The 71929-nt window shown below is 38.9% G+C and overlaps 6 protein-coding genes, 1 long non-coding RNA gene and 1 other non-coding gene across 9 annotated transcripts in view; 1 reads left to right on the top strand and 7 right to left on the bottom strand.

Annotated features, from left to right (window-relative positions):
* Positions 1-422: 422 nt before the first annotated feature.
* Positions 423-20332, bottom strand: LOC139132046 (NACHT domain- and WD repeat-containing protein 1-like). Its single transcript, XM_070698434.1, has 19 exons — positions 20128-20332; positions 16622-16788; positions 16212-16414; positions 15287-15402; positions 12945-13159; positions 10234-10500; positions 9578-9789; positions 9178-9423; positions 8375-8587; positions 7705-8032; positions 7098-7400; positions 6627-6846; positions 6386-6536; positions 6000-6174; positions 3906-5530; positions 2995-3126; positions 2024-2196; positions 1028-1175; positions 423-646 (listed from the first exon to the last, which is right to left on the bottom strand). Exons 1-15 carry the CDS (start codon positions 20205-20207, stop codon positions 4587-4589), a joined length of 3840 nt encoding a protein of 1279 aa, XP_070554535.1. The 5' UTR covers positions 20208-20332; the 3' UTR covers positions 423-646; positions 1028-1175; positions 2024-2196; positions 2995-3126; positions 3906-4586.
* LOC139132312 (F-box/WD repeat-containing protein 7-like) lies at positions 552-4473 on the bottom strand. The gene is made up of 5 exons (XM_070698702.1): positions 3906-4473; positions 2995-3126; positions 2024-2196; positions 1028-1175; positions 552-646 (listed from the first exon to the last, which is right to left on the bottom strand). Exons 1-5 carry the CDS (start codon positions 4471-4473, stop codon positions 552-554), a joined length of 1116 nt encoding a protein of 371 aa, XP_070554803.1.
* Positions 20333-22296: 1964 nt separating the features above from the next.
* On the bottom strand, positions 22297-25902 carry LOC139130550 (uncharacterized). Its single transcript, XM_070696299.1, has 2 exons — positions 25618-25902; positions 22297-23464 (listed from the first exon to the last, which is right to left on the bottom strand). Exons 1-2 carry the CDS (start codon positions 25844-25846, stop codon positions 22857-22859), a joined length of 837 nt encoding a protein of 278 aa, XP_070552400.1. The 5' UTR covers positions 25847-25902; the 3' UTR covers positions 22297-22856.
* Positions 25903-34522: 8620 nt separating this feature from the next.
* LOC139132047 (coiled-coil domain-containing protein 3-like) lies at positions 34523-39381 on the bottom strand. The gene is made up of 3 exons (XM_070698435.1): positions 38805-39381; positions 36151-36297; positions 34523-34956 (listed from the first exon to the last, which is right to left on the bottom strand). The coding sequence occupies exons 1-3, from the start codon at positions 39052-39054 to the stop codon at positions 34583-34585; spliced, it is 771 nt and encodes a 256-aa protein (XP_070554536.1). The 5' UTR covers positions 39055-39381; the 3' UTR covers positions 34523-34582.
* Positions 39382-48389: 9008 nt separating this feature from the next.
* LOC139132048 (coiled-coil domain-containing protein 3-like) lies at positions 48390-54658 on the bottom strand. 2 transcript variants are annotated; one of them, XR_011552247.1, is made up of 4 exons: positions 54138-54658; positions 51446-51592; positions 49575-50242; positions 48475-48946 (listed from the first exon to the last, which is right to left on the bottom strand). XR_011552247.1 is itself a non-coding variant. In XM_070698436.1 (3 exons), the coding sequence occupies exons 1-3, from the start codon at positions 54388-54390 to the stop codon at positions 49869-49871; spliced, it is 774 nt and encodes a 257-aa protein (XP_070554537.1). In that variant the 5' UTR covers positions 54391-54658; the 3' UTR covers positions 48390-49868. The 2 variants fall into 2 exon arrangements, 1 of the variants encoding a protein (XP_070554537.1); XM_070698436.1 differs by having other exon boundaries at positions 48390-50242.
* Positions 54659-58891: 4233 nt separating this feature from the next.
* Positions 58892-63875, bottom strand: LOC139132049 (uncharacterized). Its single transcript, XR_011552248.1, has 3 exons — positions 63087-63875; positions 62135-62287; positions 58892-60437 (listed from the first exon to the last, which is right to left on the bottom strand). It is a non-coding gene; the product is annotated as an uncharacterized lncRNA (long non-coding RNA).
* Positions 63876-63963: 88 nt separating this feature from the next.
* On the top strand, positions 63964-64036 carry Trnak-uuu (transfer RNA lysine (anticodon UUU)). The gene has a single exon. It is a non-coding gene; the product is annotated as a tRNA-Lys (tRNA).
* Positions 64037-66651: 2615 nt separating this feature from the next.
* LOC139130551 (uncharacterized) overlaps positions 66652-71929 on the bottom strand; it is a 6656-nt gene continuing 1378 nt past the window's right edge. The window contains exon 2 of the mRNA XM_070696300.1: positions 66652-68222. Within this exon, the coding sequence (XP_070552401.1) occupies positions 67573-68222 (650 nt within the window). The 3' untranslated portion in view covers positions 66652-67572. The remainder of the gene's footprint in view (positions 68223-71929) is intronic.

Consider the following 71929-nt stretch of genomic DNA (forward strand, 5'->3'; position numbering starts at 1 on the left):
AACACCACGTAGGGTTATAGTATAATTGTACGTCACGTATATGACAGTGAAGAACTAAGAAAAATCAGTCTGAAGATTACAAGAAGTATGAAACTTAAATTACAGATATAATTACTTTGAATTTGTGATATATATATATATATATATATATATATATATATATATATATATATATACATATATATACATAATATATATATATATATAATATATATATATATATATATATATATATATATATATATATATATATATATATATATATATATATAGTTGTTGAGACATAGGCGTTGCATCGTATTAGCGGTCAGTTTCGTATAAGTAGAACATAACCATCAGATACCATTGCCTAGTGGGCGAGTACATGAATAATTACAGGAAATAATCGCTGGACTGAGAATAACATGCGAATGAGTCTACTATTGAGAGTGAATTATACAGCTTTTATTTACTTGACCCCACACTATTGATCCAATCTATTTCCCCTCTTTTGATGAATGTGAATGATAACAATTTGATCCCTGAGATTCGTCCTGATATGTCAGTGAGCATCACACCTCGTCGTCATCGAAGTCACTGTCAATATCATCCAAATCTGCCTTGTTGTCGTTTTCAGGATCGATCAGATCGAGATAGACTTCCGAAGCTGAAAACGAGAAAAGCAGGGAAAAATAATGTATGGCGGTCAGAACGAAAAGGTGTACAATCTATTTTATTCTGAGGTATTAATGTACTTTGGTGTTTTTCAAGCCACGTGTTTTCTAGCATTCACACGGCTATCAGTGTTTAAGACGTTTGTCAAAAGACATTTATGAGGACAGGATACTTAATGCACGAGTACAGTAATATTAAAAGATTACGTCTCATTATAAGTCAACATCAACGTCCATCATACCATGTGACACAGCTGTCTTCCTTCAATTAATTTCGTTCAAATTTTAGTCGATGATGTTGCTTCACGGACATTTGAAGCGACATTTTGTCTCACTGTCACTTGTTTTCTGCTAAAATGTGTGACATCGCTCACCAGTGGTTGTTTGGGAAGACCCAGCATAACTTGAAAGCTCAGATCTAATGACGTCACTCCCAGTCAGAGAGAACGTGACAATAGAACCAATGCTTCTTGCGCCAACCGCGATGATGTTGCCCTGGCAGGCTAGCTGGATGATCGAGTTCTGAAATTCATGAAAAATAGACCAGTAATTAAAGCCCCACTAACTGTAACATTAGTGTAATTTTCATTTCTTTTGTTTAAAAAAAAACATGTCGAAATGGGTCGTAAGCATAGCCTCAGATAAAATGGTTTATGGGTATAATTTGAAAATTATTGACAACAACTTGAATTGTAGAGCGAACTAGCATTCTATTTGTAACCAATACCATGGCAGCACATTGTTAACAATGAGTTGTGTTCGCAGGGCTAATATTTTAAGCTGCGTTTCAACATACTTCAGGGAAAAGAAAATGTGTTTGTTTTTTTCAACAAAATAACGAAAATTGTATAAAATTACAGTTATTGTCCCTTTCAGAAAGGTCTTGGTTCCTCTGTGAATAATAATACTGTACTGTTAATATTACCGTTAAAATTTACAAGCATTAATATTGATCTCATCGAGATCATGTATGCCATAGTGTAGTGAACTCAAAAGGTATGGAAGAAGTTAAAGTAGGTTGATATTAAAAAAGTAATGATGCGTATATGAAGTCATAAACACGTCATTTTATAATTCACATTCTCCATACTGCACTTGAAGGTATCCTGTCATCTGTTCCACTTTAGCCACAGTTATCATGGCAAGAGAAAATTTAACCAATCACAGATTTTAAGCGGATGGCCGCTTTTTAAAAACAGCGCTCTCATATGGGCATTTTGAATACCAAGGAATGCCCATTTGACCATATATGGGCATATTTAGATGACAGGTGACTGTATAGCTTTAATCAACCTATATCACTATCAATTCTGATTCGCATTCTTGGGGCAGAGATGAACGAATACAAAAAAACAAAAACAAAAACAAACCTCCTCGACGGTAAACCCTGCTATTTTCTTTCCGGCAACGAGATCCCACAGAATGAATTCTCGCTCCTTGGCGGACAGCGACTGATAGGACACTAGGTGGCGCTCATCTTCGGTAAGCAAAAGGCGATCCACGTAGCGATTGCTATGGCCTGGTAACCTCAACAACTGTTCCCCTGGAGAGAGAGAAAGTAATCAATGGTGACTGTGTGTATCTCCTGGAAGGCCATGAACATGCTACCGAACCCTTCAACAATATTGGCTGGTTATCGTGTTCTCAAACGGCGCGCTATCGTTTCGAAAATTCTTTCCACAATATACTGCATTCAAGTGATTTAGGTAACCCAGTTTTCCCAATTTGTTAATATTCGTGCACTATTTTGCGCAATGTCGCGACCTAAGACCATTAAAAACAAAATATAAATTGAAAGACTTCCCGATCGACCTACTGTTTTTCCGATAAGTAAACGGTAACATGTTTTGTTGTTTATGATTTGTTTTGCCAAGGTACTTACCTTTACAATAAGTATATTTATTTTAAAAGAGTCTTTTTTAGATTAATTGAATGAGAAAATAGTGTTTAATTCACTTTTCATCTCTATCAGAAATAATCGACAAGAAAAGAAGGTACACTCGTCATTAACTATGAAAGTAAGTGTAAAATATGCAAGCCCCATCAATCAAAATTTTAGTTGTCAACATTCCAAATCATAGTTCATGTACCGATCTTGAGATGTAGTGACAACAGATAGACTGATTGACAGACAGACATTGATACGACAATTGCTATTAAATACTAAAAACGACCGTTTTGTTATGTGTGACTTTTATGGTTTTTAAACTTATGACTTCGTCTGTGTGAGTTCAGTGACATTGCGATCGTTCACACCAAATCGTCGTCGTCGTCGTCATCATCATCATCATCATCATCATCATCATCATCATCATCATCGTCGCCATCATTGTTATCATACCTTGAGGGAGACTCCATAGTAAGATATCAATACTCTTTTCGCAGTAGCTAACCAGAATCTTATCATCGCCCATTGCAACAACGCTGGTTACACTCCCCCCTCTGTCATGGAAGAGTCTGTGAGCCACTTTACCTGTAGACGTAAATTATATACCATTGTAACAAATTAAATGTATAATGACTATGAAGTCACGGTTCAGTCGGTATTAGATTTACAAAGCACCATTCTTTGAAAAATAATGATTAATAATATGCATTCAACTATATCAGCCGTTTAATCTGTTCACCCCTTCCGTCCCACTGCCCTGCAAACAGGTCCACACGTACGAAACGATGAGATTGGACTAGACCATGGTAATGAAGGGTGAAACGCGTGTGAGACAAACAGCCCGTCGCTATGAGGTGGTATCCCATGAACATTCATGATACACCCAACCTTCGTTCTCATTTGGATTTGACACATCTTAATTTGTTTCCTTTCATTTGGCCAAAGTAATTAAATTCTTTGTTTAGCGTCCACTCAAAATGGGAAAAGGTGCGCGTCTAAGCGGCTGAAAAACAAACACAAGAAAATTAACGCAATGTAATTTGATGGCAGAATATAAAAAAATGTATAAAAATTTTAGTTCAGAAAAGCTAAGCGGTTATGTCCTAAAATTTCCTATTCAAATACACTGTGTGTGTTTTTCATGAAAACCTTAAAAACCTAAGCGGGCGGGGACGCAAAACAAAGAATTTAAGTACTTTGGCCTTATTGAAGTTTTACAGTCAAGGTGTTCATCACTTTGCTTTACGAATGGCTTTGGAGAAATTCGCTCTTTACTTCCATCATAAGATTTTAAAAATAAGTCTAGCTTCCGAGAACCGCCCTTGGATAAATACAAAATCACCTTGCAAACATTAGTGACCTACCAGTGTCCAGATCCCACACCGCCAGATCACTGTTGACTTCTGGAGATTCTTTGTACTTGCAGCAGAAATACCTGCAATTTGCTGTGAACACTGAGTCGGCTACAGTCATCGATGCCTTGTCGGATTTCCCCGGAGCTGTCAGAGTGTGACGCAGAGAGCGTGACGGCACATCCCAGATGTACCAAGTGAGATGGTCACCTTCTAGCATGGACGCCACCGCTGATCCATGTCCATCCGGGTTGGACATGAAATACCACACGGGCGTGGAATTCCTACTTTCTTTGCCCGAATGTTTCAGCATGGCAACTGCTTCCCCAGTCTCAACGTCCAAGACCTTTAAATTCCTCCCTCCCCTTGTTATTGCCACGATCTCTTGCCGTTTATTAACAAGACATAGCCATTCCCCGCCAGTATGCCCTTTGAAGACACGGACCATCTTTCCCTCTGCATAGTTGATGACTTTGATTCTCTGACCAGCGATACCGACAGCCAATTTCTGATCCAATATGGTCCATCTAAGTCTCTCTGAGGACTCGACCACTATACGCGTCTTTGGTCTTGCATCCATGGTGTCCCAGACAGTCACGGAACATATGTCTCCAGAGCCCTGTTTACAATACGCAATCAAATCACGTTTGTTACCAGGGATCGTCCACAGATCCGCAAAATTTTCTTTCTCTGTTACTTCAAGATTGCTATCATCTTTACTGGTTGGTTTACCCGCCGATCGGTAGCTGTTCCAGTCCCTACGGACAAGTCTAGCCCTGGGTCGTCGCGGCTGGCGTCCCAGATTCGAATGAGGTTATCAATACCTATAGTAACGATTTTCTTGGCGTCAACGCTAGCTGTGTTGTAGATGGGAAATGGATGCTCAAGAATATTGGATCGCCTTTCGTTTTCCAGGTCCCACACACAAACACGTCCTTTATTCGGGAAGAGTATGTATTTGCAATCGGCTGTCAAATGGAACCGCGCACTCATGTCGTTCTTATTTCCTTCAATGAATTTTACAAATTGTAATGTTTTCAGATCATACAATTTTAACCCATTTTCTTTAATATTTGATACAATTATTCGACTATCTGTTATGGCAAGCGCTGTGACTGGTTGTATCTGAAACACGCCTCCTGGAGTTTTGGTTTTGGGATAGGGTTCTATAGTTCTTACGACAGGTGAATCCGTTGCCATGTCTACCACTTGCAAAAGATTCATTTTCCGTCCTATCATCTTGTTGAAGTAGGCCACCGTGTATCTTTTCGCTTGGACGAAACAAGTCCAGTGTTTCTCCTCAAGGAATTCATCGACAACTTCTTTGACGACCGAATCAGAGATCAAATCCAACGCCTTCAATCTACCAAGACATGGAACAAAGAGAATCTCGCCATTTTCGCCTCCGACGGCGAAAGATACCGATGCAGTTGACGACAGTCCATCTGGCCGAAACTGTGAAATCAGAGATGCATTTGAAGTTCGGTAGAGGAGGATGCGACCTTCACAGGACACGGCAAAGTTTTTGTCGCCATTACAGAATTTCAGTTCATTGACATCTTTGCCGACATTTTCCAAAGTCTTCAGTAGGTACCCACTTTCGACATCCCATAATTTTATAGAGTTGTCAGCTCCGCCTGAAAGGAAGTCGAAGAATATTTTGCTGTTGTGACTGTAAGGGTTTTATTATCATTATACATGGTTTTCTTACCTTGGATTTACTTATTGGGTTAGGAGTGTCACGTGCTTGTTTAATGATGTTACGTTTGGTCAGGCGTAGGTATTTTTGCATATTTGGTCGATCACGTGCTAGATGCGACAGGATTAGCACAACGTAAGCGGGCCTGCTTTTTCAAGCGAAACAAAAACGTCTCCAAGACTGAATAAAGGCCTAGTTAGTTAAAACGACGAACTTACACTCTTTACGCTCAATTCCACTTGGAAAAAAGCAAACAAACATGTGACAGCTTATTTTTATGATGGCATCGCAAACTTTATGTCATATATGCAAACGTAAACCTACTCTATTGTTCCTTTCATATGTCAATACATTATGCATACTAGAATAGACACTGACGTAAAATATCAAGATGAATCAATGTCTACCTGTGAGGGCGAGCTTTCCATCCCAGCTGATGTCCAGGCCAATCATATTGTCCTTGTGTCCGGCGACTGTCCGGAGCAGTGGCCCGCCCGGTGGTGTCAGGAACGGAAAGGAGGGAAGCAAGGAGGTGAACTTTGGACTTTGAGCTTGCGATACCAGTGATTTCAACATGTCATCCTGCGAAAGTTTGGAGCAGAAAAGACTGACTTTGAGACCAGATTTATTCTTTAAACTTCAAAACACGAGCCTGGCCACTTTTATCTGCGTTATTAATAGTATCATTCACACGCTCTTCGAATACACATAAATAAAATGACTTTGATTCGTACATTGAAATTATTTTTTTCCTTTGTCATAATAAAATGTATAACAGGAGAATGGTATTTACTTGAACTATCCTGGCCAATATCTGTCCAGAAAGTTGGTTGGGGTCGATTTCCAGTCCTTCCTGCGATAGTTGTAATAATTCTGCCACTGTGCTTACGTCATGGTCATCCGGGTATTGGGCGGCTGCAGCTCGAAAATCGTCAAAAACATGCCTGGAATATTTATGAATATGACATGTCATTCCCTTTCGAGATGTGTGTGAAAAATAGAAATAAATGCCAACGAATATCACGACTACTTACCTAAGAGAAGTCGCTTTGATTTTTGTATACAACCAATCCAGATTTAAGATAACGTGTTCTTTCAACAATGCCAACTTTTCACTCTCCATTAAATGGTATGGTAATTCGCTAAGTTTACGTAGGTTGAAAGAATTTTCACCGAAGACCAGGGGTTGGGACGCCACCAAGCGATCACTTTCACCTTTTACTCCGCTCTTTGTTGTATAGGGCTTCTTCTTTCCTGTAAAATCGAAATTAATTCACAATAAAATTGCAGCAGAATGAGACTCTGACATTTGTCTACATCATTTATCACAATTTTGACTCAAACTGTTCAGTAACATCTCTTTCGGATGTGTGAGAGTCTCTTCATCACCAACGTTGTAAATAAAGATGATTCCATCCTCAGGTTAGACATGTCTGTCTGTGCACTTCTTCAACACTTGGTTTCTGGTTTTCTGACATGCAAATTACCGGTCACCAATTACTCACCATCTGACCATATGCCGAGAAAGAAATCGCCAATATTTGAATGCAGCAGTCTTCTTGTTCTTTCATCAGCCATGTAACGATCTCGTGCCGCCTCTTTGAACTGTCGATGGTACCATGACGTCACGCGAGCGCCATCAGCTCCTCTTTCCACCAAATATGGGGACAGTTCCGCTCGAATTCTCACCCATAGCAACGGGGGAAGGCGACGAATTGGGGGCGTCCAGTACTGGTACACATCATTTAGGACATCGTCGTCCAGTGAGAGGATATCCTCCAACTCGTTCTCCGTTAAACCGTTCTTACCTGTCAGTTGACGCGTGGAGATGTAAAAATAGCGTTACCTGTGGAAGGTGTATGTGTTTGAAACATCAAGCGTGTTTCTGAATGGATGGTGATGGTAATAGGTATAATCTGAGCATATAGTCTATATAGAACGAATTATTGTGAGGTTGTTGCAAGTATGACCAAACAGAGAACATAATGTAATATTATCCTTTGTATCTAAAGTTACTAGTTCGAATGGTCTGTTACTTTCTAAACATTTTGTTCAATGAAAGTCTTAAGTTCCCTCTCAAAGACCAAAACGTCGACATGCCATAATATTTACCAGCTGTGAGGTAGCCAAGGGCACGACTGACAAGCATTTTCCCATAAAGCATTTCGACTCTCTGAAACAAAGCTGTGATGGCGTCCCGGACGTTACTCTCCAGGAGCGTTTCTTCTGGTTCGCTGAAGGAATGCCAACGACACGCCTCATCAAACGATATTTTCAGAAAGAGCGGCAAGGGGCAATTCTGACAGGCTGTCACAATGCTCTGCATCTGAGCTGTCGTCAGCCGTCTGTTTTGTAGATCAAGCCACTTGTGCAGGATGTTTGACGCGTCGCTTTCTTCTAGCGCTGGTACGTCAATGAAATTATGGTGTGATAGAATAGTCTGGTGAGAAAGATAAGATGGCGGTTGTGAAGTAAAAAAAACACGGACAAATAAATAATCCTCGGAGGTGCAGACGGCGCAATGGGATTCATTTTACTGAGTTGTATATTTGAAAAGGGCATTGGCAGAACTTTAGAGAAAAAAATGCACTTTTGACAGTTCTTTCTTGCGATCAATATAATTAATATGTAACGTTATCCCTATGACTGGAGCGTGGTCTTTCTACTAACGCTACCCTTAAAGGAGAAACAATCGTGAGTAAATAACAGATGTCGTTGCTGGTCCTTTTCAATATTTCAAAAGCATCCGTTTTTGAACATTAAATATATTCCATGGCCTTACCTTCAAGATCGGATAGCATTCGTATTGTTTGTCGGGTAGTGTTGAAGCTACCAATTTTACATGGTCTGGCAGGTCAAGTGGTAACCAAGACAACTGGTGTGCGTCCCCTTCGTCATCTAGTTGATCAAGCGAGTCCAAAAGAAGAACTAGGGGGCGCTCTTTAGAAGCTTTACCTAATCTCTCTGGTAAAATTCTCGTAAGCATTTTCAGTGCCTGCTCGACAGAAGAAAATGTCGATTTTTCAGAATATAATTAAATAGTTTACAATCAAACCAGATCCAGCGCAGTATACCATGAGATTTTGACCAGTTCACGACATATTTGCACTTGTGATGGAAAGTGCACAGTGAACTGGACAAAAACCAAGTGGTATACCCTTTGCTGAGGTGGTTTATTACTATTATATCAGAACAGTATATCGAAATTCTGGTGTGAAACGACAAACATGAATTTCCCTCTTGCTGAGAGCTTGCGCATGTTCCAACCGTGCTATATTGTGAATACAGCAAGACTATTTTCACATCTCGACCAATCAGATCGCAGTATTTGAGCCAACAATATAATGGTACGATATGATAATTGTCAGTTCACACCATATTATCTCTGTCTCTTCTTCATTTCTTCCAGAACAATCGCAGTCGACACCCTTATCATTACAATTATCACAGTCATTATCATCATTATACACAGCTTAACTCTTACAACTACCACATTAATTATCACTATCATCATTATTATCATCACCACCAACCCAAACACTATGTCTACTCTCATTGCCACTAAGTCACGTGATATTAACTCACGTCGGGTGTTGGCTCGTCATCACCATAGGCTTTGCTGATTTGTCTGCAAATGCTGAACAGAAGACGTCGTACATTGCAACTATCAGGAGTCGTGCCCAGAAACCGCAAGATCACCACTGTATCCTTGGAGATCACCTTTCTCACCATCTTTGCTGCCATGGCAACAACTGATGTTTTGCCACAGCCAGAAACTCCATGCAGAATGAGAGGGGATTTCGCATCGCTGTTTAGGTAACGTTCGATTTCCTGAAATAAAATTTTCAAAGTCATGATGACGAGGTACTTCTTGATCATCAATTTCTCAATAGCGCGAACTGTAATTTTTATTCGCAGTAAATCGTGACTAAGTAGGAACGAGTGGGGCATTGCGAAAGGCAGCCATCGTGACGTCAATACTTACTCTGAGTGTGTTCTGACGTCCTTGAAACATTTCACATTTATTTTGACAAAACGTCACATGCTGAGAAACTTCTTCGTAGAGTGGATCGGTGATGTCGCTCTTTGCACGTTCAGCAATGCCGTCCAGCACTCCCGCTTTGATATGGTTTTCAAAATCTTCGCATAAGTTTTCTATGTACTTTCTGTGTTCAACAACGTTCATCGGGTCAATGCCTGAAAGAATGATGGAAATAGTGTACCTTTAATCCCGCTAAGAGGAAAAGAAAATCAAAGAAAAAGACATGGTTTCCAACGCTTACCACTAGTATACGCCAAAAGATTAAAGACTACCCTCATGACAAGTATAAATCTCGATCAAACTTCAACCACAGTGCCCGCCCTTCAGCTAATAGGTAAGGACGACCATCACTGAGGGCGCGCTGCGAGAAGTTCATGTTTTCTCGATGGGGTTGGTCATTGTCAAGCAGATACCGAAACACTGAATAAATTAAAATCATAATGAGTGCAGCCTTCAAGTGCCTCAAAGTCTAACAATTCCTAATGGCATTAAAGCACTGATCATCAATTCTTAATTCTCTTAATGGAACGATTACACGAGACACAATTCATGAGAACGTTGTTTGTTTCTTAGTTTTTGCACACAGACTACAGACTCACCAGAGTTCGAATTACCTTTTTCTGTCCAGTTGACATCGTAAGTAAAGACGCTTTTGCGCGGGATTTTAACGAGAATCTTGTCTTTCTTCAACGTCTCTAAAAGTTCCCCCGCGTCGTCGTCTGAATCGTCGCCTTCCACAAATCTGGCCAATAGTTGCTCGTCGTTTTGCTGCTGGTCCACATTCTTCAAGACACGGTGAAACCAGACACACGACTTGTCAGGGTTCCCGGTTTCCATGATTCCCTTTACTACCTCATGTTCTGTGACTACAACAGCCATACCAGATTAATACTTCATAAGTCGTTATTTTTTATTTCTCTCAGGGGTAAAATTGACATTTTATAGTTTTACTGGCAAATGTAGTGTCAGTATTTTCTATTACAAAGCCAGCACTAATGCATGGCACTGATGTTGCATTCTCTTTGTGTGGAAATGTTATTAAAAACAGTACGAGGAATTATGTTGCATGCTTCCTTAACTTAAGGCAAAACGCACCTCTAAACTTGAAGGTGTAAACTTTGTTTCAAATGTCAGGAACAAAAATCACGGGTAACGTACGGTGCAGACGTTGGTATTCACAAAAACTGCCTAGCATTTACTCATATTTGAATTTCAAAATGACCACTAGTCACTATGTTAATTCTATCGTGAAAAATATTTTGAGTTCGAAGATCACAAATGTTTACTTTTTACAGGCTTTAAATGAGTCGGCACACATAAAACAAAAGAAAGCCGGCAAAGTATAGTAAAGAGCTATGAGAGTCGGAACATCTGCCCCCGACACGACACCTTTTTACTGATCTGGCCTTTATTTAGCGTCTACTCAAAACTTTGAAAGGTACGCGAGTAAGCGATTTTTACACAATCAACTGTTATTTTTTGATTGTTTGTTTCAATGTAATGTGAGTATCCATCCAAGAATCAAGGCGGAAGCTCCTTTTTAACGTACAATTCTGCAAGCATGCATTGCATGGATATTTCATGAAAAACGAAACCACTAAAAATTCAGTGCTGACTCGTAAGTTTTTCACAAGTATTGATAAGAGATATCAATTTTTATCAGCATCATTTGATGTCACGGTATGATCTGATCCACTTGAACTTTGTGTATTCGCTGGCAATTATTTAGATATGTTCACCTAATAAGGAAAGTGGTGTTATTTCACCTGATTATCACTAATTGTTAGCCTTGCAGGTTGATTTTTTTTCTTTAAATGGTAAGACTGCATAAAGCATAAGTGTGTCTGCACATATATTTTGTTACGGTTTAATTATCGTCTTTCGAAGTACGCTGATAAAGTAATTATTGAATAATCGAATATAACGATATTACATTCTGCATACTTAGGCCGACCACAAATATGCAATTATAAAGATGCTAAAGATACTTTTGGTAATGTTGGGTAAATTCATCCAACCCCCACCCTATTGTCTGTTTGCAGTCTGGTGAGTGTATTGCTTCGGACCATGGCTAATGGCAATAAGTCTGCAATTATGTTATCGTAAATCTGGTATTGATACGTGCACTCGATTTGATGTTTTCCTCGCTTGTGATTTGTCAATATCAAATTACCCGACAGATGACGGTAACTGGAACTTTCCCAATGAAAACGTTAATGATAGAAATTTAAAATGTGACAAAGAGAGTTTTGTGAGAATTATGCAATGAAATCAAATGAATGTCATTTTATAAGCGAAGCAAAAACATCTCCTGAACTCACTCAAGCCAATGAGGAGTCGACCACGGTATTTTACATGTAATTGGGATCTTTGGTAAAACTCTATACACTCCAGTGGCGCTAACACTTAAAGTATATTTCCATTATACTGTTTTCTTTACAGTGCAGGAAAATAAAGTTTTCAAATGTAAAAAAATATAGTTTCTTGTCTAGTGTTCAGCCTTATGATACACTCTGTCTGTATGTAATCTTGTTGATACACTCTGTCTGTATGTAATCTCCCGAATTTTGGAGACTTGGTCAATAAAATTTATTGTCAATGGTAAAGCCCCAATGCTGATAACTTTCGATGGTTTTTCATTATTTTTATTTTATAAATCAATTGCAACTTCTTATTCTACTTACCAAAGAATGTTGAAACACCCACTATTTAGCTGTCAACTTTGCGTCTATATGTGTAAAATGCATGAATATTGTTTACATTTGAATTCTAGTCCAGACCAGAAGTCAGTTTTCAACAATAACAATGCACTTTACAACCATAGGAGCTGAGTTGACAAGCTGGATACTGTGTATATCAACATTCTTTGGGGAGAAGAACAAGGAATTATGGTTCACATTCAAAATAAAAATTGTGCAATTATCATCAAAAGTTAGCAGCGCTGGGGCTTTAAGACAAGCATCACATAGTGTGATCGCAGGAAAATACATTTCATCTCAGCACACGTTTTAGAGGAGACAAACTTTAATAAAATATTCACGGAAAAAAATAATGGAAATCTAATCAAAACTTTCTGCTATTGTCTCTGTGACTTGATTGTTCATGGTAGCAGGTAGGTTTCTGGTAAGACAGAGGACAAGTGTTGTAAAAACCATAGAAATTTGGTCACGTGCATTCAATGGCCAACATTCATCGATTTTAACTCTGGGGAGTGATGTACAAGGGAAAGTCGAACTTTGTTGTGATACTTGATGTCATAGGAATGATGTATGCGAATTTTCGGTGATCGAGAAGCTATGATATGACTTACCCGAGTATTTATACTTGTTTGCTCTTGAATCTCCCTTGAATATTTTCTCTGACGCCTGGCTTAGAAATTTTCTTATTCTATCAGACACTGACCACCACGACGCCTTAGCCTGTCGCTTCACTTCCTCGTCTGTTGACTTGTAATCTGGCAGTATTGTGGAAATTCTCTGCAACACGTACATGGCAGGTATTTCATTCTCGTCTTTCTTATACCAGCTGCAAGAAAAGTCATTCGTTTTGGTTTATACTACGCACTACTTGCAGAGGAATTGCAGGTTTTTAATATCTGAAAACGTGTTTTTGTGATATTTTTATGATAATCTGTTCACTTTAATGTGACATCTCGTGGCTACCAAACAGAGGGCAATCGCAACATCTGTTGATGTTGGCCACTGATGAGATGATGACCGATGACAAATATTTTTGTCCAAGTCAAAATCGGGTCACGCACACACGCACACTCGCTCGAGAATTGGATCGTAAATTTTGAAATGTCAGCTTTTATAGATGATATATAGTCATTCGTAGAAGCGTGGACCACACGCATCGTGCGATCATATGTAATCCGAGCGAACAGACGTCGCCAAAATCGTGCTGCCGTGAAACGTCATTATGTTATTTAATTGGCAGCTAAGGAAAACGGCCAATTTAACATCAAGGGGTGTTCAGAAAGTGGAACTCCTTGCACCTGATGTACTCTGGCGTTCCAACTCATTGAAACAGCACTTTCATGTTTCGACAATACTATCATCACAAATGTGCCCTATAGGGGTGGGGGTCAGTGGCCACCCTGAGGTCTTGGATACATATGGTCTGTTTTGATGATTCTCAGTTTGCAGAAAAGGGATGGTTGACTAGGATTTCCGCGGAAATTGCAGTTGATGAAATTATTGCAAAATCATGTTTCCTTCAGTGCAAAAATAACTTTCACCGCGTGTTCTCGGTCACGCATGTCATGCTATTTCTCATCAGACCGTTGGGCGTTTTCATCGGATAACAAACGACGAACCGTGTCCCGTACCTGATACGTACCGCTGTCTGGGTATTGTCCGAGGACAAAATCACTGATTAACTGGTCACCTACTCATTCCATCTATTTGAAAATAATCGTTAGATAAATCGCTCGATCTACGTTTCCTTTGCTATTTGTATGATTTAAACGATCTTGCTCGGTATGAACGACTAAGTTTCTTGATGATCTGTTTCATGTACAGGAATTACGCCCGTTTGGTTAGGGAGTGGTGTCCGAAGTTTAATCAGATCATGCACACAGAGCAAGATAAATCTCCTTTTTTCTGGCAGATGTCCTGCTAGGGTATCCATCAATCGAGAATCTTGTTCCCCTAACTTCTTTATCTCTTGTCTCCAATGGAAGTGGATTTTGACATTGGCATGCAAAGTTCGATGTTTTTTTGAGAAAATTTATAACCATACTACACGATAGTTAAAAGATGACATTCAAAAACACATTCAAAAATCAGCATATTCTGATTTTATTTTCAATATTTTTGTTTCTAATGTCAACTACAGTTTCTTGTTCTACTCCCAAAAGCATGTTGAAATACTCAGTATTCAGCTTGTCAACTGAGCCTGTACATTGTGCTAACTGTATTGTACGTGTTGACAAGTGAATTCTGGTCAAGACTAAATACAAATGTTAATAATAAAATTACACTTTACGTGTAGTGACACTAAATAGTAGGTTTTTCAACATGCTTTGGTGAGCAGAACAACGCGAAGAACTTGAAAATTGCCATACAAAACAAAAATAATGGAAACAACCATCAAGGTCACAAACACTGGCCCTTAGACTGAAGCCACTTCTCCTTCGTTTGGAATGTTGGTATAACTGCTGTCGAACCTTTGAAATCTTTTTCCTACCCATATGCGTTTTGAATTAAAATGCATCTATGCGTGCAAGCAGGCGTTAGTTGAACTCTTTGTGGAACTCTGAAGTCATTGCTTGAATCTTTCTAGCAGACAGCATGTCTGTCGATCGACTGGCACGCAGAAATGCCACTTTTGAAAGTACGCGAATGATATATCTATAAACATTTCTCGCATTTTGTATGGTCCGACGTGTAGAATTTCGCGGAATTTAACTGTCTGTCTCAACTGCTTCTTTGGACAGTGTTCAGGTCAGTCATTCTTCAAGTACTTTTGTTGATATAGTTTACAGCTTGCAATCAGCGCTTTAGAAAGTACCTTTGCCCTGATTTAGATTGATGGCCTGACCAAAACACTGTGCAATAAATAAATACGTATGCGATCACAGCTTCTGTGGAGCAGTGATGTAAGTTCGCAGACCTCCACACGTGAAAGGCGTGGAGTGATCCTCCTTACCTTTGAAGAAGAGTTTTTTCTTCGTCCACCACAATGTCAGAAACCATGGATTCAAATTCATCGGCTTCTATCTTCCGAGGAAGAAGTCTCGTCCCGTAGCGTTGGCTCAAAAAGGTCTGTCAGGGTTTGAAAAGGGCAAAAAGAGAGTTATAGGACACGCAAAGCAGAGTACTCGATAGGCAAACAACATCTGTCTCCTAAACGTTATAAAAACAACCTGTGCCGATTTCTAAGGTTTCTACGGTATGAAAATACGAACATCTCAATTTCATACCACACATTTGACCAACCATTGTTTTAAGAACTGTCTTTGAATTGGAAAATTTCGACTGTGTAGACTAAGCTGCGCGGGTAGATCAAAAATGTTAATACGTTAGTTAATGTTGTGTAGTTCTCACTGATCAATATGTTAGAGTTAAAACTTCGTTACTTAAAGAGATAGACCGCTCAGGCTTCATGTTAGATTTGCCCGCTAAATTGATAATTCGTTGCTAACCATAGTGTTGTACGTCGTGTTAACTTTATTGTAAGTGTTGACAAGTGAATTCTGGTCAAGATAAATACATTTTACAAATAAAAGAACATTTTACATATAGGGACATTAAATAGTAGGTTTTTCAACATGCTTTGGCGAGCAGAACAACTCCAACAACTTGAAAATTGCCATACAAAACAAAAATAATGGAAACAGCCATCAAGGTCACAGACACTGGCCCTTTTGTTACACAATCATCATGTTGAAAATGCATGACTGGATGTACATAGCCAGGGTTTTTGCTGGCATTACAGGGTTTATGACTGGATGTACATAGCCAGGGTTTTTGCTGGCATTACAGGGTTTTTGCTGGCAATACAGGCAAATTTACATTCATGATTGCACAAAATCTCTACACTTCACACGTAAAAAGTCATTCTACCGTCTCACCACAAAGTTTGGTCCACTAGATAACTTTTGACATGCTTCAATTTCACGGAGGCACAGTTCCGTGCCCATGTGATCGTCTGTAGCCTCGTCCCGGATTCCCCATCTCATGTCGACCACCTGAAATTCATAACCTCGTTCCTGACAAAACTTTTTCAGTCTTGGGTAGACACGTTCCATTAGAGCATTTCTTTCGTGGACAGTATCTGTAAAGAGAGTAAAAGAAAGAAAATTAAGTTGAGGATTTTGCAGCATATAATTACGGAACAATCGTAACACTCCCTCCCTCCCTCCCTCCCTCCCTCCCCTCCCTCCCTCCTCCTCTCTCTCTCTCTCTCTCTCTCTCTCTCTCTCTCTCTCTCTCTCTCTCTCTCTCTCTCTCTCTCTCTCCGATGTACACTACAATTCCTTACCTGTAAATGTTGAGCTTGTAAATATTCTGACAACTCTGGCGTTGGATGGACATTCAATCTCCAACTCACCCTGGAGAATGGCAGTAATGTGTTGTTCAACTTCTTCAAGACTACGATAGCCACGGTGTGCAGGTTTTCTTCCGTCGCTTCGTCTATCGGGTTTTCTCCTGTTTTCAAACATTTCAAGCAAATCAAATTGCATATTGCAAATGTTACAATCATGCACGTATGTTGGAATGGCCGTAGAAGGCCCCTTTTATTAGTTTGTACATTATTGACTACTAGTATACTGTCAGTCCATCAATAGGTAAAATGATAGATAGATAGAAAAATACATCGATAGCTCGATAGATCATACATACATACATACATACATACATACATACATACATACATACATACATACATACATACATACATACATACATACATACATACAGACAGACAGACAGACAGACAGACAGACAGACAGACAGAAAGATTGACATACATACATACTTTACGTACATACACAAATGATAAGAGTTATATTCTACATGGGCAGCCGACAAGCCAATTTTCTAAATTGTAAGCTCAATCTCTCCCATTATTTTTAGAATGTTTCAAATTGCCTCCTTGGGAATATAATGAAATTTACTCGTCCGCTAATGAGGAAAAATTACAGGTCCTCATGTAAGTTCCCCGCCCGGTGATATGCTAAAGTTGCTCGCCTGGCCTGCTACCAAGAGCTGGAGATTGCTTACGGATACAATGTTGGCTATCCCTGACTTTCATGTTGTGACCTGTGCATTACGTTTGACCTTGGCACGCATCAAGGGTAGCTTGTGATCTTGGCTCTTTGCTTCATGTTTACTCTGGTACTGTTTCACGTCATTTACAAGAGCACTGGAATCTTTGTTTGATATAAACATGCAGAGCGATAAAATGAGTGTCAGTTATAGGTGGACATGTTTTCGTGGGCTTGGTTACAATGGCACTGATACTGTACTGCCTCGTGCGCCCCAGGACGGTTTAATCACTACTGATGGCAATACAACAATCACAGAGCGAGCTCGAGGATAACAGAATCAGCGAGACGTCATGAACCAGTTGATATCGTGGAGGGGTGGGGGAACAAGGCATTTTTGAAAGTCACGTGAAATGGTTGTAATCTGTAGCAGGGAGAGGCAAACGGTTTAGCCTATACGGCCTGTAGGAAATGCTGCGATGAAATCATGTAGTGATGAAGTATTGTATGGCTTTCCGCGGTCACTGTTGCTAAGTTAAAGAAACGTTGGAATTCGCGGGAAAGTATCTTTAACAATTTTCTTTCATTTTTGTGTAAGTTATTAATAAGGGTGTACGGTCCGAAACTGCGGTGTTCATGAAAAGATAACTGAAGTTGTCAGTGTCTACTTTACTTAAGTAATGCGTTTGCAACCGTGATAAGTATTTATGAATGCAAAAAGACAGCCTCGGTGTATGCGCAGTTTCGGACAGGTGATCCCGAGATGGACATATCCTAATAAGGAAAGATAATTTTGCAACAACTGGAATAAGCTAAGTACGAGATGTAATCTAAGTAAACTAACTGTGGAATAGAAAAAAAAAACTGGACCAGACTTCAAAAAACTATTCAAGTTGGTATACGATGCTGGTTAAATCAAATTCGACAAAAAACTAAAAGTTTGTCTTACTTCTACAAAACGAGCCACACCCTGAAAGTATGTTCCTCATAGAATACCGCTATATATCTCTACCCTGGTATCAAATGATACAGCGTGAATACGTTAGGTTAAGTTGTACACTTCATGACCGACGGAAACGTTTTCAGTTTCGCCCAGTCCTCTATGAAATCCTCTGGTGCTATTTCCCGGGCTATTTCATGGACATTGTGCCTATGCCAGAATGCTTATCAACATGAACGTTTATTACATACAACGCTGCGCTGCAGGAATACATGTGTTGTTGCATTGTGCCTTTTTTCTGTAGTTTATTATAGAAAATGGAGAACAGTTACTTTTCCCTGACCAATAGATTTTGCAAAAGGGGCCTATGCAGATAGCAAAGGTGATCAATGATCTTCAAATTATGCATGGATCGTGTGGAGTTCTGATCAGTCGATAAGACAACACAAGGGCCATTATTTTCGGCTACTAATACAGATGTAGTATTCACCGTACAGGATTGTGGTACCCTTTAATTCATGTGAGATGCTCAACGTGTAGGATATTGCGTTGCAACAGTCCTGTCCAATAAAAGACAGTTTAACAGTTGTCAGCAATCCAATGACGGTCAATAAGATCACGTCACCGTCGGGGGAGGGGGGCTTGATTAATTTTGCTCTTGCAAGGTTTAGTGTTATTCGTACATACCGTCGATAGCCTCACATATCACATATGAAGAAGATGTGATTGATTACAGGTGCCTGCACTAACCACGGTGGACTCGCTATGTAGATAACGGTCACACCAGACCATAAGGTCTAGCAGACAGTACCCCACTATAATCACAGTCGCTCGAGAGTTATTCAGCTCTGGGACTAGTCGCCCCATAGACGAGTACAGAAGCGAGAAATACCTCAAGTCTGGAAACAGAATGGCTAAAAAAACCACGCCATGTCACATTCCGTGTCCGATTTCACTGTGAAAATTAGCAAGTTCAACTATCATGCAACCGTCGATCGTTCCCTACCATCTAAAAATTCATACCTGATACTTTATCTGATTCAAAAACGCTCGTTTCGTGTGATTTTCGGCCGAATTCGACGGACAACTCGCCAAAACCTGGGGGTGAGCAACATTCCGGTCACCTCTTGGGTACCTCCACTTTACTGACGTTGGCGCAGCCTACCCATGAGGGATGACTGGAATGTTGCTCACGCTTATGTTTTGGCCAGATGTCTCTTGAACTCGGCCGAAAATCACAGGAAATGAGCATTTTGTAAGCAGATGAAGTATCAGGTATGAATTTTCGTGTGATTTTCGGCCGAGTTCAGAAGACACATCGCCAAAACATAAGGCATGAACAACCTTCCAGTCACCCCTCATGGGTACGCGGCGCTAACGTCAGTAAAGTGGAGGTGCCCAACGTCCACTGTGAGGTGCCGGAATGTTGCTCACGCTTATGTTTTAGCGACGTGTCCGTCGATTTCGGCCGAAAATCACACGAAACGAGCGTTTGTGAAGCAAATGAAGTACCAGGTATGAATTTTGAGAATGATAGGGAACGGTCGACGGTTACATGATAGATGAACTTGCTACTTTTCACGGTAAAATCGAACATCGAAGTTGACATGGTGGCAAAATCCCTATACGAAATAGCCATTCTGTTTCCAGACTTGAGGTATTTCTCGCTTCTGTATACTCGTCTATGGGGCGACTAGTCCCAGAGCTGAATAACTCTCGAGCGACTGTGCTATAATCATGGGATAACATTGATCACACGTCTATACGAGGCGTCAATTACAGCCCGAGACTGCACCGTGCACGAAGAAAACATGGCCGACCATTTCACTCACGGCTCACCTTTGCAGTTCGCGGTCGTTCGTGGCTGCCGTCTGCCCATTTTTTGCGTTGCCGGCTCCTTTACTTGGACCACACCCCATCTTCAGGATAAGTGGTGAATCTAACAGGAATCAAGCAGCAATGGTCTCTCTATGGAGCCAATACAGAGCAACATGTCGTCATACAATAACGCAGCACAATATGGCTTCACCTCGCTGTCATGTCATTGTATACCTTAACAACAATTTACATAACAGTAGGTGACCTCTAACCTGTCCAGTAAACAAAGCTGCCAATTAGATCACAGAACTGATAGATTGCCATTGCTATTTAATTTTTTCCTCCTATTTTCTGGAACTTTGGAAAGGTTTCACATTCAAGGAGCTCTTTAAATATGACAAGGAACATTACGTCATCCTGAATATTGGCTACAAAACGACTTAGGCCTATCCGTAATGTGCTCGAACGTTGTTGCAAACGTCAGAGTTACATAATACGAACGGCCTCCGTTTCAATATAAATGGTATCTCAAATCTATAAACTCGATTAGCATAGCCCTTCTAAGACATCTTCGATAATCAGTTATTGTATTGCCTATCGCAAATCGAAACAACGCATGACTGGTAGGGCTTCAGATTCTCTTCATGAAATGAGCAACAAGACTGTCAGTTTGAGCACAGTCCCTCAGTCAGTTATGATCATGGTGTATAATAGAGGGCCGGGACCGTGGTTTGAGTTGATAATTTAAAACAAAAATGGGGAAACACTTTATTTGAATGCAGTGTGTTGTTTGTTTTAATGTTATTCTCTGATTACTTCACTACTATTGTTAAATAAGTTACTTGAAAAATCTAACAGGTTCCCAATTTTGTGATAACTCCACGTTATAGCGGCGTAATAATCTCTTTCATAAGCTTACCTTAAACTCAACACATTATTGTTTGTCAGATATTAGGAATCTCCATTTAGAATAAAACATCCTATCGTTTCAAAACAAACAATGTATTATTTCATCAGCATAAACTTTCAATTTTATACAGTGAAAGTATAAGACACTAAAGCAATGTCTGCATACTACGCATCCGTCTCGGCATTGCATCACATCGCAGAGAATTCCTTTCACATCACGCTTTTGTCCTGACTAGCAGAACTTGAACTATCGGTGTCTATTGCTGTTGCATCGCTTCTTATTGTCAGTCACGTTACATCAAAGATCGCATCATCACTGATCAGATTCAGTTATCCTTAAACATTTTTCAGGGAAACATCACAGCTGTTTCTGATCAAACATGTTGCGGTGCGATGGCAGTGCACAGGCTAATTAAACATTATTTGTGTTGATTTTTCCAGTTATGATCAAAAATCAATTATTTATACTGATAAATTATTAATATGAATGTTAAAGAATAAATAAATCTTGCTTTTTTACGAACAATGTCGTCTATTTTGTGTAAATACCTTCTGGAAACCCCATTGTTGTTATAATTATGATTATTAATAAGTTATGATTATGTTTAATAAAATCATACTAACACATCGTAATCTGCGTATGTAAACAACCCTCTGGAAACTCTTATTTAGTTCACAATCTATGCAAAAATATACAAGTGACACCATTGCCCACGTTCAGTCTACGGCGAAAGTTACTGCACTCATTATATACACTGTGTAGTAACTTTCGCCGTAGACTGAACGTGGGTCATGGTGTCACTTGTATATTTTTGCATAGATTGTGAACTAAGGGTTTCCAGAGGGTTGTGGGCAAGATTTTATTATTCTGTAACATTCATATTAATAAATTATCAATATTCATAATTAATTTTTGATCATAACTCGAAAAAATCAACACAAATAATGTCTAATTAGCCTGTGGGCAGTGCAGAGTCTAGTTCAGGGATTCGACCATGCGATGCGATGACAATACTAGGATGCGATGCAGACGTAATGCGAATTAAGTTGTAAAAGTCAAAGAGGCAAAAAGATGCTATGCGGATGTCGTCGGATAAGTTGCGTTTAGGGCGCGAAAAATGCGACAAGTTAAGAGATAGCTATCGTGTTTTTGAACATCAAGTTCTGTTTTTAAGATGACGGACTCGACCTCGGAAACGACGAAGTTTTTTAGCAATTTTTGTTATGTCACAGATGGATGTAAGCCATGTAGAGTTAGTGAAGCAATTATGAACAGAGCCATTTGTTGTATAATCTTTACTATGTAATTTATTCAATAATTTATCATAACCCTAGACAGGCGTTTTAACGTCTTGGAAAAATTGAAAGGCTATGGTTAGTGTATGGTCATGAACAATCATGATATTTTCATCACGTCTTGCAATGCCAATGATGGGAAATTTTCTGTCTGTCTATTATTGTGTATTTTCTGCAAAAATTTCACCGAGCGAAATTCTCTGCAAGTCCCATGTCTGGGCAAACCATGGAATAACACCAAATACATATCAAACGGAAACAACGCGGAAATCGGAGAAAGTGATTGTCTTTATCATTGCTAAGGAAGAATAGATCTTTTAGTTTTTGAAGAAATAAGAAAGAAATTGCTAGAATTTAAATTACACTTAGCGATTTGAAGTTTTTACACCCGGCTTTGCATGGTATTTCGACATAAACAACCTTACAAAAGTTGGCATACTGGTGTGAAAGCGATTTAACTGCTCAAGCAGAATGGAGTTCACAGTAATTTGAAGGAGTAAAAACTAATCTTGAAAATTATCGCTACAACACGATCTAACAGGCTATTACATCGTATACCAATAAACAAGTAGCACAGTAACAATGGTTACGGAATCCTTACAATTTGCAAATGCATTTGACCTTGCATGCCCTAATTTTGGAGTGACGTTCGGCTTCGATGTGGTCAACTTTGGAGACTCAGTGGGCTTTCTATTTTTCTCTGGTTTTGCTGTGACAGTTTTGATGTTTTTATCCGTTTTGGTTCGCTTCGTTGTTACTTGTCTTCTCTCGACGGTCTTCAAGACGCTAGCACTGAGAGGAAAGTTGCTAGTTTCGGTGGAAAACTTTCCTGTATTGTCAGTAACAACTGTAGGAATTATCACGGCCCTTTCGCAGTGGGCTGGTTTGGCATTAGCTGACGGCACTTCGGGTGGACAAACCTCTTGTCCGGTCGGTGGCCTGGGTGTCAGCTCACACAACGTCGACAGTTGGGCGAAAATTTCTGTCGTTGCTACCGTCGCAGCGTTTTGAACATTGTGATGATCCGGTAAAAGATATCCTCCGCTCCTTTGTAAGAAAATGACGTACTTTTGTCCAAGATCAACAGTAGTGACGTCACAGGACATCATCATTCCTAGGCCTGTCACATTTTCTCTAGCTGACATCAGTTCACCTAGAAAGACGATGGCGATATATTATTATTATTATTATTATCATCATCATCATCATCATCATCATCATCATCGTTGATAAAAGTTGATGACAAAATTGATGTTATAATGAATTAAAAAACTCTGTGGTTTATACAAATGACGACTGCGATAACATTTGTTCTGAGGAATTCGATGCTGCAATAGCGCTCAACGGCAAACATGGTAGTGTAATCACGACTGGTGAAGGGTGACATTGCCGGGGTCATGACCTGGGATCATGACCACTGTATATTCAGCCACATCGCGATGTATCGTTGGCAGATCTTGTTCGGAGAGCCGACATCACCGTGACAAGCTCCAAAGCTCTGCGGCATACGCCAACGTCGATGATTTAACGCACAACTGATTGAAAACATTTTAATTGGATCTAGAGAATGCGGGATCATGATTTCTCTGGGAGGTTAAGTTCACAGAGGCCAGTAGAGACGGGAATGACTAGGGATTGAAGAGGATGTCAGAAGTAGGTCCGTCCAAGAAACGTCTACGGGAAGACTGTGCAAATGATATTCAGTGCGAGATCATCGTTATACTCATCAGCTGTCAATATCTGCCTCACCGCAGAGAATCTTTAATAGCTTGATCAGCTGAGACCCAGATTCGGGTCAATACTTCATCGTCAATCGAATCTCTTGGCCTAGTTCTGACACGAAACCTGATATCCCTCACGAACAGTCGTGTTTTAACAGTAACATGGTAACTCTCGTCAAAGAACAACTTAATACCCGCTAATAGCTAGAAGTTTGTTGACTGAATGAGTAGCCAAGTCATGAGGACAGAGCATGCATTGCAAAGTGTGCTGATAGATCACTTGCTTTGCCGATCCACCTACATTGCTTCAGCATCGGTCTGGGTCGTTGGATGCTACAGTAAAATCTCTGAAGTGATAATTGTTAATTTCATTCATTCACTAACGAGTCTTACTATTCTATTCCCTTAACTAATTAATTTGTCTTCAAACAGCATCTTTAAGGGCATACGCCATTGTTGCAGAATTTTTTTCCAATGGCTTCGACATTTTATGTCACAGAAAACTTAGTTTAAACTTGTTGCCTGTTCGTGCGAATTAAATGCAGGTTTAGCGGTCGATATAAATTAAATTGTCACCGAAATTGCGCGGTCGCATGCCTTCGTAAATTCCATTTTATGTACATTACCTGCATCGTTGAAAGTGAATAAATGAAAACGTGCGTAGTAAAGAAAACTAAATTTTAATTTTTAAGATAGCATTGCAATTACAACAGACGAAATATCACCTCTTTAATACACCTGCAGCTGATATTTATTATATTTTATGATATGTTTCGAAGACATTTACGAATCATGCACCAATGGTTATTACATACTTGCTTGGGTGTGTGCGTGTATGTACGTAACATTTTAACGAACAAGTTTTGCATTTTCCTTGTTTCATCCGTCCCACCACAAAACACTGCTTCATGTAGGCGTTAAGTGACCGCTCACACAATGTGCTCCCCGTGTAGACGTCACAGCAAAGTGGGGCTTATCTGACAGTTAAGTAAACTCTGCTAAAACGCGATGCCTACTACCGTCCGTCGAGACAACCCACCTCGACTAAAATGCTACCAATCGTTTCAGGTAAAAGCTGCAGTCAATCTTAAATGCAGAGTTATCAGTTTTCTATCGTTTATGCCCTTCATGAATCAATCGCCCTGGTCAGTAAATCACAGTATATTGGCTGTGGGGTGAATTGCGGATAAGAACTGAAGATATTGGAACTCGTTTATGCCTTGCAGATCTTAGTGCTTCAATAAAGTACTAGTTTTATTCAAGTTAAAGTTAGGGCCTATCTCTCTCATGCTCTTTCGTCCAAAGCCTAAATTCCCCGGTCTCGACTCATTGAGATGATATTGCAAAACGCACATATTACAAACATTGTTCAACTTAGTATTTCGACGAGCTTCAGTGCTGTATCTCGAGGTCTTTTTCTGGGTACAATGTTTCGGACATAAATACCCAGGCAAAACCTCGAGCTACAACACCGCAGCTGTATTTCGACAAGACACCAGAGTTCCCCGGTAAGTCCATAACTGACTCTGTGTTGCACTTACTATAGCTTTATTGTATGACTGGGAAACATCAATTGGATACCAACCTTTCAATATACAGTAGACTACAAATTCAGCTATGTACGCTGAAGGCGATGATAGTCCCGCCGGAACATCCTCCCTGGTGTACTTGGCAACTGGTTCGCCGTAGATGATGATATCTGTATCACTGGCTCGTTCCAGAAATGTTTTTACGGGACCAACGACCACACAAGTTAAACTCGTGCCTATCAAAAGAACAGCGCTGCACACCAATAACATTAAGATGTTCGCCATGTTTTCGAATCGTCCGGGCCTTGCTCTTTGGAGCCTGGAACAACTCGTCCTCGAACTATCTCAGGCCTCGTAGGAAGAGCTACCACCGTCCTATTAATTGAGGGCGCTGTGTGTCCGCGCTGCACACACACGGAAAATTATTGAAATGCTTCAATATACACATATATAAACCAATTCCGTACATTTGTCAAATCATTTGTCAGGATACACATATGTATACCAATAAAATGCACAAGTACAGTGTAAACTTGATCGATGAAGATCTGAGTTACGTATGCTCTTGTTCTGAAGAGATATTTGTTATGTATGGAAACGTATTTATATAAAGAAATACGTTACTTATACCACTAAATGTGGTGTTCCGTGTACGTCATATACCTAATACACCGAGCTTGTACCAAATATTTACCAAGCATTTATATACCAAACATTTGGTTTAATATATATATATATATATATATATATATATATATATATATATATATATATATATATATATCCCTTTTGATGTTAGTGAAAATCGTCTTTGCAACATCCAAACATCCAGGTCAGACAAGAATACTCCTTTGCTAGGTTCTGAGAAAAAGTCACCTCATTCAAAATTAACAAAGTAATACTCATTGACTCTCGACGTTCAAACTCGATTAAGTTGTTCGAATTTTTTTTGAATCAAAACAGGAGATAACCTTTCGTATGCAAATTTTATTCAATTTAAGAAGCATAGTCACGCGATCATGACTTAAAGGAAAACCTGTTTTAAATTTTTAACACTTATGGATAGTGTTGTATAAGGACCAGATATTTTTAAACACGCGAGAACAAAAAAAACACGAAAATTATCGCCAGCTGATTCATCTGTGCTCAAAACTGGATAAACAGGAATCTCAGAGAGTTTAGGGACCGTGGATAATTACACACGCTCACAAAACGCAATTTCTGCACGGGTGGCGGGGGGAGGGGTTTGGCTGTATTTGGATTACCGTGCCCAAAAAACCCAATACATATTTTTATATAGCGATATCTCGCTACACGTTTTTTAAATCGCAAAATATCATGCTATCTTGGTGTGTACCAGGCCAGAGCGGCACCGGCGTTATATACCAGCATTCTTTTGACATATCTGCATATTTAATGAACCTTCCTAATCAGATTGATATGTCCAGAAATACTACATCAAGTTTGATGAAGCTTGGTTCAAATGTTGATCTCACAGTATTGTAACAGAATGCAATGATATTTAGCAATATTGATTTAATTAATTGCTAATTGGCATACATAATGAATTTTTGTTTTTAGGCTATATGTCCAGAAGCACGGCATCAAATTTTTGAAACGTGGTACAGGTGATAAGCTGTCAGTGCTATAATAGCATGCAAAAACGTTCAGCAACATTCTGTCGATTAATTACTAATTGGCTTATTTACCTTTGTAATTAGGGTGGTAGCTCAGATTGGTTTTACGTTTTCACCACCATGGATGGTATCTACCCGACCAAATTGTTTTCTGTAGTAAAGTCGGACCTCTAAACAAGGAAAGAATATTTGTTATTATTAATTGTAATTAAAGATCCAGTGCATGACATACCTAATTCTGTCCACTTTGTAAAAGGACATTACCCTATGTCATTCATATTAACGTCTACTTGTTTACAATCCAATCCAATATGGCCATTAGTCACAGATAGGGCTTTGGTACCCGCAATTTCTTTTTTCATGCACATCATACCGACTTCAATTTTGTTACTTCCACTGACATATTCTGGATTACAAGCGGGGAATATGTGATTGTCAATAACTTGTTTATTATGGTATTTGTTTGCTTATTGTTTATTTATTTATTCCATCATTCAACAGGCGAGACACCTATTTACATGACGAGGTAGCCATCACCCACTACCCTGTAAAGCAATGAAGATCGGAGTGACGTGACCTGTTGAAAAATCTTCCTACATGAAATTCGCATCCACTTATTATCTTGAAAATGATTCGTCTCCTTGGATACCGAATCGTCATAAAATTTACTCGATGTTGTTATTGCATAAGAAAATCTATCAAAAAGTGCAATAAATTTAGAGTGATATCGTAACTCTCTAATTGGTAAACCTGGGTTCAAAAGAAATGGATTTACTTACTGCAAACGAACAATGAAGTTGATGAAAACCTCATTTAGAGTTAGATGTAGGAAAAAACGAAACGAATGATTTCTAAGGGTTTTTCGTAAAACAATTGTTTCACTAACGTCTTAAAAAAGATTTAGACTTAAAAGTACGTTGAAAATTCACTTTCTATATTGTGGAGTCTTCTTGACAAAATTAGAGTTGAAGGAAAAATCGGGATTTTCCAGGTCAACACTGCGACACAGTAATTACACTCTTAGGTCCTGAAAAAATGCAAAACAATTGGCAAATCATTCGAGTTTTTTGTAATTCGAATGTTGGTAAGAACCAACTTTTCTTAACAGGCGATGCAGTGATATTTGCACAGTTTATTGATTTGTAAGGTGCTCAATTTCGCTTTACAAAGATTAAGGTCTCTGGTAAACTCCTTGATAATAAAACAAAGACATCGTAATACCTTCCATTTTAAAACGATTTTGAGTTTAAAAATCTTCAAAGCAAATGGAGCATTTCCTTTCCTATAATTATGTCGATTTATTGATCCCTATAGGTTTTCCAGTTTTCTCTTATCCTACTGTTTCGTCTGTGGTCTCTTTTGTGTGTTCTGTAAATAAAAATATTTTAAAAATGCACCGATATTCCTAGCAGTATTCTTTGTTTCGACGGAGCATCTACGCTGAGAGAGAGAGAGAGAGAGAGAGAGAGAGAGAGAGAGAGAGAGAGAGAGAGAGAGAGAGAGAGAGAGAGAGAGAGAAGAGAGAGAGAGAGAGAGAGAGAGAGAGAGAGGGGGAAGGGAGTAATATTCATGATTTCCAGTTGTCTCTTATCCTACTGTTTCGTCTGTGGTCTCTTTTGTGTGTTCTGTAAATAAAAATTTTTTAAAATGCACCAATATTCCTAGCAGTATTCTTTGTTTCGACGGAGCATCTACGCTGAGAGAGAGAGAGAGAGAGAGAGAGAGAGAGAGAGAGAGAGAGAGAGAGAGAGAGAGAGAGAGAGAGAGAGAGAGAGAGAGAGGGAGAGAGAGAGAGAGAGAGGGGGGAAGGCAGTAATATTCAGGATTTTATCTATGAAGTTTTTATGTGGCAAACAAGTGATCTCCTCTTCTCGTTAAATTCGTTAAAATTCAGTTATTCAGAGTAGTGTAAGTTTCACGACACAAGCTTGTTAAACAAAAACTGGTTCGTCCACTTCGTATTCCCTCTGAGTGCTACACTTTTCGATGCCTCGTCACGTTTATGTTATTATACTGAAGCGGTTGGTGGCGCTATACACTTCGGTCCTGAAACTTCCACTGGAATGCAAGGAATAAGAAGAATGTAAAGAGAAAACGGGACATCATGAAATTGAAGAACACATTTTTAACTCTATGAATACACTCGGTCGACAATATCCAGTGCTCCGAAAGTGGTACTAGTGAGAGTAGACGACCTCTGAATAAAAAATAATATTATGTGACAGCATTTAGTACATTTCTATAAATAGATTTCTACATATACCTGGTGGCGCATATCGTTATGTATCGGTTGAGAGGAAATACTACCAGGTTTTACAGATTATTCAACAGATTTTCTTTTATTGGAACAATTTTGAAAATCAGTAACATAATAGTCTTTCAATGCATCGCATTACTTCAACTTACTGGGAACTTTATTCTTATTCATCCAGTTCGAAAAAAGAAAATTTACAGATGTCAAGTTATCAGAAACTTATTCTAGTACGTCTTTTCATGCATGGTTGCAGGTATCTACAATGGCCTGAAGGCTTTTTGCACGTTTGCTGAACGTTCACATTATGATCTCGTAAGATCGACGTTACATTAACTTGTAAAACAATATTCTATATACTGGCTGTCAAATGAGTGACTATTATAATCTAACCTTATTGCTCCAGTGCGGCTAATCGTTTTGCTCGGTTTTGAGTATGGTGAAATTTTGAACCATATACACATGTCCAACATCAATAAAAAAAAAACTACCCTGGAAATTTTAAGGGGTCATATATCAAACTTTATGGCAAGCGAAACCCTGAAGATTGGGTTTCGTACATCGTCAGGGTATTACAGAAGACTGACAGCGACAAATCTCTCACAAACGAACTATGGCTTATCCCGCCATGACCCGCCAGGGTAGGAGCGTTATTAATCAAGGGAAGTTATGCCTTTGATGACTGCCGACTGATCTGAATTTGCAGTACTGATACAAATCAAACCTTCTCTGATGCTACCGGCCAAAGAGAAGGAACTGCGTTAACGAAATATTTATGGTCAGAGACGGGTGCGTTTTAATGAGTAAAAATTGAAATCAAATAGGTTGAGATGAACAACACACAATTCTCACATATCACAGACGTAAAAGACTGATAGAAAACGAAACGACATACAGACATTCAGATATAAATACAACCTACAAAACAGAAGAGCAACACGCTTGTAGGTTGACAAGGAGACAAATGCTGCTACACAGAGAAGTAAATTAGTTGGGAGAGAAACTAGAATTATCTATCAACAATACAAATAATCACACGACTGCATAGCTTTGATCGAAAGAGAGATCAGAAGATGCAAAGAAACTGTGGAAAAGAACTTGGACAGATTAAAAGACAGCACGGCCTGTGAAAGTTATTCATATGCTAGGAGCGTGTACCATTGTATAGCATTTCAATTTATTACATCCGTATTGCAAGAGGAGGCAGTGACCACGTTCCCTGGAATGAGCTTTGCTTTGGTTTTGGCGTTAAATTACACAAAGATTGACACACGTCCCATCGTAAAAGAGAGTCAGGAAATTAATTGATGGCAATGATTTGCTGTTCTCCCGTTGATTTATTTCACTTGGGTTCCTTCGTAAGAGTTTAGTGTGTTTATGTTTCAACGGCAGTGTCATGGGTTCGTGTTTTAAATCATTCAAAGTTGTTTTAAAGTGTTCATATGAAGACCACATTGCCGACGTAGGGAGCTCACATGCAGTATGTGTTCTACGTTTCATTCCTTTCACTTGCATGTTGGAATCTATATATAAAAACGTCATCAAAAGATATTACGTTACATGTGAGTTATGTTACACTTTCGTGGGCGCCCTCACCGGTTTATCTAGAGAAATTTGCGCAACCTGTGTTTTGGTGTCATTTTCAATGACTAAACCTAATTTTACATGCCAGACCATATGGGATTCTGGTTGGCATCATGTTTCAAGACTATTCTTGATGATTTCAATAACTAAAAGGGTACATGTACTTTGAATAAAACAAACTCGGAGACTTAGCACATAATATTAAACCATAGTGGTGGTGAATTACGGAAAATTCCAATCAAAATGAATGAGTTTTCTTCAGTCACAGCATGAGGGTTGTAATTTTTAGAAATATAAAAAAGGCTGGTCTCTAGCTGACATTGGTTCGCAAAAGTGATAACCAGTGAAGTCCATCTTCACCAAGGCTATATTCTACACTTTTTCTCATCCGAAATGTTGCTGCAAATTCATCGCAGCGGCACCGCAAAAATTCGATTCAGTTGGACAACGTTGCCAATAAGAAATTCAAAGTTTTCAAGGCATCTTTTGATTTTGCTTCAAATCATGGTTTAGAGGATCTATATATACACACCGCAACGATACATCAGAAAATCTTATAACCTCCACAGAACAATCATCGCCGGTAGATAACGTAAATCTGTCCTTGTAACAAATTCCGCCGAGAAATAAATGAATTATCGATGGTGCTCGGCATTGTATACCCAGAGAGTGATCGATACTCTGTTCATAAAAAAATCCAGAAGCAACTGTTTACTCAGTCGCTTTTACTGCATACGTGATATTTATTGTAACCTTCATGATGTACCACCTATGAAGTTTTATAGCTATGAGGCCGTCTGGTTTGATTCCATTACACCATTTTTTGTGGCTTTGTGAGCGCAAGACATTGACGGCACAATTTATACGATTTTTGGTCGGTAACTGCTATTGTGATCTCTGTGTAAGCTTATATCATTTGTATTTGATAGATATGAACTTTGGAAATTTTGTTTTCACTATGAGTGTCAGAGAATTTTAATTTTATTTTTCCTTAAAACAGATACCAAACATTTCACCAGTTGCGATCGTCCACCATTTCAATCTAGGGACGGATCACTATATCCTGGAAGGGGGTTAGAGTGAACATCCATAAGTAATTGACGGCATGACAAGGACAGAAAACGACAGCTCCGCCGAAAGGTAAGTTTATCAACGGTTGTCTCAAAGGATTTGTCGAAATTGCTCTGAACAGAAACCTCAATGTCGACAAATTAGTTTATGAGTGTCACCCGAGATTAGTAGACGGTGAAACAAGTACTTGGCGAACGCACTTTATTTATTTGTAACCATAAATACGGTCAACACGAAGAAATAACTTGAAAAACATCAATATCATGATAAACCGTAACGCACCACCCCCGTGCCTCTGTGACTTTTTATCGACGGAACAGCAGTGATTTTAAAAACAGTGACAGAGCTGGAGTATTTCAGGTACGAGTATTCGAGAAGTGTCTGTCCAAAATATTGCTTTTACCACCTTGCACAAAAGTGGAAAACACGTAGAGGGCGCGTTCACTGCTCGGACTACTTTCAGTGTTTTTACTCAAAGAATCATTCATTGAAGATTACCATAATACTACTAATTGTTTGCTTTTCTGCTGAGTTTCCTCTTCAATAGTTTATAAGGGTGATTAATGATAACTGCCCATGTGCTGACAGCCATGTCCATAAAGACTATTCGTTTCTCTTCAGAGATGATGATGATGATGATGATGATGATGATGATGATGATGATGATGATGATAACGACGACGATGATGACGATGATAACAAGAGCAAGAGGGGTAGACAGACAGACAGACATAGAGGCATACACACCTAGAGACAGAGACAGACAGCTAGACAGCTAGACAGACAGACAGACAGACAGACAGACAGACAGACAGACAGACAGACAGACAGACACTGGGTGGAACTGTCTGTACAGTCGGCGAGACTAAGCAAAAGGATAAGCTAAAAGCTGGCACGATTGAAATTATAAGCGGGAGTACAGAATTCCTTTCAACATTGACCATGAGACAAACATAATCACAACAGCTCTTGCTGTAACGATTATCAATGTAACTATAGATATTTATTGAACGAATAGTCAAATCAGAGCATCGGCGGCACTGTACAGTCCTACTTTTTTGGGTACAGTTCATAAGCCATACTTGCCCAAAGAGAGTCAACGATAATTTGTCATTCGTGTAAATTCCTTTTCAACTGTAACCCTACGACAGAATATTACAACTATTTATCAAAATATTTATCACCTTTGAAAAACAAGGTTGAACTTTAATCGGCAAAAAAGCCTTGGAATGTTTATAAAATGTTTATCTTCGTCTCAGTGATGACAAATACAAGTCTACAATGCTTTAGGAACATACATTTCACAACAAGTTGGATAATTATCATTCCATAATAGCCACTGTAACTGCCATCACGGTCAGTTTCTTTATATGTAAAGAAGTTTCTTCATATTCCAGAGGAAACTAAACAAAGATATGACTTCTGAAAATTGAGATACTTCCTTTATAAGGGTAATCGTTTACAAGGAGCTAAATAGCTTGCAATTGCCATATGCAAAATAACCTATGTCAATAACCTGAGAAGAACATCGCTTAACCCTTTACCCTAACGTTTTTAGCTCGCGTGTTCACACACATAAGCTACGGGGTGACATGAACGTTAATTGCTACTTGGCATATTTGATGAACTTTCCTGATTGGGATATGTATATCTGGATTGATTCGACCACAGTTGACAAAATTTGCAATACGTACATAAAAAATACCAGGATTCAACATTATTGGAAGTCATTCAGCATTAACTTAAACTAATTACCAATTTGCATATTCAACGATCTTTCCTAATTAGGGATATTTGGATTGTAACGAAACTTTCTTTGTAGGTTAAGGATACTTGGATATAACATTATTGAAAGCTATTTTAAACCAGCTAATTACTTATTGGAATATTTAACAAATTTTTCTAATAAAGAATATATATCTGAATTAACTTGATCAAATTTGACAAAACTTGCTATGTACATTGAGATGGGTATGACATAACATTATCAAAAGTCATTTGGCACTTTTACTTCAGTTAATCACTAATTTGAATAAGTAACAAAGTTGCCTATTATAAGGGATATCTGAATGGATTTGATAAAAGTTGATGAAAGATACTATGTACACTGAATACACTATAACATAATTGAAAATCATATAGCATTTTTACTTCAATTACTAATTTGCCTATTAATGAACTTCTTAATTTGGGATATATAACAATTAGGCTTGATCAAACTATAACGAAACCTATGAAGTGAAACAGAGGAGCATCTGTTCATATCTGCTCTAAATTTGATGTAACAAAGAATGTGCTTACTATCACAATGGATGATATTTCCAAAGTCACAGATTTCTATGAAGGAGAAAGCCATTCAACCCGTCTCAACAAACGCTGCAAATGGGCCAGGCATTCTGTTGTTCCATTATTTCTGGCGGGGGGGGGGGGGGGCGGAAAATTCGTTTTCGGACACAAAAGTACCCTATTTAGCCTTTCTTAAATGTCGTTTAGAAACACATGACCAAGGAACATTGCCAATACGGCAAAGAGGCTAGCTGTGAGTGCGGACATCGCCGAGTAGCACGGCACATCTGTAATTTCGCGTTGTTTGTACATGGTCACGTTGCTGGGGCAAATATTCTCTCCCTGGGGAGCGATGGTGTCGAAGTCGCAAAGGATAGACAGGTCGTCCCAGATCTCCTCAGTGTCCGGAAAGACGGCAGATTCAGTGTTTACTTCGTCGGGGAAAAGATCGTCGCCCTCCCTTCTCAACAGAATGACGTAGTTGGTACCGTTCTGTACGACTGAACGTGAGCATGATGTCAACTCGCCCATGTCTTTCACAGTTTCAATGCTGTTTATGACGGCCGCTGCAAGAATATCAAACAAAAAAACAGGACAAACGGACTGCGTTAAAGATTCGAATAACATCTGACATAAGGTATGGTGATCATCCTGAACTAGACGAAAGGAATCTATCGACAGTTGTAGCAGATTTTCACAGTTCGCATCTCTCAGTCTGATCTCTGTTAGGGTTAGTGTATCAACATTGATCAACACTAATGATCGCCAGGGTTCAATAGACGTGATGGCCATCATCTCAATGAAAAGCCAATTATTAAGACGCTGTCCTGACGATACTATGGGGCATATGACGAGAAAATACACTGATCAGTAAATATAAAAGCCTGCTTGAAGCGTCGGTGACCTAAAGCGAATTTGACTGGAAGTTTGTCACTTTTGATTTCGCATTTGAGTCAGCAGTTACAAAAAAAAAACTATGAACACTGAATTGTTGTTACAGGGACAAAGTCGGCCATTTTCATGTTTGATGTTAGATACTACTTATATTGTTTTACATGTTGACAGATAATAAATGGGTGACCATGCATATATTTGACCCCGGTTTAGAAAAATGAAATGAAATCATCGTAAAAATCAATTAATGGTCATGACCGTTTATTCATTTACGAAATGGTTTCATGTACGGTGTCTAAAACCGGGGTCTAATATATGCATGGTCACCCATTTATTATCTGTCAACATGTCAAACAATATAAGTAGTATCTTGTATCAAACAAATTCATGAAAAGTGACCGAGTTTGTCCCTTTAAAGTTCGGACGATTATCAGGAGTAGTGAACACTGACTATGTATAACATTTAAATAGATTTTGTGGAACGTTTTTGCGTTGATGATACATAAAATGTATTTATTCAAAGAGAATATTACAGTTAAGGGAAATTCTAGAGTATAAATGAATCTGTACATACAAATCTTGTTTTCAGGAAGCATTATATCCAATGCATTAATCTGGTACAAGATAAATCTAAAATAAGCTCCCATAATGCATTCAAAAAGATACGTCTGAATGAATGTTACTAATGAAATACATGTAATCCAAGTGTTGGTTCCCACGTTGATATTTTTTGAACTGAGGACGGATTTAATTCAGGTCATATGAGGAGAGCAACTATTTGACAACACTAACAGCAACAACGACAATAATAATAATAATAATAATAATAATAATAATAATAATAATAATATATAATACATGCTTACTGGTAACGGGTTGTCTGCATACATGGCCACACCCATTTGAACAGCAAAGCTCACTGCCTATACACTCTGAGTCAACGTATGCACCGCATTCTTCAACACATATTCCACTCTGCTCAGGGCCAACCACGGGACAACCCGTTGTTGATCCTATAGAAATAAAAAATTAAGTGACTGACATTCTAGCTGTCTTAATCGAATTTCACACTGGCCGATGAGTGACTACAGAGTATAGTGTATATTGCGCTCTTACCCGGGTGATTGTCAAGATGGTTAGTTACAGCGCCTGTTTATTACCCTCACTGCAGGGGCCATGGTTGCTTGAAAGAGATGCTATTTCCCAAGCCTATTGTCCGAGGGAAATAGCATGTGTTTCTGCTAATGCATTGCCACGAGTGATTATAAAAAGGGCATATTACTGCCCGAATAAAGATCAAGAACGAAATGTTTGTTTGTTTTTATAACACTCCTCACGTTCATCGTCTTGAAAGTAATTTGCGTTCACAGGCCAATAATGCACGACTTGAAAGTTTACATCCGCGTAATATTAATGTCGTTATCATATCGAATGGATGTAATATCCACATCTTTGTTATTAATGAGCCCTTCAAGTTCCTGCAATGTTGGGTTGCAAAATACCGCTTTTATATGTCAAAATATCGTCGCTTGCTGACCATCGACAATCGTTCCATTTTACTATCGCTTCCTTGCTACAGTCAGCTGAGTCAGCGTGTGATCAGGTGTCCGAGCAAACAACGAACTACTTCAGCCGAAACATACTTTACCTCTGACATCATGTTTTCAAGCCATTTGGCTCTTGCCCAACCTATTTCCCGTCATGTTACTTGAGAACTGGTGAGCATGTGGAGCGTTATAATAAATGAATAATAATACTGTGGCGTTCAATAATTTGAGACACTTTCATTGGCCAATTACTACGATATGACAGACTATTAATATCTGATATATGAGATGTTATCATTTCGGTGAGTGTAACAAGAAAACAGATATTCACTGATATAAAATATAAAATAGGGATTAACATAATCCCCTACTGGGACAATTTGTAATACACCTGAACTGGGCAAAATTGAAAATGGTTTGGGATTTTCAAGTACCGGACGGGATATATCAACCGAGCGCAAATGAGGTTTATAGGCGTGTTCATCATTGTACGTATTACATGATATCATGCCCAGGGAGTCAGGTATTACTGAATTTTTGCAAGCTATTTTGAGAGAAGTCTGAAACGAATGCTATAGAATAGCCGCTGATTGGCTCTTTGGAATCATGAAGACACTGAGTTTCAGCCAACCAATTGACTGGGAATTTGCTTGACCATATTATACGACACACCAGTATATCGCCCATGAAATTTTCGATCAAATTTTAGATAATCCTTGATTTGTTTGTATTATAATTGGAGTAAGGTGCTTCGCGATATCTAACCTTCATTTATGCCAGAGGAACGTCTCAGTAGGCCTAATTTAGTCGGCTACGCCTCGCCCGCTAATTTTTGGCGTACTTCTCGTAATTGCCTATGAACAAATGTCTTGTAGCCAGAGCGTTGCCCAATATTCATTCAATCATACAGTAGGTAGAGGGAGCAAAGTCTATGCTTCAAGTTCAATATCATGGCGTCACTGGGTCATTGTATAGCGCGGAGTCTTCCTTTAACTGTGAATATGCTTAGAGGCCGTCGATAATAAAAGCCTAAGCACGACAAACGTAATTCTTTCGGGGGGGGGGGGTTAAAAGCTTATTTCGTTTTGTGTGCGTCAAAATCGCATAAGGATTTCCGTCTATTGTTTTCTAAACCATGACCACTTGTGCAGTGGGGAAAATGCAGAGCTGAATTTACTGCATGATTGTGGAGTGAAAAAAGCATTGAAACACTCGCAATTTTATTTTTGAATTTAATACACTTTTCTGATCAAGAGCTGCGCAGTGCACTGACACCTGCGGCATACATTTTTAGCGAGCGTCATACACGTTTGAGAGCGAAACAACGCTTCATAGCATAGTTTTGAGTTAAAAGAAAAATGTACAACTGCGGGGACAAACTACCCTGTTTGGAACTCAAGTTCCAAGTACAAGTCACCAGATGTACTTGAAATATCCAGGTGACTTTGAACGATTTGTTGATCGATGCATACTGATACAACTATGGTCAAGGGAGAACAAATGCAGTAGTTTTGAGGGAAGCCAAGGATGCGTGGAAAATGACATACAAAATTGTGCCCTTCAGGTATTTTTTCATGGGCGTGCGGATCGGAGAGGTGTGAGTGGGTTTGTCAGAACCGGCATCATAACACGAAATTGATTTCGCATAATAACTTTCGTTTTGAGGGGGGAGGGAGGGGGTTTCAAGTAAAACGATGGAATTACGGCGTTTCATGTGCGTCAGCTTTCACAATCGACGGCCCCTCATAAGAATACACACAACACACATGTCAAAATTCGAAAACAACATGCAAATATGTTACATTTGTGGATATCGGTCAACGTGTCTGCATGTGACTGCGTCTTTTCGGCATCGGACAGTCACATCATTCACACAAGTTAGTATTTTGATTATGAGCTGATAGTCTACGATGTATACACGGATCTTTGTCAGGGCTTTGGTTATTCGATAAAATGTAAAGGCAAACACCCACCTCTCAACACGCAGTAAAACTCGAACTGGGCGTCGTAGGCACCGGGCCAGGCAAGAGGGTGTTCTTCTATGGGTGTTAACTCGATTACCTTTCCATAAGCGATGATGTCTGCCTGGGCGGCCCGTCGAAGAAAACTTTGAGGTCTCCAGGTACCAACCAGGCTGCACGCCAAAGCGGTGTGTTTCGTGACCGTAAAACTCAAGGCAACCAAAGTCGACATAAATAGTACGGAACAGCGTGAACAATACATGTTTTCACCTTAACGTTTAGTGCGTGTTCGCTTGCCGTTTCATAAAAGACGCCGTATGAACAAAGGTTGTAACTTGTACACGGCTTCTGCGGGTTCACCTTGCTAGTTGTCTGAGATTTTACAAAGCCCTCTATAATGAGATTGTGTATCGTCCTGAGTATCAGCACATATGACGTCTCTCCAAAGGTTCTGGTGTTCTAGCGTGCGTTGAATGGTTTACAATTCGTGACGTCGTGTTCGTGACACGGCTTCAATCAGTTCAATTTCCGCGACGTGCTGTTGTTGTTTCGATGGCAGCGTACGTCAGAGCGCCATTGTATTGTGTACCCAGTATTTGAGGGCGCTGTTATAAAACTGCGTGGAAGGCTGCACACCTGTCGGGGTGACGTCAAAAGTTCAACGTACGATAAAAAACTTAAATCCCTAAGTTCCCCTAAACCACACATCCCCTAGAAACTTGATTTACAATATTGAAACATTGCCGAAATCAGATCACATCGACGTGTAAATTATCAAGTCGTGCACAAGAAATGTAGCAAAATATAATTAGAAATTCCGGGTGCAACAGAGGCCAACAGCTTGGATTGTTTACGCTATGCTTACGCTAACTAGGACAGGGGCGGTCGTGGATGTGTGTTAAAAACCCTTCTGGCTTCACCATGAAAGTGCGCATTTCTGCTGTATTTTTTTTTCTTCAAAACATTCATTCCCTAGGCAATTCACCTTAAATCGATTTGTCGGACAGAATTTTTTTTAGGTCATCCCCCTCCCCACTAAAAGTATCCCACAATGAACTTTTTACGTCGCCCGTAAAGAAAAGTTGAAAACATAGATTGATGCCAAAACCAAATCATTCTACCAAGAAGTTATCCAATTGGTCAGAAACAGCTGAGTACTATATAGAATACGATTGCTTGCGAGATCAACAGATAGATGTAATCTTTGACAAGTATTAGGCTACATGTAGGTACTAAGTGGTTCGCGCATAACTGGAGGCAGGCCCCGAAGGCTACTTAGGTATCGTTGCGTTAGGAGTTTGGGGGGAGGGTTAGTCAAAAAAAAAAATCTCTTCTCGAAGACAGGTGTTCGAATCGTAGGGGCTTTCATCGGGGGCAGACCTTTCTCGCGTTTTTAATTTTAATTTAGACAATCTTTAACTTACTAGACAGGTAAAATATATATTGTTTTAAGGCCTTGGGCCACCGACAAAATTGAAATATCCAGGTCCGAACAAAAACGGAATGGTTTGGAATGATTAAAATTGCATAGCCTTTCAAGACCACAGATATCATTTAAAGACTAAATCATACAATCCGATTCAAAAGTTTTCAAGATCGGCTGATATTTAGTTTGTAATGCGATGAGAGCTTTAAATTGCTATCACGTCACATCAAATCACAACCAATTCAAGGCCGACAATGTTATTAAAAATCAATTCACGTACTCGTCCCAAAATATACAAAACATAAAAAACTAGGTTTTAACGAGAGCATACGACCTCAGACATAAAACACTTAAATGTAAAACATCGGTAACACACAAATAATCCTAATTACCCGTTCTTAAATTTCAAAAGCTGGCAATTTTACAAAAAATAAGTGTGCACGTCCATATGAATCCGGCACGACTAAGTCGCAAGTTCAGTATTCGGCAAATTTTTAACATTTTTCAACATCCCCCAGATGTACAATACGATCATCAATGTTACATATATTTATACATAATGCTACTATTTGTATGCTCATTGGCGATCTTTCGACAAAATCGTCTCCTTTCAGTGCTAGGTAGTTGTATGAAATATCACGCGTTGAACCAGCGTACTCTTCTATCTACATGTCATATTATATTAATATTAAAACAACACATAACATTGTCATTTTCATCGGAAGCTCTCCGAAAACTGGATGAAAGTTGAAAAGATATTCTTTCTTCTATCAAGTCAATTCATTCGGCATAATATATCAATCGAAACCTTCTTGTTTTTGTGAAATTTCCGCAATCCAATATTTTTCCATCATTTGTCACGTGATATCTATCACTACGGGGTACAGTGCAATGACTTTCGAAACTATTCCTATTTCGATCGCGAGCTTTTACAGCACCCGTATTTCGTAGGAAAAGAAAATGAAATTGAATATATTAAAGTGCGGCACTGTAACAACATGATCAGTCGGATTCATATGAGTGAATTTCAAAAAGTGTCCCAGTATATTAATTTAACCAAGCCATGCCGACTTCAAAAGAACAGCAGGGCATCATAAGGCAGGCGGGCTGATCGCTAAGCCATGGTTATACTGGAACCTATCAGTCTTCAATGACTCGAAAATTTTCAAGGGAATGAAAGTTGATGAGTCAAGTAAACATAAAAGGATGCCACTCATCGTGTCGATTTCTAAAGTGGACGTCGCTTGCCTGCTTCAGGTATTTTCGATTGTTAAGCTGCCGTTCCCCAAGGAGTACACTGTTTGTCCGCAGCAACACATACCATGGCAGGGGTATTGTAGAGGTCATCATCAATGTGTTCATGGACCTTGTACGATTGTAGCGGAGATCGGAACAGTTCAATCTACCAATCGAAACATCTTGCAGAATAAAGGCTAACAAATTGATGGAATCTTCGTCAATGGAAGTTCAGCAGAAAGTCGCAGCAGACATTCACATTCCTGAAAACGGCGGTCAGGTCATACATGCACATGATGAATAATGAGCCGACGGGAAAGCGACTTTCCGTCGTTTACGGATTACCGATAGGGATCCTCAGGGCAAATTATGAAGGCAGTGTGGTATTTATCGGTGGAAAGGGATACTTTAGAGAGTTTGTATTGCAGAGAGGGCCTTGGTTTATTTTCTAGTCGGCTATAGGCTATAGGATAGGGTTTACCGCCCTTCAGGAAACTGTACCCCGTTTTGAGTAGACATTGCTATCCACTTCTTGTGACGACAACACAGCCAAATCCTGACGACAAGACAAGCAAAATCTGACCAACACCCATACCAGTTCTGAACCTCATAAACTTCTAGCGACTTCTACTCCATGGCGGTACGTACCCATAGCCATGTATGCATGTTTAAATGACAAAAAGCAGAAAAACTTTAAGCAACTGCTACGATAGTTTACGATGACTAGAAATTGTAAACCCTCTAGCTCATAAAATGCTTCATTAAAATTGATCTCCACCTGCTCTCAGACATTCTCTGCACAGCGACAAATTACACTTCAAATATAATGTTACTTGGAATGTGACAAAATATGCATTAAAACGTTCGATCTATACCCCACGTCTTCAAAAGCTCTACAGAAATTAGGTCACGGGGGGCGGGAGTGTCCTGGACCTTGAACTTTGTGCGCCACACTTTATTTACGACTCTGTCTGTATGTAGCACTAACAAACTGTTATATAAAGCAAGAGGAAGTCCAGAAATAAATCTACGAACACATCTTAGAAACATAGGGCCGAAGTCCCTGAAGCTACTATAGATATGGATACAAAATTAAGTATTTCCTGAATGTATGAAATTATCTCACTAAGGTCATCCTAGGGACTTGTAAACCAAATATTAAAGCTGTCTGACCAGCGGTTTTGAAAAAACAAGCGACTCAACAGTTGACAGAGCTCTGCTGTGTTATGCAGAGAATAACCTTTTGTGACACATGTATTGATGAAGAAGGTGGATATCTTTGATAGCTCATTTCAGGATGGCCTGACCAAAATGGGAAAAAAAAATTCCGTAAAAATACAGATTTGCATATTTCATGACAATTTTAACACATCTAAGTTGGGTTATCCCTAGGGACCTGTATACCAAATAACAAAGCTGTCTGACCAGTGGTTATGAAGAAGAAGATTTTTTATCAAAAACGCCTTTTTTGGCACTAATTTGCATATTTTCAACAATATCAAAAAATTAATAAAAACAGTTTCTCAAAATCATGTATTTTATCCACACAACAAATATCAAATCAGTAAGTACTGCAGTTTTCAAGATATTTGAGTGGACGGACGCCTCACAAACGGACATACATGTACATACATACATACATACAGACTGATGGTGGACGCTGGACGGATACCCATCCCAATAGCTTCTATAGACTATATTGGTCTATAGTAGCTAATAAATGAGAGTTAATTACATTCTAATTAAAGTAAACAAGACTTGCTTAAATCAAGATTTACGTCATGAAAAACAGCATATCTGTCAGGTTATAAAGAATCTTAAGCTGCTTATCTTTATAAGTATTTTCATCCTATTAACCAAGCACATTTTAACTTTCAAATTAACATTGTAAGTAAGTTCTGTTGAATAAGTTGAGACTGTACGTACTCAGAGAAAGCACACTGAAGAGACAAATGTTTGAAACTTAAGAAGTTCAAGGTCATCAAAAGCATTATAAGGAATCATGTAACACTTTCATTGCACTGTTTACACAGATTGCATAACTGCTATAAATAGCACATGAGGAATCTTACAGCCCAGCTTTACCATAAAAACCCTATCACTTTGACCACTCTTTTCATTGACCACTCTATTTTTTTCCTCAGAAAGTAATTTTATTTTATCCTTACCAAGTCAACCATAAATGGAAATTAGAACTTTCTCTATCTCTATTTATTTGACCACCCTATCATGACAAACTACATGTATTAGATAACATACAGGGTACAATAAATGACGGTTCAGAATATGTCAAAGTTGGGATTCAGGAAAGTTGCCTTTACTTGTTTTAATCCTCCAAGATGGTAAGCATTTCACTATGAACTGTCAAAAAAAGTTGAACTTTCTGATAATTCTACACTAAAATTATTTTGGCTTTGATGATTTCCTAATTAATTCAATTATTTAAAATCATATTAATTATTTTTTTCTGGGTGAATTGATAGGGTTTATACAGTACAAGAATGACATACAATGTAAGTCAAATTTTGACCAAAATGACAAAAAAATTCCATAAAAATACACATTTGCATATTTCATCACAATTTTAACAAATCTAATGTGGGTTATCCCTAGGGACCTGTCTACCAAATAACAAAGCTGTCTGACCAGCGTTTATGAAGAAGAAGATTTTTTACCAAAAACGCCTTTTTGGCATTGATTTGCCTATTTTCAACAATATCAAAAAATACGTCAATGACGCTGTACCTTCTCTAATGTGTGGCCAGGTCAGGTAATTGGTTGGTGGCATGGAGTTGTTGGTAAATAGTTGATGATGTAGGGGCATGAGGTGGGATATGGACCCAAAGAACCCGAAAGATGATTAAATACATCAATCAAAAAAATTCTGAGCTACAGTATAAACTGCCTAAAGATAGTTCAATGTGGGAAAAAAGTTAAATAATTCAGAAATAAGAATTAACAGTCCAAAATAGTAATGACGCACTTCCTTACTGACCTGAGTGCATGATAAATACACAACCTGGCATCTGTAAATTAAATGTATACCAAGTGATCATTTTAAGTCACTTTTAACTGTTTTTTATGGATTTTCCAAAGTCCTGTGAAAATGATGAAAAACGCTTATCTGGTCTTGTGTTTGTATAACCTCATGGCTGATAATTGTCATAGTATTGAAAAAAAATTGAAAGTGAAGAAATTAACTGTTTTTAATAGGCATATTTTCCTTGAAATACATGACCGTGTAAAGATATATGCTAAAAGTGTTTAAGAGTAAATTTCTTTTCAAAAAATAATTTAATCTGTGACCAAAGGATTTTTATTCTTTGAGTGTACAAATTCAACATTGCAATTTGTTCAATCATCTTGTGCAGTGCAAAATTTTTAAAATGACTGAAAAACAAAAAAATTGGCAGAATTACAGTCTTTGTGATGTAAAATTATGGGTTGACATCACGATAACTGTTAATCTGTTTGAAGTACTAATATACTATAATTTAAAAAAGAAAAGTTCATGCAGAAACGGTAAAATATATTGTCAGCAATGTAGTGTTAATTTTGACTTTACATCAAAATATGCCTTTGCTGGATACCAAATATATAGGGCGAAATATTAAAATCAGCCTGTTCAGCAAAATCCACACAACAGCATTGATCCTTTTCTAATTTGATTTGATTTGCTCATGTTACCTTGTATGACAGTCAGTACAATATGGAACTTGAACACAACACAGTGATATTAAGTATGCTGTAAATGAAATGGTGTGGCTGCATCCACATGCAGCAATAGGAGTGCCTTTGTCTCTCACCCCTCATTTCCAACCTGTCCCATCCCTGAAAAAATAGTTTGGTCTTATATTTATAATGTTAATATTTCTGTATTTGTTAAAATGTGCGCATCTCAAAAACTTTTGATCATAAACATTTTCATTGTTTTTTATAGCTGACCAGTCAGTTAACCTGTTTATATTGAATATTTGTGCATTTTTCCGCAGTATTTGACATTTTCTGAATACCTTCTATTCATTTGTCATTTTCTAAAAGTTTAATGCTCCATTGTGAGGTCAAGTTTTCCACAAGCATCAAATGTGGTACTTCATATAGAAGGGTCTGCCTCTAGAGGGCGGGCATCATGAATAGTGTTTCTTGGTTAATTCCTCCACATAAACTTCTGATTGTACTGTAAACATTGAACATGGCCGACGTCCGATTTTCCTGTCTAAAACTTTCAGTCATTTTCGTTCATATGACTCTGAAACTCCAGGAAACGATTGGGAAGAAAGGGTTATCTTGAAATATTGAGGTACTCGCCGATATTTTGCAAAATTAAATGAGAAAAAATGCAAGGAAAATGCCGGCAGGCTTACACAATGACAGTTTTCAGACTCGGAGGCATATGATCATCTCTGCAGATTATGCAACAGGCCAAGATCACGTGAGGCCATGAGGGGATATCCACGCAACTCAGTACCAAACACTAGCGCACACAGAGTGAGCAAACACAAAGTGAGTACCCCTAACGTCAGCTCAGTAGTCTGTAATAGATCGTAGTCAACTAAGAAACCTTGGAGAAAGGCTTAACACTGTGGCTATGCCGCTAAGTCCCTTTTGATTTTTGTCATAGCTCAAAATCGTTCTCCCACACCTCAACCTGAGCCATGAACACCCCCACCATTTATGATATGACCCATCACAATGGCATAACGTCAACGGATCTTGACAGACGGAAGTTTGACAGATGGAAGCACTTGACAGCAGCATACTGGTTTTCAACTCTAATACCTTCTCTGTCTATAAATAGACACGAGAAGGTAAAAATTAAAAAAATAGTTTTTCAAAATCATATTTTTCATCTACAAATCAGTAAGTACTGTGGTTCTCAAGATATTTGAGTGGACGGACGCCTCACAAACGGACATACATACATACATACATACTACATACATACATACATACATCATACATACAATACATACAGACTGACGACGGACGTCGGACGGATACCCATCCCAATAGCTTCTATAGACTATAGTCTATAATAGCTAATAACAATCAATATATTTTCTACGCATCCCAATTGCAAGCCAGGAGGCGTCCGTATGGTTTGTTTCCGAGAATCATTGAAAAATGAATACATATATACATAGGTTGTCTATTGTCAGTTCGCTGTTCTCACGGACAATGCCGACTTTTCGATATTGAATGGCATAGCACAGTCGATGATAATTTCCTTGCTGAAAATCCGAAGGATTTTCTATTCCTTAAGGACGACGAGAGTACATGGCATTCGTTTCTCTTCCGGTACAGCAGGTGATGATGATGATGATGATGATTCGAGAAGTGTCTGTACAAAATATTACTTTTACCACCTTACAAAAAAGAGGAAAACACGTAGAAGGCGCGTTCACTGTTCGGACTACTTTCAGTGTTTTTACTCAAAGATCATTCATTGAAGATTACCATAATACTACTAATTGTTTGCTTTTCTGGCTGAGGTTTTCCTCTTCAATAGTTTATAAGAGTGATTAATATAAAACTGCCCTTGTGCCGACAGCCATGTCCATAAAGACTATTCGTTTCTCTTCAGAGATGATGATGATGATGATGATGATGATGATGACGACGATGATAACAAGAGCAAGAGGGGTAGACAGACAGACAGACAGTTAGAAATAGAGACATACACACCTAGAGACAGAGAGCTAGACAGACAGACAGGCGACAGACAGACAGACAGACAGACAGACAGGCAGGCAGACAGACAGACGGACACTGAGTGGAACTGTCTGTACAGTCGGCGAGACTAGGCAAAAGGACAAAGTTAGCACGATTGAAATTTGTATTTGTATTTGATAGATTTGAACTTTGGAAATTTTGTTTTCACTATGAGTGTCAGAGAATTTTAATTTTATTTTTCCTTAAAACAGATACAAACATTTCACCAGAGACAGAGACAGACAGCTAGACAGACAGCTAGACAGACAGACAGACAGACAGACAGACAGACAGACAGACAGACAGACAGACAGACACTGAGTGGAACTGTCTGTATAGTCGGCGAGACTAGGCAAAAGGACAAAGTTAGCACGATTGAAATTAGAAGCGGGAGTACAGAATTCCTTTCAACATTGACCAAGAGACAAACATAATCACAACAGCTCTTGCTGTAACGATTATCAATTGTAACTATAGATATTTATTGAACGAATAGTCAAATCAGAGAATCGGCCGCACTGTACAGTCCTACTTTTTTGGGTACAGTTCATAAGCCATACTTGCCCAAAGAGAGTCAACGATAATTTGTCATTCGTGTAAATTGCTCTTCAACTGTAACCTAACGACAGAATATTACAGCTCTTTATCTAAATATTTATCACCTTTGAAAAAAATGTAGAACTTTAATTCGGCAAAAATGCCCTGGAATGTATATAAAATGTTCATCTTTGTCTAAGTGATGACAAATACAAGTCTACAATGCTTGAGGAACATTACCTTTCACAACATTAAGGATAATTATCATTCCATAATAGCCTCTGTAACTGCCATCACTGCCAGTTTCTTTATATATAAAGAAGTTTCTTCATATTCCAGAGGAAACTGAACAAAGATGTGTCTCCTAAAAACTGAGATACTTCCTTTACAAGGTTAATCGTCTGCAAGGTGGTAAATAGCTTGCAATTGCCATATGCAAAATAACCTATGTCAATAACCTGAGACATTACGAGAACAAGAACATCGCTTAACCCTTTACCCTAACGTTTTTAGCTCGCGTGTTCACACACATAAGGTAAGGGGTGACATGAACGTTGATTGCTACTTGGCATATTTGATGAACTTTCCTGATAAGGGTATATATATATATATATATATATATATATATATATATATATATATATATATATATATATATATATATATATATATATATATATATATATATATATATATATATATGGATTGACTCGACCACAGTTGACAAAATTTGCTCTACGTACATCAAAAATACCAGGATACAACATTACTGGAAGTCATTCAGCATTATTCATAATTTTAACTTAAGCTAATTACCAATTTGCATATTTAACTATCTTTCCTAATTAGGGATCTATATCTGGATTGTAACGAAACTTTCTTTGTAGATTAAGGATGTTTGGATATAACATTATTGAAAGGTATTTTGCATTTTTAAATCAGCTGATTACTCATAGGAATATTCACGTACTTTCCTAATTAAGGATATATATCTGAATTGACTTGATCAAGGTTGACAAAACTTGCTGTGTACATTGAAGATACATTACCAAAAGTCATTTGGCACTTTTACTTCAGTTAATTACTAATTTGTATAGGTAACAAAGTTTCCTAATAAGGGACATATCTGAATGGATTTGATAAAAGTTGATGAAAGATGCTATGTACACTGAAGACGCTATAACATAATGAAAATCATATAGCATTTTTACTTCAATTACTCATTTGCATATTTAATGAACTTCTTAAAGGGCCATTATTTGTAACTTTTGACCATTTTTACCTCGGAAAATTCCATGTTGGAGGCTCATATTTGTTGCTAAATGTTGTTTTACGAAGAAACAAACATGAATAGTGATGTTATAGCCACATAAAACTGCTAATTTTTGTTCAAACGTGTTGCCCTTCCGAGCTCGTTTGTTGACGTCTGGCAGGCTCAGCGCGTCGGGGAGAACGCAGATATGGTGACGCCGCGATCAAGCCAGATGTACAACTTCACGTTTATTGCGGGATCAAAACAACATTGCGTCGTGGATTGCCAGACATCTGGCTACGCAACGTGCTCGGACAATGGACTACGACGTAAGTGCCGGGCATAAGTAATGAATATTTATTTTGAAATTGCTGTAAATGGCTCGCGCAGGTGCAGAAGAATGCCTACGTTGCAATCCGCGTGTCAACAGAGTTTGTATTTCTGTCCGGACAAAAATTGAAATTTTCGTTGTAAAATCACATGTTATTTAGTTGTAGGGCACGTAATGTTTCCGAATAATATGCGATTCTCTGTTATTTGACATGCTATTCAACATGAGCCAGTGATCATTTCAATCAAAACTAACGGAAAAATCGTAAGAAGATACAGCTAATGGAACTTTAATTAGGCATATATAACGATTATGCTTGATTAAATTTAACGAAACCTACAAAGTGCAACACAGGGGCATCTGTTCATATCTTGTCTAAATTTTATGTAACAAAGAATGTGCTTATTATCGCAATGGGTGATATTTCAAAAGCCACAGATTGCTATGGAGAAGAAACATTTCAATCCATCTCAATAGACAGTGCAAATGGGCCAGGCATTTAACTGTTGTTCCATTATTTCTGGCGGGGGGGGGGACGGAAAGTTCGTTTCAGGACACAAAAGTACCCCTATTTAACCTTTCTTAAATGTTGTTAAGAAACACATGACCAAGGAACATTGCCAATATGGCAAAGAGGCTAGCTGTGAGTGCGGACTTGGCCGAGTAGCACGGCACATCTGTAATTTCGCGTAGTTTGTACATGGTCACGTTGCTGGGGCAAATATTGTCTCCCTGGGGATCGATGGTGTCGAAGTCACAAAGGATAGACAGGTCGTCCCAGATCTCCTCAGTGTCCGGAAAGACGGCAGATTCAGTGTTGACTTCGTCGGGAAAAAGATCGTCGCCCTCCCTTCTCAACAGAATGACGTAGTTGGTACCGTTCTGTACGACTGAACGTGAGCATGTCGTCAACTCGCCCATGTCTCTCACAGTTTCAATGCTGTTTATGACAGCCGCTGCAAGAATATCAAACAAAAAACAGGACAAACGGACTGCGTCAAAGATTCGAATAATATCTGACATAAGGTATGGTGGTCATCCTGAACTAAACGAAAGGAATCTAACGACAGTCGTAGCCAATTTTCACAGTTCGCATCTCTCAGTCTGATCTCTGTTAGGGTTAGTGTATCAACATTGATCAACACTATCGATCGCCACGATTCAATGGACTTATAGTAATGGACACCATTTCATCCAAAAGCCAATTATTAAGACGCTGTCCTGCCGATACTATGGGGCAAGTGACAAGAAAATACACTGATCAGTAAATATAAAAGCCCGCTTGAAGCGTTGGTGACCTAAAGCGAATTTGACTTGAAGGTTTGTCACTTTTGATTTCGCATTTGAGTCAGCAGTTACAAAAGAACACTATGAACATTGAATTGTTGTTAAAGGGACAAAGTCGGCCATTTTTCATGAATTTTGTTTGATGTGAGATACTACTTATATTGTTTGACATGTTGAAAGATACTGAATCAATGGGTGACCATGCATATATTCGACCCCGGTTTTAGAAAAATGAAATGAAACCATCGCAAAAATCAATTAATGGTCATGACCGTTTATTCATTTACGAAATGGTTTCATGTACGGTGTCTAAAACCGGGGTCTAATATATGCATGGTCACCCATTGATTCAGTATCTTTCAACATGTCAAATAATATTAGTATAATCTTGTATCAAACAAAATTCCTGAAAATGGCCGACTTTGTCCCTTTAAAGTTCGGACGATTATCAAGAGTAGTGAAAACTGGCCATCTCTATGTATAACATTCAAATAGATTTTGTGAAAGTTTTTGTGTTGATGATACATAAAATGTATTTATTCAAAGAGAATATTACAGTTAAGGGAAATTCTAGAGTATAAATGTATCTATACGTACAAATCTTGTTTTCAAGAAGCATTATATCCATTGTATTGATCTGGTACAAGATCAATCTAAAATAAGCTCCCATAATGCATTCAGAAAGATACGTCTGAATGAATATTACTGATGCAATACATGTAATCCAAGTGTTGGTTTCCACGTTGGTATTTTTTGAACTGAAGACGGATTTAATTCAGGTCATAGGGGAGAGCAACTATTTGACAACACTAACAGCACCAACGACAATAATAATAATAATAATAATAATAATAATAATAATATATGCTTACTGGTAACGGGTCGTGTGCATACATGGCCACAGCCATTTGAACAGCAAAGCTCATTGCCTGTACACTCTGAGTCAATGTATGCACCGCATTCTTCAACACATATTCCAAACTGGTCAGGTCCGACCACGGGACAACCCGTTGTTGATCCTATAAAAATAAGAAATTACGTGATTGTCATTCTGCCTGTCTTAAGGGAATTTCACACTGGCCAATGCATGACTAAAGAGTATAGTGTATATTGCGCTCTTACCCGGGTGATTGTCAAGATGGTTAGTTATAGCGGCCGTTTATTACCCGCACTGCATGGGCCATGGTTACTTGAAAGAGATGCTATTTCCCAAGGCTATTGTCCAAGAGAAGTAGGAGGTATTTCTGGTAATGCATTGCCACGAGTGATTATAAAAAGGGCATATTACTGCCCGAATAAAGATCAAGAACGAAATGTTTTTTTTTTTTGTGTTTATGACACTCCTCACGTTCATGGTCTTGAAAGTAATTTGCATTCACAGGCCAATAATGCACGACTTGAAAGTTTACATCCGCGTAATATTAATGTCGTTATCATATCGAATGGATGTAATATCCACATCTTTGTTATTAATAAGCCCTTCAAGTTCCTGCAATGTTGGGTTGCAAATACCGCTTTTATTTGTCAAAATATCGTCGCTTGCTGACCATCGACAATCATTCCATTTTATTATAGTTTCCTTGCTACAGTCAGCTGAGTCAGCGTATGATCAGGTGTCCGAGCAAACAACGAACTACATCCGCCGAAACATACTTTACCTCTGACATCACGTTTTCAAGCCATTGGCTCTTGCCTAACCCATTTCCTGTCAAGTTACTTGAGAACTGGTGAGCATGCGGAGCGTTGTAATAACTGAATAATAATACTGTGGCGTTCAATAATTTGAGACACTTTCATTGGCCAATTACTACCATATGACTGACTATTAATATCTGATATATGAGATGTTATCATTTCGGTGAGTGTAACAAGAAAACAGATATTCACTGATATAAAATATAAAATAGGGATTAACATATAATCCCCTACTGGAACAATTTGCAATACACCTGAACTAGGCAAATTGAAAATGGTTTGGGATTTTTAAGTATCGGATATATCAACCGAATGCAAATGAGGTTTATAGGCGTGTTCATCATTGTATGTATTACATGATATCTTGCCCAGGGAGTTAGGTATTACTGAATTTTTGCGCTTGCAGGCTATTTTGAGAGAAGTCTGAAACGAATGCTATAGAATAGCCGCTGATTGGATCTTTGGAAAACATTCAATGAAGACACTGAGTTTCAGCCAATTGAACCAATTGATTAGGAATTTGCTTGACCATGTTCTACGGCACACCAGTCTATCGCCCATGAAATTTTCGATCAAATTTTAGATAATCTTTGATTTGTTGGTATTATAATTGGAGTAAGGTGCTTCGCGATACCTATTATATTAACCTTCATTTATGACAGATGACATTCTAAGTAAGCCTAATTTACTTAGTCGGCTACGACTCGCCCGCTAATTTTTGGCTTACTTCTCGTCCTTGCCTATGAACAAATGTCTGTAGTCAGAACGTTGCCCGATATTCATTCAATCATACAGTTGCAGGGGTGGCGTCACGGGTTCATTGACTAGCGCGGAGTCTTCCTTTAACTGTGAATATGCTTAGGGGCCGTCGATAATAAAAGCCTAAGCACGACAAACGTAATTCTGGGGGGGGGGGGGAGCAGGGGTTAAAGCTCATTTTGTTTTGTGAGCGTCAAAATCGCATAAGGATTTTCGTCTATTGTTTTCTAAACCATGACAACTTGCGCTTGTGGGGAAAAATGCAGAGCTGAATTTACTGCAGGATTGTGGAGTGAAAAAAAAGATTGAAACATGAATTACAAAGAAACACTCGCAAATTTTATTTTTGAATTGAATACACTTTTCTGCAGAGCTGCGCAGTGCAGTGACACCTGCGGCACGCAGTGCGGTCAACTGACATTTTGAGCGTGCGTCACACACGTCTGAAAGCGAAACCACGCTTCATAACATAGTTTTCCGTTCAAAGAAAAATGTACAACTGCGGGGACAAACTACCCTGTTTGGAACTCAAGCTCCAAGTACAAGTCACCAGATGTACTTGAAACATCCAGGTGACTTTGAACGATTTGTTGATCGATGCACACTGATACAACTATGGTCAAGGGAGAACAAAGAGGCAGCAGTTTTGAGGGAAGCCAAGGATGCGTGGAAAATGACATACAAAAATGTGCACTACCGGTATTTTTTCTTGGGCGTGCAGATCAGAGAGGTGCGTGTGGGTTTGTCAGAACCGGCATCATAATACGAAATTGATTTCGCATAAGAACTTTCGTTTTTTGGGGGAGGGGGTTTCAAGTACAACGATGGAATTACGGCGTTTCTTGTGCGTCAGCTTTCACAATCGACGGCCCCTCATAAGAATACACACAACACACATGTCAAGATTCGAAACAAACATGCAAATATGTTACATTTGTGGATATAGGTCAACGTGTCTGTATGTGACTGCGTCGTTTCAGCATCGGACAGTCACATCATTCACACAAATACGCATTTTGCTTATAAGGTCGCGCTGATAGTCTACGATGTAAACACGGATCTTTGTCAGGTCTTTCGTCACTTCGATAAAATGTAAAGGCATACACCCACCTCTCAACACGCAGTAAAACTCGAACAGGGCGTCGTAGACACCGGGCCAGGCAAGAGGATGTTCTTCTATGGGTGTTAAATCGATTACCTTTCCATAAGCGATGATGTCTGCCTGGGCGGCCCGTCGAAGAAAGCTTTGAGGTCTCCAGGTATCAACCAGGCTGCACGCCAGTACGGCGGTGTGTTTCGTGACCGTAAAACTCAAGGCAACCAAAGTCGACATAAATAGTACGGAACAGCGTGAACAATACATGTTTTCACCTTGACGCTTTGTGCGAGTTCGCTTGCCGTGTGATGAAAGACGCCGTATGAACAAAGGTTGTAACTTGTACACGGCTTCTGCGGGTTCACCTTGGTAGTTGTCCGAGATTTTACAAATCCCCTCTATGGTGAGATTGTTATCTTCCTGAGTATCAGCACATATGACGTCTCTCCAAGGTTTTTGGTGTTCTATCGTGCGTTGAAAGGTTTACATTCATGACGTCGTGTGTACGCGACGTGCTAGCTATTGTCGTTTCGATGGTAGCGTACGTCAGAGCGCCACTATATTGTGTACCCAGTGAGTATTCACCGTGTTTGAGGGCGCTGTTATAAAACTGCATAGAAGGCTGCACACCTGTAGGGAAGACGTCAAAAGTTCAATGCAAAATAAAAACTTACATCCCTAAGTTCCCCCAAACCCCCAACCACCCATCCCCTAGAAACTTGATTTACAATATTGAACATTGCCGAAACCAGGTCACAACAAACAACGTGTAAAATGTCAACACGTGCACCAGAAATTAGCAAAATATGATTATAAATTCTGAGTGCAACAGAGGCCAACAGCTTACATTGTTTACGCTATGCTTACGCTAACTAGGGAAGGGTGCATGTGTTTAAAAACCCCTCTGGCTTCGACATGAAAATGCGCATTTCTGCTGCTTTTTTAAAAAAAAAACATTCATTCCCTCGGCAATTCACCTTAAATCGATTTAATGGATAGAAACTTTTTAGGTCATCCCCTCCCCACCAAAAGTATCCGACATTGAACTTTTTACGTCGCCCGTAAAGAAAGGTTGAAAACATAGATTGATGCCAAAACCAAATCATTCTACCAAGAAGTTATCCAATTGGTCAGAAACAGCTGAGTACTAGTATGTGAAATACGATTGCATGCGAGATCAACAGATCTGAGATTGTGAATAATGACAAGTATTAGGCCTACATGTAGGTACTAAGTGGTTCGCGCATAACTGGAGGCAGGTCCCGAAGGCTACTAAGGTATCGTTGCGTTAGGAGTTGGGGGGGGGGGTCGTTAGGAGTTTGGGGAGGGGGGTAGTCTACAAATCTGTTCCTTAAGACAGGTGTTCGAATTCGTGGGAGCTTTTATGGGGGTAGACCTTTTCTCGGGTTTTTAATTTTAATTTAGATAATCTTTAACTTACAACACAGGTAAAATATATATTATTTTAAAGGGACAAAAGTCGGCCATTTTTCTTGAATTTTGTTTGATACGAGATACTACTTGTTTTGTTTGATATGTTTAAAGATACCGAATGAATGGGTGACCATGCATATATTCAACCCTGGTTTTAACACGATAGATGAAACTATCGCGAAAATGAATTAATGGTCATGACCATTAATTCATTTTCGCGATGGTTTCATTTAATTTGTCTAAAACCGGGGTTGAATATATGCATGGTCACCCATTTACTCAGTCTTTCAACATGTCAAACAATATAAGAAGTATCTTGCATCAAATAAAATTCATGAAAAATGGCCGACTTTGTCGTTTTAAGGCCACCGGCAAAATTGAAATTTCTAGGTCCGAACAAAAACGGGATTTGGTTTGCAATGATTAAAATTGCATAGCCTTTCAAGGCCAGAGATATCATTTAAAGACTAAATCATACAATCCGATTCAAAAGTTTTCAAGATCCGCTGATATTTAGTTTGTAATGCGATGAGAGCTTTAAATTGCTATCACGTCACGTCACATCAAATCACAACCAATTCAAGGCCGACAATGTTATTAAAAATCAATTCACGTACTCGTCCCAAAATATACAAAACATAAAAAACTAGGTTTTAACGAGAGCATACGACCTCAGACATAAAACACTTAAATGTAAAACATCGGTAACACACAAATAATCCTAATTACCCGTTCTTAAATTTCAAAAGCTGGCAATTTTACAAAAAATAAGTTGTGCACTCCATGAATCCGGCACGACTAAGTCGCAAGTTCAGTATTCGGCAAATTTTTAACATTTTTCAACATCCCCCAGATCTTTACTCTGATCGTCAGCCAAGTGTACAAATACGATATTAGTTTAGATATGTTTTATACATAATGCTACTCTATTGTATGCTCATTGGCGATCTTTCGACAAAATCGTCTCATTTCAGTGCTAGTTAGTTGTATGAAATATCACACGTTGAACCAGGGTCCTCTTCTATCTACATGTCATATTATATTAATATTAAAACAACACATAACATTGTCATTTTCATCGGAAGCTCTCCGAAAACTGGATGAAAGTTGAAAAGATATTCTTTCTTCTATCAAGTCAATTCATTCGGCATAAATATATCAATCGAAACCTTCTTGTTTTTGTGAAATTTCCGCACTCCAATATTTTTCCATCATTTGTCACGTGATATCTATCACTACGAGGTACAGTACGACGACTTCTCTCGAAACTACTGCTGATTTCGATCGCGAGCATTTACAGCACCCGTATTTCGTTGGAAAAGAAAATGAAATTGAATATATTAAAGTGCGGCACTGTAACAACATGATCAGTCGGATTCATATGAGTGAATTTCAAAAAAGTGTCCCAGTATATTAATTTAACCAAGCCATGCCGACTTCAAAAGAACAGCAGGGCATCATAAGGCAGGCGTGACTAAGCCATTGTTTACTGGAACCTATCAGTCTTCCATGACTCGAAAATTTTCAAGGGAATGAAAGTTGATGAGTCAAGTAAACATAAAAGGATGCCACTCATCGTGTCGATTTCTAAAGTGGACGTCGCTTGCCTGCTTCAGGTATTTTCGATTGTTAAGCTGCCGCCCCCAAGGAGCTACACTGTTTGTCCGCAGCAAAACATACCAGGGATATTGTATGAGGTCATCATCAATGTGTTCATGGACCTTGTACGATTGTAGCGGAGATCGGAACAGTTCAATCTACCAATCGAAACATCTTGCAGAATAAAGGCTAACAAATTGATGGAATCTTCGTCAATGGAAGTTCAGCAGAATCGAAAGCCGCAGCAGACATTGACATTCCTGAAAACGGCGGTCAGGTCATACATGCACATGATGAATAATGGCCGACGGAAAACGGCGACTTTCGGTCGTTTACGGAGTTACCGATAGGGATCCTCAGGGCAAATTCTGAAGGCAGTGCGGAATTTATTGGTGGAAAGGGGATACTTTGGAGAGTTTGTATTGGAGAGAGAGGGCCTTGGTTTATTTTCTAGGGGGTTTCCGTCTTCGTAGAAATGAGAACAAATCGGTGGGAAGAGAGATATTTTCAAATCGTATAGTAGTAGGATCATTTGCAAACAGCTTTCATTTCCCCGTCAAACTTTGATTTTGCTACAAATGCTTGAATGTAGTATATGTATGCGTAGAACACCTCGTCTCATTCCGTAGGAATCAAATGATTGGATGCCCTTATAGGATAGGGTTTTACCGCCCTTCAGGAAACTGTACCCCGTTTTGAGTAGACATTTCTATCCACTTCTTGTGACGACAACACAGCCAAATCCTGACGACTAGACAAGCAAGATCTGACCAACACCCATACCAGTTCTGAACCTCATAAAACTTCTAGCGACACGTACCCATAGCCATGTATGCATGTTTAAATGATGAAAAGCAGAAAACTTTAAGCAACCGCTAAGATAGTTTACGATGACTAGAAATTGTAAACCCTCTAGCTCATAAAATGCTTCATTAAATTGATCTCCATCTGCTCTAAAACATTCTCTGCACAGCGACAAATTATACTTCAAATATAATGTTACTTGGAATTGTGACAAAATATGCATTAAAACGCTCGATCTATACCTCACGTCCTCAAAAACTCTCTTCTTCACCATCACGGACACAGAAATTAGGTCACCGGGGCGGGAGTGTCACTGGACCAAGAACTTTGCGCGCACACTTTATTTACGACTCTGTCTGTATGTAGCACTAACAAAATGTTATATAAAGCCAGAGGAAGTCCAGAGATAAATCTACGAACACATCTTACAATAACAATCAATATAGTTTCTACACATCACCAATTGCAAGCCAGAAGGCGTCCGAGTGTTTGTTCCCGAGAATCGTCGAAAAATGAATACATGTTACATAGGTTGTCTATTGTCCTTCGCTGCTCTCACGGACAATGCCGACTTTTCGAAGATTGAATGGCATAACACAGTCAATGATAATTTCCTTGCTGAAAATCGGAAGGATTTTCTTTTCCTTAAAGACGACGCTTGTACATGGCATTCGTTTCTCTCCCGATACAGAAGATGATGATGGTGGTGGTGGTGGTGGTGGTGGTGGTGGTGGTGATGATCATGATGATGATGATGATGATGATGATGATGATGATGATGATGATGGTGGTGGTGGTAGTGGTGGTGATGATGATGATGATGATGATGATATGAGAGAGAGAGAGAGAGAGAGAGAGAGAGAGAGAGAGAGAGAGAGCGAGCACATACACAATATAGCCATTATAACATAATGATGATAACTTAATGAGCTGATTGTGAATCCTAGATTTATTGAATGAACCGTCAACTTGAAATAAAAATTTGGATGACACGGTAGAGTCTAAATCTAACGGTACCACTAACAGTTATGCTTCTCGTACACACGTTTTCAAAACGCAAGTTTTCATTTATGCGACTTTTTGTTCTAAACCTGTAACCTACAAGGGCTTATTTAGTACTGTTTATAAAATATTTATTCCTTGTTAAATTACATTACAACTATTAAATTTAGCAAAAGAAAACTCCATAAGGCCATAAGGTCCTTAGATTTTTGAAAAACCTACCAGCCAGCCAGGGAAAAGAACAAACAGAGAGAAAAAACACAAGTGTATTAACACAACTTCATTTTTTATTTGGTTTCTTTTGGAAAAATAATTTATCATTTGTAATAGTGTTAACATTGTGTTTGTTTTCTTAATTTTCTCTGAAAACCTACCAGCAAGCGGACGGCAAACAAAAAAATTTATTTATAGCGCCTAATGTTCAAATTAAGTTAAACGGTAAAAAAGTGAATATCAACGATGTAGACGTATAGTACTTCTAAAATAAGTTGCCTATATTTTGATATGTTCATTGTGTTCTTTACATTGTAACGATCCCTCCTATCCCTGCAATACTTGTGGCGTTTTCAAAGAAGTCCGTGGCTTACAAGTCTGGCCGAAATTCTACAAAACTAGTCGTATGAATACCCTGACAAATGTCCTGTAACATCATGTTTACTCAGCTTTTGTGTACGTGTAACGGACCTGTTCGTTTCATCAGTCGGTGATATTTCAAGGCTATAGGAAGCATTTTGTGGAAGAAAACTCTATTTATATGAGTACAACAAATTGACTAGGAATTCTGCCGCGCGGAGGCGCAAATCAGCTGCAACTTTGTCCGATACATTATCAAACATACCTGACAGTATTATCTTGTTCTGTTCCAAAAATCATAACGAAACTTGTACGGCATGTATGTGTAGAAGGTCCCGGGGTGTTAATGTTTACAGATTACTTTTTTCACGTGTTAGAATTCAGCATTCCTCAATTTTATCTGTCCCCTTGCATAATGCAATGTGTTCGTAGGCTTAGCAGATTATATTTCCAACAAGCTTGAACGAAGAGAATCATATACTGTTTGCTTGATAGAACAAGAATTTAATACCAGCAAATGTCCTGCAAGATCACGGGACCCAGAAACAGGGACATCAGAGCGAGAAAGCTAGTTGTGAGTATGGCATTACCCGAGGAAATACCCGAGTAGCAGGGTGCATCTGTGCTGTAGCTCAATGATTTAGACAGAGTCACGTTACTAGGGCAAACACCCGTTCCCTTGGGAGCAATGGTGTCGACGTCACAAAGGACAGACAGGTCGTCCCAGATCTCCCAAGTATCCGGAAAGGCGGCAGATTGAGTGTTGATTTCGTGGGGAAAAAGATCGTCGTCCCGCCATTTCAACAGAATGACGTAGTCATTACCTTTCTCTACGATGGTACGTGAGCATGATGTCAACTTGCCCATGTCTCTCACTGTTGCTATGCGGTGTATGACTCTCTCTACAAAGATATAAAGGAATATGAAAAAAGAAAAAACTGAACCGGTGGAACAATATGGTGAAAATTCGATGTACTGAAAGACCTACAACGGAAGGTTTTAGTTATGATGCTTAAAGGGATACAGTCGTCGGAACTGCGCTCAAAGGTCGTATGGGACCCATACAACCAATATAAACACTGTATCCAAGGTACGATGGTGATTGATGAAAGTTAGAACATGTCTGTCATAATTTACATCGTATAATTTAAATGTTGCAGCTATGATAATGAGGTGCATTTAGATACCGTTCACGAAATATATTGTTTGTAAACAAGAAACTCGCACAGGCGCAGTTCCGAAGACTGTTTCGCTTTAAATGTATTCATATGTATTAAATTTGCTGCTCAATGCGATACAACATATGAATTTAAATTATACGATCGAGGTGTTACATCTGTATACTACATGTTGGCATGTTCACCATTTCAGGAGCGGAAATTTCGTGATGGATTCCGTGTAAAGACCAATATTTCTCTTATTCAGAATGAATGAATGAATGAACGAACGAATGTATGCTTGTATATATGTGTGTATGTATGTATGTATGTATGTATGTATGTATGTATGTATGTATGTATGTATGTATGTATGTATGTATGTATGTATGTATGTATGTATGTGTCTATGTATGTATGTATGTATGTATGTATGTATGTATGTATGTATGTATGTATGTATGTGTATATGTATTATGCATGTATGTATGTATGTGTGTATGTGTATGTGTGTATGTATGTATGTATTATGTATGTGTGTATTTATCTATCTACGTATCTACGTATGTATACTGTGTGTGCATGTGTGTATGTATGTGTATGTATCTATCCATATTTATCTACGCATCTATGTATGTATGTGTGTATGTGTATATAATGTATGTATGCATGATGCAGAAAGATATATAGAAAGACATGAAAATTTTCGTTGTTTATGAATTCTGTATGTCGAACAATCTCAACAGTTGCGATCAGTCAAAGCAGTGTTATGTTCACCGTACCAACATGTTTTGTACATCATGACCATACCAACGTCACCCGTTTTGGTTTACACTAACTCACCGCGTTTCAAATTTCAATCTCAAGTTGGAAGTTTGCAGAGTTTGCCGTACGTTGCTGTATCTTGCCCTGCATATCTCTCTCTCTCTCTCTCTCTCTCTCTCTCTCTCTCTCTCTCGTACAGAATTAACGGGGGTTTGAAGTTAGGTTGAATTTTCTATCGCTAATTGTATCTTTACAAAACCCTGCTACAATATTAATTGTCTCTATAAAATTGGTATATTCCTAGTCTTGGGACTGCGGTTTATTAAGTCTGTTTACAGAAATATTTCTCGAGACACATAATATAATACGTATCTAATATTTACAACGGGTTAAAGTCAAGTGAAGCCTCTACTGCTTCATTTCCATTGTCATTGTGTAAATCAAAGATTTCATTGCTTGCTTGCTCTTAACAAATATTATATTGTATTGTATGTCCATTGGTCAGCTTTTGTTCCGCTTTTTTGTTATAGGTTGAAAGTAAAATGTGAGCTGGCATTTGTTCCGCATTTTTGTTGTAGGCTGGAAGTTAAAATAATTAAGTACATAATAACAACAGCAATAATAACAACAATAATAATATTATTATTATCATTATTAATATTATTTCAGGTACTTACTGTTTACGGGCTGTACGCAAACATGGCCACATCCATTTGGACAGCAAATTTCATTTCCCGTACAATTAGCTGAGTCAGCATTTTCACCGCATTCATCGATACATATCCCAAACTGGTCAGGGCCGACATCAGCACACCCCATTGTTGGTGATTCTGAACCCGTAACAAGAAACTGTGTTATTGTCCTTCTACCTTTCATAATTTCACTGAAATTCACGAACTTTCCGCCATGATTGCATTGCAAAATCGTGTTTACACCATTCGATTTGATATAAAATCACTTTCCAGATACAGTGTTGAAGTTCAAATGATTGTTCAACGGTCTGTCAACGATTAAAATTTCAGCAATTTCGTTCTGTGTGAAAAAAAGTTTACGACACACTTCTTAGCAGGAATTTCGCAATTTCAAACTTTCGTTTTGGAGAGGGGGTTTGAGGTCATAAGCATTGACATCCATGTAAATGCGCGTCTTTTATCAAAGGCCATTTTAATAATACTGAACACGTAAGCTTACTGGTAGAATGTGTGTTATGAATACATACAATGCTTAACAACCGACATTTGATACTAATGTGCAAATGCTTTGCAGTATTCTGAAGCAGATGTCGTTTGCCTATAGTTCCGTGTACACTTTGTACTACTTTACATTTCTTTCCTTATTCAGGCTTGTCATGTCATATGAAGGAATGCATCTTCACAAAAAGAACAGCAAATGTTGGTATGTCAGCACACATATGCGCGCGAAGTAAACAAAGAATGATTTCTCTGACAGGGGAAGTGAAAATGAAATAGCTACTAGAATTCACACGTACATTTGAAAAAAAGTAACTTCAGGTGAAGTAGGGAGAAAGAAATAATGCTCCAGAATCAGTATTCCAAGCCCCCCCCCCCCCCCGGCCATCAAATGGTCCCCCCCCCCCCTATTTAATAGAACGTCAAGGCATACACCCACCTCTTAACACGCAGTAAAACTCGAACTGGGCGTCGTAGGCATCGGGCCAGGCACGAGGATGTCCTTCGATGGGTGTTAAATCGATTACCTTTCCATAAGCGATGATGTCTGCTCTGGCCGCCCGTTGAAGGAAAGATTCGGAATGCCAATTGGCAACTTTACATGCCCCTACGGTGTGCTGTGTGATCGTTAAATGCAGAACAACAACTGACAACGTAAACACTACCGAACAGCATGAACAATACATGATTTTCAGTCTCGATGCGTTGATCCCATACGCTGGAACTATATCATATATAGTATATGAACTGATCACCTCCAACGACAGTTAAAACTATCCGTGCCTACAACCTTCGACAGGTCTCACCGAATAACATAAAAACAGAACGAAGATACACTGTGCTACGTTAAAGTGGAGACCCCCACAGCATAACTGACGTATCTCCAATACGTTTTGGTGTTCTAACGTACGTCCAAAGGTTAGCCAGTGGAGGTTAGCGTCCATAACATGGTGGTGACACGAAGACTTCGACGCCGCGATAATATGCTGGTGATTTGAATGCCGCTCAAGTCCAGTATGGTCAACACTATCAACGCACTAAAAATGATGAGTATTCGCTTTGCCTGGCGGAGCTGTTGTAAATACTACAATCATCATAAGAGGCGATCACTTCTTTAAGGTAGTCGGCAGAGTACGAGTTTGAATAAATAACACGGATCAATACTCTTGGTCTGCTAGCACTGTGAAGAATAGTCCAGCCTTTTCAACTGCAGTAGACTGTGTAAGTCAGAGTTAATTTGACGTACGCATAACATCACGTGTTGCTTGTAGAGGGCGCCATTGAAATAATATAGTGAGAACCAGAGGGAGCGTGGAGCCCGGTTAGCTCAGTCGGTAGAGCGTGGGACTTTTAATCCTAAGGTCAAGGGTTCGACCCCCTTAGCGGGCGCTATCCTTTTACTTGTGATTAATAAATCAAAAAAAGTGGTGCGATATATGGTTTCTGCAGAATCATGGCCTGTGACGAAATATATTTCTTGTGTTCGCGAATTAAACAGCCGGTATGGATGATAAGACATATCAGCCGTTGTTTACAATTCGAACACCTGACTGTTCCCAGGCTTCAAACTCTACGTTGCTTTTGTCCTATCGTTAACATTTTAAGATTTCTTGATATTAAGTTCAATTATACCTGGACATAAGCTTAAAGTTTGGGCTATGGCAGCTAGTTGGTGAATGCATTATTCGCATTTAGAAGCTATAACGTGCTTAAGGAAATTGTATGAGATTTTGCTATAGTCAGACCCTAAAATGATATAGGCCTACACGTTAGACATTTTAGGCACGTTATCCCCGACCTAAAACATGTCAAACATGCACGACTAAAATGCAAAAATGTCTGAAATAAAATGAAAACCTCCAGACTTCTGGCCATGGATGAACAGTTTATGCTAATTTTCAAGTACCTATGCTAGAGGTTCATTTTTAGGCTGCTGCAAAATACTACCCAACCGGGTATACAATATTGCTTTCGACAACAACAGCTGACTTCTACAACAGCTGACTTGTAACTTTGACTGAAAACAAAATCATTGGCTTTTTTCTTTACCCTATTTACAAACGCAAGGTGTGCTTGAGCCAGCTCAGCGATCACCTCGATTTTCAAATTGTTCTACGTTGACTCAGCCATCCTCAGTACCCATGTTTCTCGATCAAGCATTGCGCTCTCTCTCTCTCTCTCTCTCTCTCTCTCTCTCTCTCTCTCTCTCTCTCTCTCTCTCTCTCTCTCTCATATAAACTTAATACATGAATAAATAAATAATTGTTCGATTCTTGTTGAGTTTGTGAATTTCACCAGTCATAACAATATATAACATTAAATAAAGAAAGCTGATAATATACACTCTTCATTCCCCACTTGAAATTATTGGAAAATAAAGTGAAATTTGTCGTCAAACACCACTGATTAGGTCGGCCAGGCAGGAAAAACTAACAATATGAATAAGGCCATTTTGATCAAAATCACAGATAAACACTTGATTACTCACAGACTAATTAAATGATATCCTGAAACTTAATTTAACGGCAACAACTTGAAATCATCTGTGGCGTACGTACACAGTTGAATTCCCATCCGCCTTCCCATTCAAGTGTTATGCAGAAAATAATGTGTACGTGTTAAAGACATTACGTACAAAATCCTATAGTGATATCTGTAATGCTTCTCGTGGGAAATGCTATCACAACTGAAATTATTAAGCAGTGAAACACACAAGGTGAAACTTCTATGTTAATTTGCAAAGGCGATCACTGGAACTCCAGGAGCCGCTTCATGGTAATAGAAAGTGAGGCGAGTATTTTGCTCGTCCGTCTAAAGCTTCAGTGTGGGAACTGATCAAAATGTGATGTCATGACGACATGCGAGCCATTGACTCTACAGGGGATCAATCGCAGTATATCTCTTTTATAGAAATATCAACAGAATTGTATAAGAAGTGTAACGAGTGTACAGCAACAACTAAAATGTCGTGACATCGATTAAGGTAGAATGCACCTCGGGGACAAATCAGATTCTCAAATTTCACAATCCTTTTCTGATCTATCACTTGTAGGGGCTTATTTTAAGCTCCCGGATTAGAACTTTTTCTTCGTCTTAGTCTTTTGAAATTTGAAAATTTCATTTTTCTGTATGGCGGCCATATGGAATATCAAATATCGGTAGGCCTAAATGAAAAGGTAATTTGTTTCTCTAGTACCACACTTTGCTCGGTGACCCCTGACTTTTATTCTTGTTGACGTGGGAAGAAAATCATGATGGTTGGAAGTTTCATTGAGGAAAGTTGGAGCAAAAACTCTTTCCCTTTCGAGGCACATACTACCTTTAATTGAATCGTGGTCACCATTGAACTGTTTCTTTGTGGACATTTACCATTTTCTGTTAAAGATTTTCAAGGTCAAGTTGACGATACGAAGATCGAATCTTCGGTAGTTTCGGGCTCACTAAAACTTATGACTAGTTATTCTCTAGTTTACGTTTATAGAAGCCCTCCGAACTTTCTCGGGCATCTTATGTTGATATAGGTGGTGATTTTCTATGCAACCAGTGACAATTTTTAACATTTTCCGGCTTGTCTGGTTGGCTTTAATATACCCTTTACCGTGGTGGCGACTGGCGATCGAGTTGGTGAAAGTGGTAAAAATAGCATCGCACACAAAAGAGTTATGTACTGAATTCATAGACGAATTCACTTCGAGACGTAATGGATTTACTGGAAAGTGTAATAGGCTTGTCAACACTTAGTTTCAGGGTAGATCACGCTAGTCCCTTATGACAAATAGCGGTGTTATGTATACTTGCTAATGAATGACCCATAAGCGGAATGTAGGCCCAAAGCGGGGATTACGCAGATTACGGATAAGCCAACATCGTAAGGAAATCTACAGTCTCCTCCAGGAATGCTACATGCACTTATCTTGTTCGTCTGAATTGTCATGAAGGAAAACCAAGTATTTAGCTCCAAAATGTCGCTTAAAAATGCCACATCAAGCTCTTGGGGCTATCTTACTAGATCACGTTATTTATTTACACCATGGTAATCATAAGAACTACAGAAACTCCATCAGCTGTTTCTTAAGTACACTATCGGTAACTTATTGTATTCTAAATCAAGCTCGTTCTGTGCTTCGTTCTAAGCCAAGGGTCGCATCGTTGTCATTCTGCCATAAGAGTTCTAACAATTCCTAGTTTTTATTGACCAAATACAAACTGTTTATAAAGAGTTCAAGAAATAAGGCGAATGCTCTATGTGAACAGAGGAAAGATCATCTTATTGCAGCTTTTTACAACGTAGTGATTAGATAACAAAATTATGGCGATCAAAATACAAATAATAATGCTGCTAAAACGACCGTCAAACAATTATTCTACTACTACTACTACTACTACTACTACTACTACTACTACTACTACTACTACTACTACTACTACTACTAATACTACTACTACTACTACTACTACTACTACTACTACTACTACTACTACTACTACTACTACTACTACTACTACTACTAATAATGATAATAATAATAATAGAAGTAGATGGGGAAGTGTTTGCGAGTAAAATACAGGTAAATGCATAAACAAAGAAGCCAAAGCATTTAAAAATATAACAAAAAAATCAAACCGACGAAAGACTTAGAAAACATAAATCCAAAAACATTTGAAATAACCTACATTAATTAAGACTGACGAAAGCAGTAGATTCACAGATGTTGTCATCGCAAATTTCTTTGTAATTTGATCTGTCTTGATTATTGATTATCCTATAATACGATTATAATAACATTACATATGTATACTACGAATATATCTTCAAAGTGTCTTACAAAGTAAACATACGTAAATACAGCATGTATTTTATTTGCCACTGTACAGATGTTCATATTCAAGTGACAAGCGGTGAACTTTCGAAACGAGGGCTACAGTTACAACGTCAGGCTAGAACATATAATCGAAAAGATAAAGGCAGACTTGATGTTTACTCCCGAAGCAGACGATTTCGACGGAGCATTTGTTTCGCCTTCAGTGGCTTCAAGTGCAATCTCGTCCCTGGCAACGCCGTCAATGCCGACCGTTACTTTCTCTTCATCAGTAGAAGCAGCCCAACGTGAACTTCCCGTGTGACGTTCGTCGACCAATCCTCGATCGGTCCGCATCTCCGCACGCGTGGAGGATTGGTATGCGTTTCCTCGATCACCCTCCTCGCGCTCGTCTGTAGCGGACGTGTGTGCATCAGTAGTCGGATCCGAAAAATGTCCGGGTCGGTCTTCACCGATGAGGTTGCATTCGAGCAAGGATACAGGACAGCCGGTCTCAGGGTCCAGACCTCCTCTCAATGCATCTTCTGGACTAAAGCCGCACATCATTGCTATTTCAAATATTGAATCGGGTCCAACAACTGTCAAGGCACTCTGGACGTTTACGTTTTGAGGTTGGAAAACGGCTTCTTCATCACCACTCCCAATGAACACGATGTATGAATATCCTATTTCAACTGTATTGGCAACACAACCAAGAGGAATAATACCCAGCCCTGTCACATTTATGAACCGTGGTACAAATACGTTGCCGGTCACTGTGTGAAAAAATAACTTTAAAGTAATATTTGAGTGTAAAAGAGAAAGAAAAGAGATAAGGTGTTTCCAAACACTGCGATCAGGCTTCTTTGCAATAAGGAATGGTAACATACAACTTCATCGACAGGGCGCTGTATCATCATATTTACACAAAAAATGGTCATGACAACGTGAGTATCAGACATATTTGCCTACCACTGCCAAGGTATAGAAGTTTCGTTCCCTGATTTAGAAAACTACGTGGTGACTTGAAAGGACGATCGGCTCAAAGTATCCTACAGAACAGCGCATGAACCAAATTTTATAAACTTCACGATTCTTTGGTGTACGACCGATTTATTTAGGACTATTTGAAGAGGTATTGTTGGGCGGAGGTACGGCATTTTTCTTCTTCAGGGTGTGATAAGTATTTTGGACTTGATCCTTTGGCAAACGGTTTAGCCTTGGTCTTCGAGTTTCATTTCGCCCTGAGAGATTTTAAATTGAGACTGAAACCTCGACTGGAAGATCCGTCGCTCGAGGGCGCTCTCTACGCTCCCCCCTCTTACAGGAGTGGAGCGTAGGGAGGGTCCTCGAGCGACGGATCTTCCAGTCTAACTGAAACCATGCAACAATCGAATCAAAATCCACGGGTGATGTCGTACGGGTATTCTTATAATTAATGCGATCGTGATGTCTTTTGGGTGATCAGAAATCTACACCGTGAACAATGTGAGGTTTCCGACCGGACGGAGGGAGTGGGGTTTCAATGTGCGTTTGGACTCTCTTTCTCACATCAGTATCATGTAGGCATATATTTCACGGTATCAAAAATGCGTGAAGATGCGACTCTAGCTTGTACGGTGGCCCCTACACGCCACGGAACTCTATTACTTTGAATATAAACTCTAATTTTTCTTGACAATATCTTTAATATTTGTAAGAGATTTTATTTCTCCACCGCAAACTTTTAATTTTGTACGAGCAACATTATCTTAACATTATCTTAACTTTAACTTCTCGAAAGTAATTTAGTTTTAACAATAAAGAAATATGTTTCTCAAAAGTATTTTTTATTTTGTAAAACAAACGTAAAATTTTTTCAAGATAACAGACTCCCCTACACGTCATGGAAATTTATTACTTTTGAACATAAACTCATATTTCTTGACAATATATTTAATATTTGTAAGAAATTTTATTTCTCCACAGCAAACTTTATTTCTGAACGGGAAACTTTATTTTGGGGTAAACTGTTTTTAAAAACTTTTAACAAAAACATTTTAACTTTTAAAAAATAACTTTAACTTTGAACAAAATATTTGTTTCTCAAAAACGATTTTTATTTCGAAAAGAGTAAAAATTGTTCACAGCAAGAGTTGAAGATTTTTGCTGAGCGCGAACTGAGTTACTTAAATGACATAACCTTATGTCTTTAGAGCAGAAAACTTAAATTCTTAAAGAAAAGTTTATTTTTCAAGAGTAAAATTAATTTCTTTATGGAAAAAAAGATTTTCTCAGAGCAGCAAATTGAAATATAGTGAATAAAACTTTTTTCTCAACGGAGAGAAATTATTTTCTGAAGACAACAAAACTAATTCCTTCAAGATATTTTCTACATATGAGTGTGGTTTAAGAATTTGGTAAAACTGAACTGAGAAAAAACGAAAAAGGCATGAAAAAGTCAAACTTACTTTTCTTCAGAGCGAAATTTATTCCTGAGAGGAGAAATATTTCATGTGAGGGCGCAATTACCTATAATGCATGGCAAACTCTTTCTAGCAAGAGTAAACATATTTTTGGGAAGAGTAAAACATTTTTCCGAGCAAAACTATTTTAACGGCGGCGGAAGTTAAAGTATCCACCATACAACACCCAAGTTTGATGACCCAGAGTCTCCGAGTTGGTAGCCGGTATCAGTTCGTGTTCGTGCCGGCTACATGGACGATCTGCTCTCCGAGACAACCATGACTGACTTCATCAGCGATACGGGCACGCCAGCCCGGCCCTACCCTGCCTGCGTACGATGCTGTGTGTTGGGGCCGTATAACGCCGGGAACTCACAACATCGTACACAGGGCTACGGGCACGCTGGTCAGTTGCCACTTGTCTGAGTCCCCGAAGAATGGTTTTATGTTTGAGTGATTCGTCCTGACGGCAGACGTGTGCGACGGGACCGCATTGGGGTTCTTCATTAGCTCTGCATGGCATAGCCCTGCGTACAGGTCTGTGTGTTCCCGGCGTTATTCGCCCGGAACACACAGACCTGTATGCAGGGCTATGCATGGCAGGGCTGTGTGTTACCGGCGTTATACAGTCTCCCACCACATAACACCGGTAACACACAGCCAATGTGTGTGATATTCATCTTTTCTAAGAGGAGAAGCCAGATTCGTAATTTATAGAAACTGAAACTGAACCGAGCCCGCCAGATTTGACCACAGTCGCGGACTGGTTTTGACTTTCACGTGTGGTTTGCGGGGTCAAAAACGTAAAAGTCACCAGCCCGTAAAAGGCATATCCCGTCCGAAAACACCACAGCTGTGGACCCACAACTACTGTATTGAACCACGCTCGACTGTGGTCAAATCTGGTGGGCCAGGTTCAGTTTCAGTCGAAGACTCTATCAATTACGAATCTGGCTTATAGAAAAGATGACTATCACACAACATAACATTAACAACACAGCAACTGATGAAGGAATAGCTCTGCATGGCAGGGCTGTGTGTTACCGGCGTTATGTGGTGGGAGGCCGTATAACGCCGGTAACACACAGCCCATGCAGAGCTAATGAAGGAACCCAATGCGGTCCATCCCGTCGCACAACGTCTGCAGTTAGGACGAATCACTCAAACACAAAACCGTTCTTCGGGGACTCGGACAAGTGGCAACTGTTGAACTGACTCGTTTGCGTGCCCGTGCCCATAGCACTGCGTACGATGCTGTATGTTCCCGGCGTTATACGGCCCCAACACACAGCATCGTACGCAGGCAGGGTAGGGCCGGGCTAGCTGCAGTACAGTACGGCAAACCGTCCGACCCAAATACCCAGGTAAAACCTAGAGGTACTGTACTGCAGCTAGGGCCGGGCTAGCGTGCCTGTATCGCCGATGAAGTCAGTCATGGTTGTCTCGGAGACTCTGGGTCATCGAACTTGGGTGTTGTATGGTGGGATACTTTAACTTCCGCCGCCGTTAAAATAAAGTTTTGCTCGTCGGAAAAATGTTTTACTCTTCCCCAAAATATGTTTACCTACTCTCGCTAGAAAGAGTTTGCTATGCATTACAGGTAATTGCGCCCTCACATGAAATATTTCTCCTCTCAGAATAAATTTCGCTCTGAAGAAAAGTAAGTTTGACTTTTTCATCCTTCCTTTTTCGTTTTTCTCAGTTCAGTTTCACCAAATTCTTAAACCACACTCATATGTAGAAAATATATCTTGAAAGAATTAGTTTTGTTGTCTTCAGAAATAGTTTCTCGCCATTGAGAAAAAAGTTTTATTCTCTGTATTTCAATTTGCTGCTCTGAGAAATCTTTTTCCATAAAGAAATTAATTTTACTCTTGGAAAATAAAACTTTTCTTTAAGAATTTAAGTTTTCTGCTCTAAAGACATAGGGTTATGTCATTTAAGTAACTCAGTTCGTGCTTAGCAAAAATCTTCAACTCTTGCTGTGAACAATTTTTACTTCTTTTCGAAAAAAAAACGCTTTTGAGAAACAGATATTT

This window comes from Ptychodera flava, chromosome 4, assembly GCF_041260155.1.
Source record: "Ptychodera flava strain L36383 chromosome 4, AS_Pfla_20210202, whole genome shotgun sequence".
Taxonomy (NCBI): domain Eukaryota; kingdom Metazoa; phylum Hemichordata; class Enteropneusta; family Ptychoderidae; genus Ptychodera; species Ptychodera flava.

Excerpts from the sequence above, each read along its gene's own strand:
- LOC139132312 (XM_070698702.1), bottom strand. The coding sequence starts at position 4,473 with ATGGATGCAAGACCAAAGACGCGTATAGTGGTCGAGTCCTCAGAGAGA. Across the intron at positions 3,127-3,905 it reads GGTGTGGGATCTGGACACTG|GTAAAGTGGCTCACAGACTC; the intron begins GTAGGTCACTAA and ends TTACGTCTACAG. Across the intron at positions 2,197-2,994 it reads ACTATGGAGTCTCCCTCAAG|GGGAACAGTTGTTGAGGTTA; the intron begins GTATGATAACAA and ends CTCTCTCTCCAG.
- LOC139132046 (XM_070698434.1), bottom strand. The coding sequence starts at position 20,207 with ATGGGGTGTGGTCCAAGTAAAGGAGCCGGCAACGCAAAAAATGGGCAG. Across the intron at positions 16,415-16,621 it reads TACAAGCTCAACATTTACAG|ATACTGTCCACGAAAGAAAT; the intron begins GTAAGGAATTGT and ends CTCTCTTTACAG. Across the intron at positions 6,175-6,385 it reads TATTGGCCAGGATAGTTCAA|GATGACATGTTGAAATCACT; the intron begins GTAAATACCATT and ends AAACTTTCGCAG.
- LOC139130550 (XM_070696299.1), bottom strand. The coding sequence starts at position 25,846 with ATGGCGAACATCTTAATGTTATTGGTGTGCAGCGCTGTTCTTTTGATA. Across the intron at positions 23,465-25,617 it reads AGTCTACTGTATATTGAAAG|GTGAACTGATGTCAGCTAGA; the intron begins GTTGGTATCCAA and ends TCGTCTTTCTAG.
- LOC139132047 (XM_070698435.1), bottom strand. The coding sequence starts at position 39,054 with ATGTATTGTTCACGCTGTTCCGTACTATTTATGTCGACTTTGGTTGCC. Across the intron at positions 36,298-38,804 it reads GTTTTACTGCGTGTTGAGAG|GATCAACAACGGGTTGTCCC; the intron begins GTGGGTGTTTGC and ends TTATTTCTATAG. Across the intron at positions 34,957-36,150 it reads ATGCAGACAACCCGTTACCA|CGGCCGTCATAAACAGCATT; the intron begins GTAAGCATGTAT and ends ATATTCTTGCAG.
- LOC139132048 (XM_070698436.1), bottom strand. The coding sequence starts at position 54,390 with ATGTATTGTTCACGCTGTTCCGTACTATTTATGTCGACTTTGGTTGCC. Across the intron at positions 51,593-54,137 it reads GTTTTACTGCGTGTTGAGAG|GATCAACAACGGGTTGTCCC; the intron begins GTGGGTGTATGC and ends TTATTTTTATAG. Across the intron at positions 50,243-51,445 it reads ATGCACACGACCCGTTACCA|CGGCTGTCATAAACAGCATT; the intron begins GTAAGCATATAT and ends ATATTCTTGCAG.